At 41.9% G+C, this 72,089-nt stretch overlaps 2 protein-coding genes across 3 annotated transcripts; one reads left to right on the top strand and one right to left on the bottom strand.

Annotated features, from left to right (window-relative positions):
• Positions 1 to 16,779: 16,779 nt before the first annotated feature.
• Positions 16,780 to 30,016, bottom strand: DCLRE1A (DNA cross-link repair 1A). Of its 2 annotated transcripts, none has more exons than XM_075215637.1 (10): positions 29,875 to 30,016; positions 27,870 to 28,298; positions 24,509 to 25,819; positions 23,775 to 23,908; positions 22,670 to 22,788; positions 20,007 to 20,150; positions 18,637 to 18,782; positions 18,405 to 18,559; positions 17,570 to 17,711; positions 16,780 to 17,279 (listed from the first exon to the last, which is right to left on the bottom strand). In XM_075215637.1, the coding sequence occupies exons 2-10, from the start codon at positions 28,282 to 28,284 to the stop codon at positions 17,116 to 17,118; spliced, it is 2,730 nt and encodes a 909-aa protein (XP_075071738.1). In that variant the 5' UTR covers positions 28,285 to 28,298; positions 29,875 to 30,016; the 3' UTR covers positions 16,780 to 17,115. The 2 variants fall into 2 exon arrangements, with proteins under 2 accessions (XP_075071738.1, XP_075071739.1); XM_075215638.1 differs by lacking the exon at positions 29,875 to 30,016 and adding an exon at positions 29,701 to 29,818.
• A 455-nt stretch (positions 30,017 to 30,471) lies between these two features.
• On the top strand, positions 30,472 to 67,362 carry NHLRC2 (NHL repeat containing 2). The gene is made up of 11 exons (XM_075215636.1): positions 30,472 to 30,657; positions 33,871 to 34,023; positions 38,629 to 39,084; positions 42,422 to 42,543; positions 43,563 to 43,692; positions 49,366 to 49,444; positions 51,627 to 51,858; positions 53,052 to 53,174; positions 62,263 to 62,472; positions 65,572 to 65,788; positions 66,253 to 67,362. Exons 1-11 carry the CDS (start codon positions 30,495 to 30,497, stop codon positions 66,507 to 66,509), a joined length of 2,142 nt encoding a protein of 713 aa, XP_075071737.1. The 5' UTR covers positions 30,472 to 30,494; the 3' UTR covers positions 66,510 to 67,362.
• The last annotated feature ends 4,727 nt before the right edge of the window (positions 67,363 to 72,089 follow it).

Here is a 72,089-nt window from a genome sequence, read left to right as displayed (position 1 = left end):
AATTTTTTAAATGTTCACCAACCACCACCCCAGATATCTTTGAAATTTTTATAGATACACAAAAATACAATAGAAAATAGTCTCTAAAAAATTCTTCTATACAACTGAAGAGGAGAGAGGTAAAACAAAAAATGATCTATCTGGAGCAGAAAGTGTGGAAATTATTTCAAATACATCCACACACAATTTCAAGACGTTCTACTTGTATCCAACTCATCTTAAGGGCCTATACATTGAAACCTTTAATAAGTTAGTCAAAGATTAAAAGAGCTATTACTAATATAATAAGAATAACAAATCTAACTTTTAAAGATAGCACTTAAGAATTTACAAAAAAGATGCCAGTATAGAAATCACTCCGGCAAATAAAGGGGGGGGGGGGGGTGGTAATTATAGACCATGAGAATGTGTAATTAAAATTATGACACAGCTGAGTGGTGGTAGGACATACCAAAAAACTTACAAATGATTGCACTTTGACATCAGTAGAAAATTTCAAGCTCTTATTAATAAATTTGATGGAGATAATACTTTAAATAAAAAAGATTACATTGACTATATTAAAATGGATGATCCTACCACACCATATATATATATATACAGGGATACTCTGCACTCTCCAAACACATAATTAAAGTTGTACTAACTACTTTTCTATATTAAGAACAGGGAGTGCTAGTTCCACATACTGCAATATATGTTAAGCTAACCAACTCACGCCGAAGTAAAACATTAGATGGTTTACATTAATTAATTCCAACTTTTGTCAGGTCTCCCATCGCTGCTAGTGCTTGGGAAAGACTTGCCTTTAAAGCTGTGTGCAGGTCAGCCTTGAGCCCAAATAAAAAAGCATAGCATTTGATCATGTTAGGACTGACCAGAATGGGAAGACTTTGGCGTGAGTTGGTCAGCTTAACATATATTGCAATATGTGGAACTAACATTTCCTGTTTTTAATAAAGAAAAGTAGTTATTACAGCAGTTATTTGTTTGGAGTATCCCTGGTTTTTGTCTATACAATGTGAGCAACCCCCTCTTGCACCCCAGTCTGTACATGGAGAGTACAGAGGATCTATGTCTTATACAACAAATCTGTCCTCATTTATAGATCATCACTTACAACCATAAGTTATAAAGTATCCCTCATATAAAATTGATTTCTTGGTAACGACAGATGTGACATCATTATACACAATCATAGAACATAAAAAAGGCATTGAGGCCACGGAGTTCTTCCTTGACAAATCACATTACTAAAAAAATTTAAAGAATTTTTAAGGGAGAGTATCAATTTTAATTTAACAAATAATTACTTTTACTTTCAGGGTAGCTATTATTTAGAAAAACAGGAACAGCCATGGGTACCAAGTTTGGCCAAAGCTATGCTAATTTATGTATGGTCTATTGGGAACATCTACACTTGGATGGCTTTGGAACAAGCCTGATATCCTGTCGAAAGTACATAGTGCTACGCTGACAGTCAGTACACAAACTCACAGAACTAGTTAGCGGAGGTCTTAACCTTTAGTAGCTGCCTTTCCCATAAAGCTTTATACGCTCACCGGTACTCAGATATCTCCAGATGTAGTGTGAGTCTGTGATACAAAACCGTAGCAGCAGGCCAGGAGGCAGCGTAGATGGCAGCGAATGGTCAGATGAAAGCCGAGTTCAGGGGTCACTAGCAAGCAGGATAATCAGGAAACACACCAAAGGTCAGGGTCACGAGCAATATAGCGGGATCCAAGGCACAGGCAAAAAGAATCAGGTTCACAGGCAAACAGGCAAGATCCAAGGTACAGGCAGGGGTCATACACAACAAAACAATCCAGAAGGTATACATAAACAGCACAGGAGCAGGTAGCAGGCAGTAAACTGGAATCTATAACCGGCAGGGAGGCTATGGCCAATCAGAGCCTAGCTCTGACAATCATCCCCAGGCTATGCCTAATAAATCTGGACATTAATTATCCCACAGGTTAGTGGGTTATTTGCGCACGCGCCCAGCTGCCCTCAGTTGCCGGGACGCGGCGCTCTCTATTACAGCATCCCGACCGTTGCCTAGGCAACGGCCGGGACAAGACCCGGAAGTATTGTCCCGGTCGTCATAGCGACGGCGGGGACGCAGGTGAGAGAGTCGCGGCGGTGCCTCGTAACACATAGATGATATTTTCTTTGTTTGGAAAGGCAGTGAAGACATTGAATCAAATTTATCTTGAATTAAATAGAAATAATTGGAATATAAAGCTGACTTATGATATTAGTAAAACAAAATGGTTCATTTTTTGAACTTAGAGAAATATATTCATGAAGGTAAAATTCAATCAAAATGCTATAAGAAACCAACTGACATTAATACTTACATTCTTAGGAATAATGAGCATCACAGGAATTGGTTGGATGGTATCCCATAAGCCAATTCCTGAGATTAATTAAAAACTGTACAGAACAAGAAACCCTAATACAATAAATCGATGAAATGGCATAAAATTTTAAGATAAAAGGGTATAATAATAAACATTTGGATATGGCAAAAGAAAAATCTCTAAGAACGAATGGACAGGATTTGCTACATCCTAAAAATAGAGAACTAAACAAGGAGAATAAAAATAAAAACAAAATAAAACTAGCCTTCATTACTAGATATTATAGGCATCCTAAAGCAATAGAGAAAGTAATACTTAAACATTGAAGTATTTTATTGAAGGATCAAATCCTTCCCCAATTTCTTCCGGAGAGACCCTCCTTCATATATAGTAGAGCTGTGAATTTAAAAGATAATTTAGTAAGAGGCACTCTCCCAGAAAAACCGAGAAGGATTAATTAAAAAAAAGGATTCCACAGATGTGGAAACTGTTGGCCTGTAGAACTGTTGAAAGTAGGAATAAGGTATAACAGCAACGTGACTGAATTTGTAGTAAAGTGTCAAACATATAAAATCAATAGCTTTGCAATTCGAAAAACATTATATATTTATTAGAGTGCAGATGTGCTTTATTTTATGTTGGTCAAAAAACATGAATGTAATCCTTGACTTGCATCTATCCTATTGTTCGTCACATCAACTCTATATTTACATCATGCTGCAAACATCTAAAATACATTTTCAGAATACGTACATATCTCACACAAGACACTGCAAAAACTTAATTCATGCACTCTTCATCTCCCACATTAACTATTGTAATTCCCTCTTTACTGGTCTTCCCAAAATCAGATTCGAGCCCCTACAATCTATTTTGCACGCAGCGGCTAAATTGATTTTCCTTGCAAATCGTTTTTCGTCTGCTGTGTCACTCTGTCAGTCTCTACATTGTTTGCCTGTTTTTCAAAGAATCCAATATAAAATTCTTCTACTAACATACAAGGCCATCAACAAAATTGCACCAACATACATCTCCTCACTTGTCTCAAAATATCTCCCACCTCAGCACCTCCGTTCTGTACAAGATCTGTGCCTCTCTTCTACTCTCATCACGCCTTCCATTCTTGGTTACAGGACTTTTTTCAGGCTTCACCCACTTTATCGAATTCACTCCCTTGCACCACAAGACTTACCTCTAGTCTTCAAACCTTCAAGCGTTCTCTGAAAACCTACCTCTCCAGACAAGATTATAATAGTGAACAGTAGTGAAACTCTGCAGCCCGCAGTCTGTACAAGTGCTGACTCTACAGCCATTCGCAAATCGTGTTGCCTGTTCCCTGCTGATCTCGGCAAGTACTCCCTAGAGGGCCGCAATCTGCTACAGTGGAAGCAGCTAAACCCATACCTTCTTGCACTGGTCCCTGGAGAAGACCAGACACTACGGTAGACTCCGCGCCTCTGGTAATAGTAGCATCAAACTTGGCAGAGAATCATAGGCTTCGTGACAGTAAGAACAGGTCATGTCGGACCCCGCCGGGGAACCTTCAGCAAAAGACTTACTCCAACATCTAGTCAATAGAGTGGAACAATAAGATGCCATCCAGCATCATTTATTACACTGCTTTCAAGCCTTGGTCAAACGTGTGGATTCCCTGCACATGGGAGCACCACCTTCTGTTTCGGATCCTCCTGAAGAGCTTCAAGCACCCGAACCTCCTGATGCTTCTGCCGCCTTTACCTTATGTTTGCCCTCTCCGTCCAAAATTGATGGAGACCCGAAATCCTGTCGGGCTTCCTTAATCAGTGCTCTATTCAGTTTGACCTCCAACCTCAAAACTTTCCTACACAGGGCTCAAAAGTGGCATATATAATATCCTTACTCTCCGGACAGGCTCTGGCGTGGGCCTCTCCCCTTTGGGAGAGAGACAGTTCTGCTTTCATTGCCGAATTCCGGAGGATATTTAATGAGCCCTACCGGGTCACTTCTGCTGCCTCCAGGATCCTCCAACTTCGACAGGGATCTTGCTCTGTGGCACAGTACATCATCCAGTTCTGCACATTATCTTCGGAACTTCAGTGGAACAATGATGCCTTAGTGGCTGCCTTCTGTCAAGTGCTATCCGACAGAATCAGAAACCTTGGATGCTTTAATTTCTTTCTGTAATCATGTTGACCTGAAGTTTCGGGAGAGGTCTTCTGAAAAGGAGCTTCCTCATCGCACGCCTGACAGACTGGCATCTCGATTTCAACATTCTCTTCCTCCCATGGAGCTGGGCCGATCTCCGTTAACTCCTGAGGAACGAGAACATAGATTGAAATATAAATTATGTATTTATTGTGCGATCCTGGACATATGCTTAACTCTTGTAATAAGTCGGGAAAAGCCAAGCCCTAACCTGTTCTGGGGAAGTCAGGCTGGGGTCTTCCGAATCCTCTCCAATCTATTCGGGTTCCAAAACTTGCTCTTTTCCGGTTACTTTAATTGCTTCTGCTGGGTCTTTTACTTCCTGTGCTCTGTTGTATTCTGGGGCAGCTGGGAATTTTGTCTTTCACTCGCTAGTAGTACAGTGGTCCCTACCTGTAATTCCTCTGGAGAAGGTCATCATTATTACCGTTATAGATGGATCTCAAATTGCTAATGGAATCATTACAGAACTTAGAAGTAGGGGTTTTGCACCAGGAGCAAATTTCCTTTTTGATTCTACTCTCTTCAACCAGCCCTCTCATTGTGGGCCTACCCTGGCTCCAGCTCCATTCCCCACAAGTGGACTGGAGTTTACCTCAAGTTCTTTCTTAGGGTTCAACTCGTCTCCAGAGATGCCTTTCCCGAGTTCGTCCTGTTAAACTGGCTTGTACATCCCAAAGTCCTCCTCAAGCCGGCCTTCCTGCCCAGTATTCATCTTTCGCTGATGTATTTGACAAGGCCCGTTCGGAACTTCTTCCACCTCATCGACCTTGGGATTGTCCTGTGGACCTGCAGCCTATCAAAATTCCTCCTAGAGGTCGGGCTCATATGCTTTCCCTACCCAAGAACCAGGCTATGTCTGACTATGTTAAGAAAAATCTCCAGAGTGTTTTAATTAGACCTGCTACATCTCCTGCCGAAACTGGATTTTTCTTTGTAAAATAAAAGGTGTTTCGTCCGGGCGTTATCTTAGTTGCGAGTCTCTATAAAACTTTGCCTGACTTCCTATTGGCACTCAATTAGACCCTCCTATTATTTAAGACACCCCCCCTCTTCAATCAGTGCCTGTTCTTTAGGTCTACTACTTGCTCTGAGTAGGTTGTGTATTCTCATCCTCATCATTCCAGTGGCAATACTCTGCAACCCGCAGACCATTGCTCTCATCTCCACCATTCCAGTGGTAATACACTGCAACCTGCATATCATCGCTCTCAACTAGACCGTTCCAGTGGTAATACTCGGCAGCCAGCAGATCGTCGCTCTCATCTTCACCATTCCAGTGGTATACTCTGCAACTCGCAGATCACCGCTCTCATTTCCACCAATCTAGTAGTGAAGCTGTGCAGCCCGCAGACTGTCCAAGTGCTGACTCTACAGCCGTTTGCAAGTCTTGTTGCCTGTTCCCTGCTGATCTCACCAAGGACTCCCTAGAGGGTCGCGACCTGCATAGTGGAAGCAGCTAAACCCATACCTTCTTGCAAGGGTCCCTGGAGAAGACCAGCCGTTACGTTAGACTCCGCACCTCTGGTAAGAGTAGCATCTAACTTGGCAGATCAAGGTTCGAGAATCCTAGGCTTTGTGACATGCCTACACCTACATCAAGGAACAAACTAAAGGCCTCTCCCCCCCTGGGTAATTCTCCTGCTGAACAACTGGACCATCTCACATCAGAATTCATCAGACTATTGATTCAAAGGAGGACAATCCTGAACATCATGTTACTTACAGAGCTTAGTTTGATTTTAATAACCAGGGATTTGCCTTTTAATATTGCAATATATGTATATTTTGAATATTGAGCCAACATACTAGATACAAATCTTCTATCGTCCTCACTAACCCTAGCCTTTTCTCTCCAAATTCCTTAACATATGTGCCCTTATCCCAATATTTGCTTAATGTTTTCTATATATCCGCTGAAGTGTACAGACACTCTTTCATACAGAAAAGGGCTGCATCCTAATTTTCCCTCTCTATCTCACCCTAGGATTGCTACTCCCAATATATTTTATTTAATTCATCTTATCATGTTACAATGGGAACATGACTTAAAGGTGTCTCAAAACTACAAGTGGATTAGATGTGTTTATTTATTTATTTTGGACTAATTTATATGATCACGCTGGTTGGTTTATAATGCCTGGTTCAAAATATATGCATATGTAAAAGTGATAAAAAACAAAAATGATTGATCATAGAAAAAAACATATATAAATCAGCCCCTACATTACTCCACTATGATATCACAGTCTTGATTGAACAATTGTACCACCTAATCCCCCCACACCCTCCCCGTTTCCATCACAAACTATAGTCTGATCTGAATCACATTTTCTTTTTCATTGATTATACCCATTGTAACCCTACAACTCCGGCTTTATTCTTTAACTCCACCCACAACATTCTGCATTTCCTGTAAAACCCAAACTGACTTTCATCCTTCAAAACCTCACCAGGATTATCGTGGAAGAGAGGCAGGCTGAAAATCTCCTGCCACTTATAAGTCCCTTGCCCTCCTACTCACCCCCACTTCCAAACAGGAGACAGATAAAAGTGGTGTCTAACAGACGACCTAATGTTTGGAAAAACAGAACTGAATGTGCTTCCCCCATCCCCAGAAACCCCTCACTGGTTATACAGAAAACTACCTCAGGCCGTCTGGTACACCCTATCAGGAGAGGTAGAGTGGCAATTTTAAACACTTAAACTTAGGGCCCACACATTACTCACTCATTTGGGTGTATTGCTGCTCGGAGTTCAGCAGGTTTGGGTCTTAGAGTCCTTCTCATCTAATGCAACCCCCCTCCTCCCCACCAATATGATAAAAAATGTAGTTATCACTGGGGTCTTAACAAATAGACCCCTATGTTACGAAACACGATCACTCTAGCATGCCGGATCAGTAACCTACCAACAGTGGCAGCTGACCTGTCAGACAGCAGCAGGCTGCATCTTGATGTACAATGTGCTTGTGCCCAGGAACCTTTGGTTCCCCGCTTCCTGTCAGATCGTGTAACCGGCATTGCCTCCTGACAGCCGCTTACAGTATGTGTCCTCATATGTCTGTTATGCGACAGTCTTTGCATCATGTGCAGTCAAATGCCAGAACCCTCCTTGTTAAGTGGCAGTAGTTATGCTGCACTTCACACTGTTCCCTAACAACCACATTAGTATCCTCTTGGCTCATGCAGCCGACTCCTCGTGGATTCAACTGATTGGTAGGTAAATAGCAGCCAGCCTCTCTTCAGATCTTAGTCTGTCAGCGTTAGCTGTGCAATTACTATCACACTCATGCAGCTAATTACCTTGCAGTTTCCGATTAGTGCTGCTGCCTTTTTTAAATCTCTTTCTGGCTTCATACCAAGGCTGGTGATAATTCCTGCTTGACCTAGTGTGCCTTGTTTTGAGACCTGTACTGTTATCAGTATTTGACCCAGATTGTTGAAAGGATTCAGCTATTTTTCACTCCTGATCTGCGGATCTGCATATGCTGTATATCTCTACCTGCCCTTACCACTGGCTTGTATAAAGGATTCTGCTGTCTTCTCCACTCCTGACCATTGGCTTGTTAAATGGATCTTCATATATATCCCTACCTGCCCTGACTTGTGTCAAAGATATTTTATTTTGGATGAAGACAATTTATTAATATGAAAATATTTACATTGTTTTATCTTATTTTAGTATATCATTAATATTTGATGTGGTATTATTATGTCAAATGGATCCTTACGTGTGAGCTGATGAGAGGGATATGAACAGGAATGAAAGAGTTAATTCAAAGAACAGATGTTTCTAATCAGAGATGGTGAACAAAGACTTGCACAAACTTCTCCAAAGTCTCCATTGCATCCAGGGGAGCCAAAAGGATCAAGATACGCCTATATACCTTCTCAGCCAATTGTAATATGACATTTGTAAATTGTAGTACAACCTACTTATGTTGGTACTAAAAGTAATTGTCTGGAATGTGAACAGACAGTTTTTAGAGACTGAAAATGAGAGTGTTATTATCACAGCGCAAGCTTTTCTTTTGTAAATAAACAATGATATAATTTTATCTTAAAGTTTCTTTTGCTGAAGAAATTATTACTTTAACAAAATTGGAGGCACGGCTGCGATTTCTCAAACATGATTCGATTTGGAAAAGGGACATTTGGATTTCTAGTTTTGAAATGTACAGTCGACGATTTTCTCTTTTATAAAGGAAGGTAAGCTATTGCTGATCCTTTTGAAATAGAAAAAAAGTGTACACCATAGATTGCAAACTGGTTATTTTGTGTTTTTTCCAATGAAATTTGTGTTGCAGAAATGAGAACTTTTAGCTTATTATTTTTGTTTATAGTAACTGTTTTAGAATTCAAAAGTAGGAGTTTAAAGTGTTACATTTTTCTGTCTGCTACTTTGCTAAACAGTACATCATATGTATTTCTGTTATTGGAATGTAGGCAATATAAAATATTTGCCTGAGTTCAGGGGAATCTGCTTTGTGAACTGCTTATCTGAGTATGAGTGTGTGTTAATGAGTGTTGAGAAATAAAGAGATAAAATAAAGAGTTAATAAATATATGTAGTCACTGACTACAGTATTGAGATTGAGGCTATCTCTCAGACGTGAGGCCTAATGGACTTTCTGGATAGTGGAACTGCGGGGCCACTATCGATTGATTGCGCACTGCGGGATGCATTTGGACTTGCAGGGTCCAGTTCTTAAAATAAAATAAAAATGAATATAAAATATAATGAACGATTTATGTACTGCGGGGGATAAATCCTCAATGAAGTATGAGAAATCGATTGTCCATAGGTTTAGATAGAAAAAGAAGTTATATGTTTTTAGAACTGCGGAGCTACAAACCCAAAAATTTGTTTTTTTGAGTGATTTGTGTAAGGCTGTATGAATATGACTAATCATTGTGATAAGCAGTTTCCAAGTGCAGGGTCCTTTGATAAAAATATTTTGGATAATGTGCAAACAGAAATTGAGAAATCAGCAAACAAAGTTATTGACATACTGAAGTATTGTTTGACAGAATGAAAGGGCTAAGAACTGATAAACAAAAGTGTTTTACAGTCACCTGAATCTGATCTAGGTGATTCTGAAACAGTTATGTCTGAAAAGAAACAGGATAACAATAAAATAGTTGGAGAATTATCCCAATACAAATAATTTAATAGGGAGTGGCTGCAATCCTAGAAGTAACCAATAGATGGTGCAGGGGCTTCTTTAGTATATCAGAAATAGTTAACTGTAAATTTAATAAAAAAAAAAAAAAAAAACTCAGACACCCAAGATCCCCATGAGCGAGCCTGGGAGGAGGATCTGGGGGGTCCCTTGGATGGGGAAGATTGGGATGAAATAAAAGCCAACACGGCCTCTAGTTCAATCTGTGTGAAGCTGAAAGAAAATGCCTATAAGCTTCTTTATCGATGGTACTTGGTCCCGACCAGATTACAAAAAATCTTTCCGGACTCATCTAGCTCATGTTGGAGAGGATGTTCGTCGGAAGGGTCCTTCCTCCATATTTGGTGGCAATGCCCCAAGCTTGCCCCATTCTGGTTGGAACTACGGAACTTTGCGTCTCGGATTCTACAGATTGACATCCCAATTTCTCCCAAGTTTTTCCTTCTCCCACTTGGGATTCCATCCGCAACTAAACATCAAACAAAAATGTTCCGCCACATAGTTTCTGCAGCACTGTGTCAAATTGCCACTAATTGGAAACAACCCTCCGCGCCTACTATGCAGACAATTATTAATAGAGTTTGGCACTCATACAAAATGGAGTTTATGACATGCATACTGCGCAATACCTCTAAATCATTCAACAAAGTCTGGGAGCCGTGGATGTCATTTTTTCAAATCCAAATTCCTTTTGCTCTATGACTCCTCTAAAACATTCCACTTGATATCCCCCCTCAACCTGCTACCATCCCCTGCCCCCCCTGCCTCCCCCCCACACTTCTCTTCTACCTCTTGCTTTCTTTTTCTTTTCTTCTTTTGGCGGCCTGCCACACCGCCTCCTAATCTATCTTGCCCACTTTTCTCTGACTATCCTTTCTTTTCTGTCTCTTCTTGCTTCTATTCTTATAGTTAAAACTTGGTCAATATCAAAACTCTTTTTATTATGATATACAATGATTGTATTAGTCCCTGAACATGCATAACCTGATTGTAACAGATTTTGTCTTGGACTGATGCTCATTATTGACCTTCTCAAAAATAAAACTTTAAAAAAAACAAACAAACAAACAAACAAACATATTTGTTAGTTGTTAGAAATTTATTATGTGTTTTGGAAATTTTCATGCCTAAGGGACATTGTTCAATTTTGTGATAATTCTGAATGCTGTGCATTAATTACATTTTTGATACGAAAATTACTAATATTTAATATCATTGTGTTGCTAATTATGTATTTTCTCCTGTGAGTTGATTAATATAAACATTTCATGATTAAGCTAAAGAATAGCAAATCTTTTAAGGATTATTATGCATAAGATGTGGCTAAAATGTCACATCGGATGGGTATATGTATGTATGTATGTATGTATATATATATATATATATATATATATATATATATATATATATATATATGTATATGTGGACATAGCAGAGCACAGATAAATGGCTGTTAAAACTTGGAACTGAAGTGTTAGCAGAAACTTTGAAAAGCATTCTTCAAATTGCAACCCTAGAGTGTAGGAGTAAGAATTTGTGGAAATTAGAGTTGATTATTACTTGTGATATATTACTATTTGTAAGGAAAAGGAAGATTTGAAGTATACATTATTGACTGTTCAATTAAAATCCTTTAGACAAACAGAGAAATAATAGCCCAATAACTTAAAAATATTCAATGTGATTGTGAACCCCACCTAAAAATGTCTGGTAACTATTTTACATGTCAACAAGAATTATTTCTATCATTGTTTTTTTTTGTTAGGACAGAGAAACAGACCCATCCCCCACAGCTTTCACTCGTAGTGGAAGGTCCCTTTGTTCCCAGCAGAAAGAGAAGGGGGGCCATGGGCTTTGAAGAAAAAAAAAAAACGTGCTGATTTCTGACCAAAAGCAGAGAAATAAACTGCAATTTTGCCTGTTCAGGTTAAGTATTTTGGTTATTGCTTGACCCAAGGGCTGACACATCTTTCCTCAGAAAGACTGCAAGTTATTCTGCATATGCACAAGTTGCTAAATAAATCACAAGTGTGCATCTTTCTAGGGGTGTGTAGCTGGAGTTTACATGGAAACTATCAAAGACCTATTGTTTATTATAGTGACGAATTTAGACATAGATGCTCATTCATTGTCAATCTGTTTAAAAGTGGTTGCAACTGTAGCATTAGTCATAGATAAAGTATAATATCTAGGACTTAGTCAGAAATTATCTCTTTTCATTTCGTATCCTGTTTTGCTCTTGATGAATTTTGCACAAACATGACAAGTCTTCACTGCCAGATTCGTAAATTGTAAATGAGATCTTATGGCTTTTCTTTATCTAACCACTTGTTGGTGTAATATCTTTACTACTGTTATGTTCTTAATTAGTGTGCATAGGAATGCACAGAGGGTGGATGAGAGTACTGATAAGTATATGACATTTTTGATGAATTAATGCCTATTTATGACTGTATGGAACTTTTGGACTAGAACCTTTACTGCTAGATCTGACATTGAGGATACACACTTACTAGGAGTAGGTATCATTTTTTATACAGATGGTAGTTATCATAGATAAAATGAGATTGGAAAGTTATGTATAAGATATGCAAGTAGCACTCACAACAGTGTGTGAGTTGGTGCAAGACAAAAGTATTAAACATCTACACAGATAGTAGATATGTATTCTGTGCATTGTGGTGGTTTAGAGATTGTCTAACTGTAGTAAGTACTTCGATAGCACATTTTCAATATGTGAAGAAGATGCTAGATGTTATTCAGATGTCATTGCATGTAGTGATTAAGTGTTAAGATCACACAAGTAATACTGATCAATTGCATTAGGTAATAAAAAGGACAGATGAAGTTACAATAGGTGTAGTAAGAAGTCCATTACTAATTAACATTTCTTCACAGGACTTGAATTTGTTGTTGTTTCAGTTAATTACTGATCAGAAATTAATCAGAATGTAAAAGTTTAATTATTCACAGGAATTGGCCCTCTGAAAGTTGAAGGGATGTGTACAAGATACCAATGGTACATGGAAAGATGGTAAAGATAGATCAGTGGCCCCAAAGCTTACCTACCAGCACTGGCAGAAGCAGCCTATGGTCTGACTCATTTACATAAGGATGGTATGTGTGGTCTTGAGGCCTACTGGTGTGCACCTGGCTCCTCTTCTCATGCAGGTAAAAGGGCTGGTTCATGCTTTATTTGCCAGAGGGGAGAATCCAGGTAAAGCCATATCTGTAGAACCATTACATATTCCTCCTGCAGAGACTTATTCCAGGTAATATGAAATATAAAATTGACTTCATCCAAATTAAAAAAAATGTCATAATCTACAGTATGTACTAAAGTTTGTAGATATGTTTTCTAAGTGGAATTCCACTGCAAGTTGCATTGCAGTATTTGCAGCAAAAAAAATGGTATACGAATTTGTTTATAGATATGGTATATCACCAATGATGGAGACTGACAGTGGTACACATTTCAATGTGTAAGTGTTTTTTAAACTGTATTTTACTAAGAATAAAAAAAATAAGTTACTGAAACGATTTAATGGTATATAAAATACACTGAGTAAAGTGATGAAGAATACAGAGATGATTTGGTTAGAGGTTTTATCTCTAATATTTTATAGTATCAGAACCACTTCCAGACTCCATTCATTTTTTTTCACCACATGAGATTTTCTTCGGAGGACAACCCAATATTATCAGCCCGCAAGAGACTTTTAAAATGCATTCAAGATGTAACTGTTAAGTACCTGAATGAGATGAGTAAGCAGTTACAAAAGCAACAAGAGACTTTGAAACTGATTGTACTACAGATGCCTATTGAGAACTGTCAGTATATACAACCAGGAAAATGTTATGGTTAGAAATTTTTTACGTTCTAATTATTTGACAGATCGATGGGAATAACCACAGCATTGAAAGTTGCTGGAACAAGATACTTGGATTCACATATCCCACTGCAAGAAGGTAGTCGATCCGATAGTGACCTGAAGGGACGCAGAGACTAATAAAGTTTTGGAACCATATATAACAATTTTGTTTCAGGACTTGGATAAAGATGTGGCTCAGGAAGAAGAATCTGACCCAGAAGTCAAAGGAAAATATCCTTATTATTATTGTTGTCACCGCTATAGCATGATTTATTTTAATTGTTATACCTTATATTATTTTTATTTTTTTATGGACATTTGGTTATGAGGACCTGATGGTAAGATCCGGTAGTGGTTTTGAGGCAATGGGTGCATATAGTCATAAAAATAGAGAATCAGAACTGTCTTCATCATTCCGTCTACTCATAACTAATAATACATACAATGACACATATAAGGTAGAATTAAAAGATAAGTAATTGGAGATGAACCTGAAGATTGTAATTAGAGACTGTCAACTGAAATATGTATATGTCAATATTGTAATAACCTCCTGAAAATGTGTTCAATGGTATGATAGGACGAACAATTAAACTAATTGTTGGATATGTACACATACACTACATGGACACCAATATGTTGAATTGTTGCCAATACCTTTAAATCTTACAGAGTTGCTTAATTTGCCAGAGGGAAGACCAGTTGCTGGGAAATATAATGAAACACGGCCTCTTTATTTAAAATTGTTGCCACATGTATTGACTGAAAGTGTTATATGTATAAATTTTACTAATAGACCAATAGATGAGGGAAATGAACATCTAGGTAAAATTGGGAAAAGTCCAGCATTTAAAAATAAATCTAAAATTTAGATATGTTGGATCACCCTCACCTATATAGCCCTCAACCAATCCTCCACTACCCCTCTACATCTCCAACCTCATCTCTACCTACACTCCTTGCTGCCACCTTCGCTCTGCCAACGACAGCTCCCTCACTACTTCACTGATTACCTCTTCCCTTCTCCTGCCTCCAGGACTTCGCCCGGTGTGCTCCCCAGCTGTGGAACGATCTCCCATGCCCTATCAGGTTAGACTCTACTCTCCAAGGCTTCAAGCACAACCTTAAGACTCATTTCTTTATTTAAGCATATCGGCCATCTAACTCTGATGTCACGGCAATCACCTCCACTTCCCCACTCTGAGCTACCTTATTTGTGTCATCCCCTTTCCTTTAGGATATAACTCTCACAAGCAGCCCTCTTTTCTCGTATTATCCTTCTATACATCACCCTCTGCACCTCTAGGCCTGCTTCCCTAGACATGTTTTGTTCAGCTCAGGCCTACTTCATGTTGGACGTTATCATCACTCTCACTCACTGCCCTGTAAATAACTTGATCTGCATTACCATGTTATCTGTGTATTTTTATTTTGGTTTATCAGTATGTCTGGTTTTGCATTTTGTTTCACATGCATTATATAGTGTTATGGATCATCGCTGTCTGTTTAGGTCATGTACGGCGCTGTGTACCTTTTGTGGCACCTTATAAATAAAAGATAATAACAATAGACTTTAAGTGTCTGGATCATAGCTGGATCATTTTTAATTTTCAACCAGCAACATATCAATGATCCTATATTTATTTGGGACACTGCTAAAGCAATATTAAAAGATAAGATAATCATTTCATATACCAGCAAACACAATAACGAAATTGAACGAATGTACATGAAAGCACAGAAGGAACTGACAGTCACATTTGGCAATCTCCAAATAATGGTCCCCAGCAAAAAGAAAAAAAAAAAAGGTAGAAGACAGCAAGGAGATTGAAGAAGGCAATTCCCACAAATATGGTAGTAAATATAGCAAAATACTAGCAAATATAAAGACAGCAGAAAGAAAAATACTATAAGACTACTAAGGGATGAAAGTGGGAATCTTAGCCGTAATTAATGGAAAGTTACATCACCAAAAGAATCTTGACTGAACTATATAAATGTTTGTAACTGCATTAGCCTACTGCAAATAATTGCACTGTAAGTAGAAATAGAAATAGCTCATTTGCGGAACCTTAAATCCTCCAGGACCAGACAGAAGATTTTTTTGAAAATCCTGAAAGATAAAATCTCTCTTAAATCCATCGGACTGATTTGTAACATGACAAAGCTTCAGCAGGAGCGAGTGCTGGTGAATCTGAATGCCCCTTGATTAAAGTATTGCCAAAACAGAGAAGAGGTAGTATAGACCCATTTCATTAATGCTAAATCAAAAATAAAGAAATCTTGCTGAACTTTTTATTCTAGCATACATGATTGATAACGACCAAAAAACTTCATATGATAAAGAAACTTTGTATCCAATCTCCCAAGGTCTTTACAGCAAGCCAGGATTTTGAAGACAAATTAAATATCAGCAGTTTCATATGAAGCTTATAAAATTGGTTGATACTAAATAGGTGTGGTCAACTGTATTTAACTATATTAAGGTTATCTCTATGTTCTCTGTTGTATACACTAAAGTATCCTCCAGTTGTTGACAATATGCTAAAATCCTTCCTTTTTTGGAAGAATAGCAATGCTTAAAATGTTCCTCTTTCCCAGACTACCTACAAACCTCAATTGTTAACTTTAATGTTATCGGACTTTGTTATTAAACAATGTAACAGAGTTCACTACATTTATTTGAAATAGGAAGCCCAAGGATCAGCTTTGTAAAAATAATGGGAACCAAATTCCAAGCTCACCAGAATGCCTAGACAATATTACAGGAAAGAAAGGGGGCTGGGTTAATGGTTTAGGACCTCTCACTACTGATGATACTTATGTCAAAATAATCAGAGATGGATATCTAAAATAATATATAGCTTGTATCTTGGAGATTTCCGTAATCCCCATTATGACCAGAAGAAGCTGTTTTCGTGTACATACAGCTTTGTATGAATTATGTTCAGTCATTATGAAATATCAGTCCTGGCAGACAGATCCCCAGTTGTGACAAATTATGACAACCTCATCTGAACATAGCCAGGATCGGGAAAAAAATCACATTAGTGCAAGAGCAGACTGTGCCAGTGACTTTAGCGTTCAGATCGATCTAGAAGGCCTCAGAAACAGAAGCAATGGCAAACAGAAAGAAACATAAATACACAGCAAATCTACAAATAAGGAGAAACAGTTATTTATATAAAAAGATTTATTTTTCATTACAAATCTTGTCACTGCATAAAATATTCCGTCACATAATTCACTTATGTTTATATATTGCACAAGGCTACAATTTCATTACAAATAAAAATGACAACACAATAAGTCTCCAATGACACAGAATAGTTACATTAAGCCCCAGCATTCATTATTTGAACCACATTCATGGGCTCCTACTGACATTGCTTGTAGAAGAAATATAAAAGTATGACATTTACTGTAAAGATATATATTGGTCACACAAGGAGCCGCTGTCCGGCAGGAAAGTGCAGAGTACGTTAAAGAAGATGACATAATATAGAGCCACTTATTTGCGTCTGGTTTCTGAAAGCCATTCAGCAAAGTATGACTCCATTGTTGTACGAGATTTCCAGTTCCCCATATTGACGGTTGGGATGATTTTCTGAGGCTTTATAAACTGGACAAAGCGTTTCATCTCCAGGAAACTGCTGTGTTCACTGTAAGGGACCCCTGGAAAGACAAAGCAGACAGAACAACACATTCAGAGAGGGCCAGCAACAGATAGGTCTGTCTTACTCTACCTAAAGTTTTATTTTTACCCCCCTCCTTCAAAGCAGGTAGAGCTGTCCACACTTTTCTACAGTTCTACCCATATGCAAATTCATACAAGCGCAGCAAGCTCACATTAGCATGTTTTGAATACAGAGCGAAGGGTAAACTTGACAACACATTTCCACTCAGCAACGCAAATATCTAATTGTATCAAAACCAAAAGCCATACAAGATGTTGTTACACCTACCATAAATGGTGACTTTCCCTCGGATTTGTGGCCGGATATCAGCCACCGAACTGCAGCCCTCAGAATACGTCCATCCTGTAGGTTTGAAGGCCAACACGCGGTCATATTTCCCTGAGAACTTGTTGAGGTGGGCATAGAGACCCTGGGGGTGGGCAGGACAGTAGATGGATAGAGATCTAGTTAATGTTTCAGCCACAAAGAACACGGTATCCACCTTTGTAGGTGTGCCAGGCTTTATTGCACATATTTATGAGAAAAAGTACTGATAAGATTTGTTTTTTTGTTTATGGTCCGTTTTAATTCAGAAGGGCGAATTGGTCATGCACGACAAAATTATTCTCCAGCGGCCAAAAAACGATTAAAGAAACATCTTTATTAAACGAGAATTTACAGGCCCCAAGCCACTGTACTAGATCCTGGCCAATTGTACTGCAAGATGATGTACTCCCAGAATAAAGGCCCTATAGTATCGATGCAAACTATTTATCATGATGGTTGGTAGTGGGTGCTGTTCACACAGTGCCCATTAAACGTGGCATTCACTAAAACCTTTTAAAATCCAGCATATCCGAATATCTGATGCTGGAATAAGTTGGCATCTGTACTAGCTATAGAATGCAGCATGTATAGGTGCTGGGAAAAAAAAAAACAACTGTTCCAATAGCGCTAGTGTGAACGAACCTTGAGCCCGAATGGTGTATCGAGTTGACCTAACAAGCGTAACATTTGGATGAAAGATAAACTATACAATTATTATTTCACATAATGGTGACATGTCACAATCAGACACTCGTTTTTTTTCACTTGACAGCTGACTACAGTTTTATGGTGGTACCTTAAAGTTAACCTGCATCATGGGTAGAACGTGCAGGGCCGTACTGTGCCAGTCTGTAGTCACGAACGAGCAGATCTCCGACGACTCCAGACACTGCATGGTTTTATATTTGTCCTGGGTCATACACACTTTACAGCCAAGAACACTGGCAATGGCTGCAGAGAAGGATAGAACATTATCAATAAGCTTCAAGAAATACATTGAAGAGTAGACATCTAGAGCTCTGTATTACCCAAGAAGACTCTCTCTTTCCCAATCGAGTAAGTCCCACAAACAATCAATGTGCGCGGATACAGCGTCATCGCCTCAAATGCAGCGTTCACAGCAAACTGCACTGCCTCCTGCTGCGGGGGAAAGGTGTACTCTGGACTGCAGTACCTGCCAGTGAGGACACAGATATACAGTATAAAACAGAGGAAGAGGAGAAAGTGTAGGTTACATAAACGTCAACATGCATAAAAATAGACACATTCATAGCATGGAGCACATCCATTTATCAGTAATAAGTCATATCAATGTGTTTGCTCTTTGTCCTAATTGACATGTGTCCATTAATTGTGCACCTTTAAAGTCTAAGATAGCAAATGCAGTTACTTGTACATATTTTCCTTGCCATTCTCCACAAGGTTTTTCTTTTTTTAAATGGTGGGGCTGGGAGAAGAGTCTTTATGCTGTGACAGGTAATTCATATAAAGGGTTACTCTGTGTATGTGCAGCAATGCATGAGAACAGAGAAAGCAGTAGTAATGTTGCAGAATGAAAGCCGATATGTAGCAGTCTGTTCATGCAAAGCACTAATGGGGCCACTTCATCACGTGATACACACATTGGGCTGAATGGGAATAGGCAATTAGAACAAGTGCAAAGCTAATCATCCTGTATTACACTAGTGAGCTGCAAATGTCTGGACCTCAAGCTTGGAATACAAGCAACACAGAAGGTTGGTACTTACCATGAGAGCTCACAATCAAACGAAACAGGATTTGCCAAATTGTTATCCTCCAGTAACTCAACATAACTTTCACTTTGCTGTTAAAGCACTAGATAGCCAATAGCACGTTTACCATACAGTGTAGTCTGAGTCATGCAATAGAATCTATAGCACAAAATCTATCCCCGGGTGAGACCTGACTGCTGTGCAAGACTCATGAAGAGACACAGTTTATCTGCACTCAGAGCAAGTTCACTGATTTGTGGAAGAACAGAGGCATGTGAATCCTCTGCATAATATTCTGTAGAAGGGACAGGAGGAGTGATACTAGTCTAAAGAATCCTAAAATACCTGCCTAGGTACAGAGAGGTTATAGCACCCTTTTATGCTGCAACCTCACCAAGACATGAGGTTGCCCAAGTCGATGACAAAAGTACAGTGTTCATAGTCTGATGCATAAGTGTGTTTAAATAAGTGGAATATATAGATCATCACTAGGCAGCCTATGTGCCTGAAAGCATTACTGCTAGTGTCTAATATAGGGGTGGAATTTCTGATGCCCATCCCTCAACTACTTAAAATATGCTGCTAGTTATTAGATTTCATGACTTGTTTCTGAATTTGTATTATATTGCCCATCCCAAACATTAAATAAAGTACAGAGATCTTACGTGGTATCCAGATACAGGGTGTGGATCTTCTGACCAATCAGAGCTGGATACCTCTCCATGGAGGGCTCTGCACGGAAGTCTCCCGTGTGCAGTATTGCAGTCCCATTGGGCAGTATGAATAGCAGTAACACAGCCCCAGGACAACTAGAAAGTGATGGAAATAGAAGAGAATAGTCTCAATAAATGTCCAAGAGATCAGTTTTTACATAACAAAGAAGAAAACATTTTTTTGTTTTAGCAAATACACCTAGGGGTACATTTACTAAACTGCGGGGTTGAAAAAGTGGAGATGTTGCCTATGGTAACCAATCAGATTCTAGCTATCATTTTGTAGAATGTAAATAAATGAGCTAGAATCTGATTTGTTGCCTATGGCAACATCTCCACTTTTTCAAACCCGCAATTTTAAAGTGCTGTTTTGTGATTTCACAAGCTGATTTCTTTTGCACAAAATCACCTGTCATTTTTGTGGAGGGGTATGGCTTTCCAAAGAAAATCTTCATCATCATCTACATATTTATATAGCACCACTAATTCCCGCGCACTGTACAGAGAACTCACTCACATCAGTCCCTGCCCCATTGGAGCTTACAATCGAAATCCCCTAATACACACACACACACAGACTAAGGACAATTTAATAGCAGTCAATTAACCTAGTATGCTTTTGGAGTGTGGGAGGAAACCAGAGCGCCCGGAGGAAACCTACGCAAACACGGGAAGAACATTCAAACTCCACACAGATAAGGCCATGGTCGGGAATCGAACTCATGACCCCAGTGCTGTGAGGCAGAAGTGCTAACCACTGAGCCACCATGCTCCATTTTAGATTGGCAGGGTAAAGTCCCATTCCTGAACCCCCTGACTCACCATCATAAGATTTGGTGGGTTCCTCTGTGACTCCTCCCCTTCTCATAACTCAACAAAGAAAATTTTGGTAGGGTTCCCTTTTATTTTCCCGCCCTTCTTCAGCTCTCAGCAGTCATCTTGGAACACTGTTCCTCACTAACTCAAGCAGTGGGCGGCATTTGACCTGAGGGGCCGACTTCCTGCTTTTCGCTCCTCAGCATTAAGCTCCGATGAAAGCGGTATCTCTCACACAGACAGTCCGCCTCTCTTTGCTCCTCCCAAACCTCAAGGACGGGCAATATACAGGCATCAATGTATTCATGACTTCTCATGCTGGGAAACACTCTCCTCACTTCCCATTCAGCTGGGTTAAGCAGCACTACAAGTCCCAGCACACCTGTGCTCCATACGCGGTTCCGAAGAACCCTTTGGCATTCCTGCCAATTGTACTCCAAATAACCGGCAGACTGCCGGCTTACATGGCCCTTTATGGCACACATGCCTAGAAAGACTTCCTTTACAACAGCTTGCGTCACCTCCCCCTCATCACCCTTGGTCTCTGTTGGGCACCTATAGACGGTCAGACATGGTGCCCCAAGGGTGTTGCTCCAGCTGGCTGCACTGCACTCAGTACCTGTGTCCTGCGCGCACTGGCTCCATCTTGATGTGCTTGAGACCCATGTTGGGCGCCATTTTGCAACCAACTGTCCCGATGTGTAGTGTGAGGTGCACTGGTTTGGCAGCTGTCACACTTCCCCATTGTTGGTTTCAATGGGGTGCCCCCTGGTGGTGAGGATCCTCCTACGGGCTAAGGTCTGAAATAAATAATTGTGTTCTCGAGGCATCACCTGCACACCCCTTTCACTAGCCAAGTACCCGGGACCACCCTCCTACCCCTGGCTTGCAAGATGTCTTCCACCCACTGCCAACCATCACACAGCTTCTGATCCTCCCATACCATCCTTGATGCTAAGCAACCCTCTTGCTGTGACTCCTCTGGGTCCCAGTGCCACCTGAACACCAGAGGGGGTGTTCCATTAAGAAAAAAAAAAAAGTCAAATGTAAAAGATATCCTCCAATGCTATGTCACCCTCAAGATTAATTTAAGACATAAAGCTGAAGACAATTAATATTTTAGAAAAATAAATAAAGGTGGGGAAAGTTGAAATTAATAAATTAACAAAGGGGGGTTCCTAAAGCAATAGCAGTGGGTTCTGTCAATCAGCTCAAGGTATACAAGTTTGCAGAAACTGGTTTGCGGAGTCATTCAGGAGGAAGCATTAGACTGTAAGGGCAGATGTATACAGGGAATTACCCAGTGTTCCCCCTACCAGTCAATAAATGTAACAAATACACCTGAAAAGGGGACTAACACTATTCATATAAAGAGCACAAGCGCTATATACAGTCAACGCTCTGTTCGGCCAGCATTCTTTCTTGTGTTCTCAGTGTCAATATAAATATGTATTTATAGAGCACCAGTATTGTCCAGAGAGCTTTACAATCTGCCCCCAGAACCCATACTTCTGTCCATAGGGATAATAATTCCCCCTGCAAGGGTGAGAAGCAAAGGATAGGCTGAGGGGCAACATGTGGTAACTGCCCCCTCACTTAGCAGTCTGCCCGGGGTCTGTGGGGGAAATGACTGTATGATCTGTGTGCCAGACAGGAAGACATATTTTGGGACACTATAAACTGTGCACAAACGGCTTCCTGTATAATAATTGCTAGTGAAAAGCTGCTGAAAGTAAATTATGTCCAACACCCACATACTATTCCCACACAATGGAACAATACTGTGAAATTCTACGTACTGATTAGCATCCATCAGGACCACTTTGATGTTGTCCACTATGCACTCAGTGTTCATGGGTAAAGTATTTATGAATTCCTTTTCTACTCGCAGTTTACTCTGCACCAGGTTCCCTGTGATCTGTGAGAGAAAAGACAGGTGAAAACACAGGACAGATCCTCCCCCCGGGATAGCTACAATCAGGTCTGAGACAACCGCATTCACAGGGTTCCTGTACACATGTTCCACAATATACATGTATAGGTTAAATGGGCACCAAAACGGTCCAATGACTGTGGCTTGATAAACAAATGAAGGGGAGGTCAGACCTGTCATTATGTTTGAACGTTTTGGGGTATCCTGCCTTGGGAGGAGGTGTATACGGAACAAAATAAACCGGATACCCTTTGTGCAGTTGAAGGTATGTGGTCTTTCTTAGCAACAGTGTGAAAGTTGAGCTATACGCTAAGGGACATAAGGTTGCCACATTAATACTTCTAGATAAATGAAAGTCTGGACCTCATACACAATTATGTGCAAAATGAGATGAACTTTACTAAGCATATAATAAACAAGGGTGGGCAAACATATTGAAATGAGATAAAATAGGACAGAATATTATAATGCAAGAAACTATTAGGGTTTTTCCTTTATGAGTTGGTGGACCTCTTCCCCCCCCCCCCTCCCCCTCCCCCTCCCAATGGCTGCTGTTCTTTCCCCTCTTAATGTATGTGCAGACAAGAGCTTTGTAACAGTCGGCAGAGGGAGGATGGGCAAGAAGGTATATTTATACATAGTACATCACACTGTATGCAAAGAGTGTGTGTGAAATATATATATATATATATATATATATATATATATATATACACATACACACACACACACACACACACACAGCTGGTGGATCAGAACACATCAATATGCACATCTTCAGTGTTTTTTTTAATCTTGTTCATGCCACATTATACCAAGCAATGCTTGTGTTAATGGGAGATTGACACAAACATTGCTCGGTATATTCCGGATTTATTTAATTTTTAACAAACAAAACAATTAGATTTAATTTTCTATAAAGATCATATGAAAACACTTTAATAAAAATGCTGCACCCAAGTTCTTCCTACCTTGCTGCAATAAATGGGGAAGCGGAACTTTTTTGTGAGACCTCCGTAGTGATCAGAGTGAAAGTGGGTGAGGAAATACGCAGAGCAGCCTTCTATTGCGCCGTACTGGAAAGCGTCCACTACAAAGCCAGTGCCTACAAGAGTGACAGAATGAGGAAATAAACCAACATCTCACCTGTAATATGCTGTATAGACACCTATGTCACAGAGAGGACATCACACAGGATTTATTGCAAGATTTCTGGTCATAAGATTTCTTTCAAGAGGTGAACTTGACATTTGCTGAATTCCTAATAACCTTATTAAGCCAAGGACTTTATTACTACTAATACTAGAGTGAAATTGCTGGCAAACTCCCCCATGAAAAGGGCATGGTATAGGAACTCTGTATATATTCATGTGCCTTTTATAGATCACTTAAAATCATAAAATGTATACATATTTAGAATGAGATCTTACTGATACAACAGAGCCAGCACCAGTAAATAAACTGTCTATATCTGGCAATAGACAGTACAATTGTATTATAACTGGAAGGAAATATAATAATTTGCTTATTATGGGGGGAAAAAAGTGACATTAGTTGTACTATCAAAAAGGAGCAATGTTTAAAATCACTATACACATAGGACACTGCCATAGGTAATACAGTACCTCACACCTCACTGCTTTTCCCTGAGCCATGAACCAGCTCTGCACTGCAGCATGTACACAGACATAGGACAACACCTCACCTGGGATCTTCTTGTAGAACGGGCATTGCTTCTTCCCTTTACCCTCCTCTGCGGTGGAGTTTTGTCGGAATCTCTTCCCCCATCTTTTTTGGGTTCCTGCGGCTGCTACAGCTGTGACCTCACCAGTGTTACTAGCGGGGGATCCGGTGTCCCCCACCGAGCCCTGAGCCTTCCTCTTCCTACTCGGTTTCTCGTGCTGGGAAGCAACTGCATTGGGGCTCTGGCTTTTCAAAGGCACCTTTGCTGCAGCTTTAGACTTGGGTTTCAGACCAAAGAAGACCCCAATGTCCATCTGCTTCATCCCCTTGGAGGATGCAGCCATAACCTGAGAACTTTGTGTCAAAGTTTCCTCTGTCTGAGCTGCCGATTGCCCACAATTTGCTGGGAGTTGATTCTGGGGTGTTCGGTCACCAGGGTGAATTTCATTTATTTCCTTGCCAATTACTGCAGCCACAGAGTATTCTTCAGTCTGAGTAGTAGAGGCCAGGTATGTATTGTCAGACTCCTCATCAATCCAGCATTCAGGATCAAGCTGGGTTAAGTCCCACCCACAGGTATCTGATACAGGTGTAGTACATTCAGACCAATGATCAGCCTCAGGGATATCTGCAGGTTCAGGCTGATTACTGGCACAGGTGATGTCCCTGCTAACATGTGGAAATTCACTGTTTACAGCCCTTAAATCATGTTTATTATTTACCTGCTTTGGTGGAGTTCTACTTACACTATTAGGGTGGCAGTTATACGTATCCAGTAATCTTCTGCTTACATTGTTTTCTGAACTGTACACAGGGCTGGCAGATAATTTGCGAGTGAGCAGTCTGTTCACAGAGCTGCTGTTCTCCTCGTCATCACTAAACAGCTCCTGATCGCTGACTATTGGAGAATAAGAGATTGTGCGATCGGTGAGAGCAGCATCTTGCTGTGACGGATGTTCAGACTTTGCTGGATCCTCACAGGTTGGAGAATTGCACCTGGGACTTCCCTGGGAGAGCCAGGCATCAAGTGAAGTCCACTTTACTGAGCCCTGAGAGCTGGCAGGGGATAATTTGGGAGATTTGGTGTTTGTATTTTTACTAATGAATAGAGGTGAGCTATAGCTTTTTTTCAAGTCACTGTGATTTTGGTCGCTTTGATGGTTAAATTCATTTGAGTAATTAGTTTGAACAGCTTCAGATGAAGGACAATCTGGGGTCCGTAGTGCAGAAAACGAGGAATGATCCCCAGCTCTGCTCTGTGCGAGCAGGAAGTGGGAGTACCGCTTGTAGTGTGAAGCAATGGTTGACGAGCACTGTATCCCAGCAGGACATTCTGGAGAGGAGATAACATTTAGCAATCAGTGTCACGACATTCACCTTAAGAACAGATTAGGGATCGTTCAGAGGAGCGTACTCAAAAAAAAAAAAAAACTCATACTGCATTTGCAAACTGCTCTGAAAATCATAGCGTTGGGTTATCGTCCCATTGCGTCTCTGCTGCTTACACGAGATAAAGTGTAATCTGTGAGCAGGAAAACTGTGCAGGCGCAACTTCTAGCGCTATGCTGTAAGCACAGATTCTACAGGCGTGCAGACACCGGGATTATGATCCTACGTATAACTATCAGAGCAGTTTGTGATTGTTGCAGTTAGCCTAGAACACCGCATACTGTTCATGCAGAATTTGTGCTATTTGCTGTTAAACATGTCAGTGTGTGTTATCTGAATACTCCGACTGTCCTTATATGAAGCTCACAATCATTTAACAAGTGTCACATCAGTGCATTGTATGTTTACATTTAAAACAAGGCACCAGACTCTCCATATAGTGATACAGGATTGTGATTGGGATGTGCACATAGGAATTATGCAGCATTTTTATGGAATGTATGAACACTAGTCTGACAACGGTTCAGAAACCCCATTCATTGCTAGAAGTCAGGACATGGAGAGACTGAAGCCAAAATAAAGAAATGAAGTTCATTAGCCACCAATTATAATTCAGTTTCCTGCGTGCAATCCTAAAAAACAGGACTGTTTCATCAATGAATTGCTACAGGGCAAATGTGAAGCCATTTACAACTTCATGATGTAGATATGGGCAGACTAACAAGACAGAAATGGGGTTGGGACAATACAACACAACAGAGAAACTCTTGACTTAATCAAATTGTGTTGGTTTTACATAGAAGCAAAAGAGTAAAATTGATGGCTTCTTTGAGACTGCACTTAATTCTGCAACAAATTTGACCACGATTTTAATGGGCAATGTAATTTGGAACAAACTGTATGCAACACATATAAGGGAAACAAAAAACAAAAGCAGGCAAGAAAAAAAATACAAATCACCGTCACTTCCAAAGCAGAGAATCAGTTACAAGAGTAGCCAAAGAGAATGTGGAAACCAGGGCAAGTGACAGGCCACTGATCAATGAAGCTGGGGACACACTGGAGAAAATTTATCCCAATATCCGTAACGATTTTACCAATGACTGAATGTCCTATTGAGCATGTAGATTCATGTGTACACACCAACATGATTTACATTCAGATCTGTGATCTTCATGTCTCATAACCATCTGCTGAAAAGATCCTGACTGTGTAGTGTACAGATATCTGCCTACACTGCTGGTCGTGAGTGCGTACACGCTGCCACATTTGTCCAATATCGTTCCATCGGGTGGGGTACGGGTTAACGTCTATGGGAAAGGCAACATGCTTTTAAACAAAGCGACAATAACGATTGGCGATAATAATAAAAAGGCTACTTACTATACAACAGATAATAACTTTTTCGAAGGTTAAAATGACCGGGCAGTGTAATATCCGAATGGGCTAATAGCTACAGTAGGAAATTACATTTACCATACAGAGTGAAAATGCCGGTTTTAAAGCGACAATACTCGGACGCCACCTCTGTATGGCATTATACATGGTGTGGGTTCTGGCTATTGCCACTTTAAAACCGTCATTTTCACTCTGTATGGTAAATGACGTAATTTCCTACTGTAGCTATTAGCCCATTCGGATATTACACTGCCCGGTCATTTTAACCTTCGAAAAAGTTATCTGTTGTATAGTAAGTAGTCTTTTTATTATTATCACCCCTATACTAATCGCTATTGTCGCTTCGTTTAAAAGTATGTCGTCTTTCCCATAGCTTTAATAATGACTACCACCGGTTCCATCGGTGATAGTGATTTTTAGTCAGTATATAAAACCAAATCAAACGATACAATGTGTTTTTATGCGATAAATATGATTGTGGGAGCATAAGGCCTAATGTGATATCGGACCGTTTATCGGTCGTTTATCGTGTGGTTGGCACGATAATTTGGTGAAAAACCTGTAGTGTGTACCCAGCTTTAGTCTGACTCCTATACCTGTCTGTGTGGCTGCTGGAGTATCCAAACATTCGCTCACGTGCCATCGAGGAGTCTGTACCAACAGTATGGAGAACGGCATCTGGCAGCTGGGGCAATACCCACTGTATCGGGCTTGTGGGGTTTTGGGGCTTTCTGACTGTTTTCTTATTGGTGTAGTCGGCACATCCCCCTGAGAATCTGGTCCCTGTTTTGCTGGTTTATTCGGATCCCGTGCTGGGGGAGACACTGTATCTTTTCCGCTGGGAGATATTTTGTTTCTTATATTTTTGGTCTTTCTTAAACCACCCCTTCTTTTGGCCTGCACGCCTGCTTTTTTTGGCTCTTCCTGAGTACACGATTTCTCCACATTTCCCAATGCTTTCTTCTTCCTGATGGATTTATAACCCCAAATATCGTCTTCCTTGTCAGACATTTTTAATCCTAATCCTAAAATATAAGAAAAAAAAATAGTAAAGATTGCAAACAAGTTTCCTATACGCTCAGGACATAGCCTGACCAATAGCTGTAATGTTAAAACACATATGTTGCTATACATTACCCATTTATCACATGTAAGAAAACATGACTTTTGCATGGAGTAAGAATCCATTCATTTTGTTTAATATGGGTGTGATAAAATCTTCAAAACCATTGGAGTTTATTTACTAAAAATATGTAAACTTTCATAGTTTATCCAACTGTAACGTCTGGCTGGCGTGGGTTACTGTACGTCTGCAGTCTTGTTGGTAGATAACCCCCACAGGATCCATAATGAAGCACAATCAATCCCTATGGAGTGTTACAGGTACAAATAAATGTCATCTGCACTATATATATATACATATGCACCTTTGAAATACTTGGCATCTCTTCAGCAACAAGAAACAGAAGGAGTTACCGAAATAAATCCCGGAATGTTAATCTTGGGTGTGATTTCTTTATCTTTATTTTGGGGTCATGTGTAATGCAATAGAAACCAGTTCAATAATAAATATAAAACTGGTAATAAAGCCATAAAGATGCAATAGTGCATAGTGCAGGCCTGGCCAACCTGTGGATCTGCAGGTGTGGTGGAACTACTAGTCCTAGCATGCTCTGCCAGCTGGCTATCTACTATGAAAGCATGCTGGGGCTTGTAGTTTCACAACAACTTGAAAGCCACAGGTTGGCCAGGCCGGCACTAGTGCATGTGGCGTTTTGTTAACAAAAGTAAAGCCAGAAGAAATGCAAACACTCATCTGCTTGTAACATTGTAGCAGAGACAATAGTTACTAAACCACCATTTCCCTAAATATCAGACCGGTTGGGACCTGTAGCCCCACATCATACTAAATATCGTTGCACCATGTCAGTGATTTAATGGACCGGTTCTGACAGCTTAAGGCATGCTGTGACCTCTAGTCCCTCCTCAGTAACCCATCTCTCCGTAATTTAATGCAGTGTTTCTCAAACATAGCGCTCAGGACCGCTAACAGTGCAGGTTTTTCAGGTGACATGTGACATAATTATACCACCTGTGGATCTGTCACAATGTGTCAGTCAGTAATGATTACACATGTATTAAAACAAGGTGATATGGACCAGGCTTAAGAAACACTGATTTAATGGACCTGTTCTGACATCATCAGGCATGCTGGGACCTGTAGTACCTCGGTAGGCTGTGTAGCTCTAATTTCTCCCTGTGTGCCTTCTTCTCTCAGTGATTTTAAGGACCGGTTCTGACATCTTCAGACATGCTGGGACCTGTAGTACCCCAGCAGGCTGCCTATCTCTGTTACTAATTAACCCCCTATGTGCCTCCTTCTCTCATTGATTTTCCCACTGCTATAACCAGGACTTAGTGTATTACCTGGCGCTAAAGGGACCTGAATAGCAATTAACTGCAGCCCAGATCACTGGAAAATAAGTGTAAAAAGCTGAAGGACTATCCCACATCGTCAATAAACTGTATTTCCCCTCACACATATCTATGCGTCTGCCCCAGACCCCGGAGAAGATAACCCCCTCCCTCCCCGAGATTTACCAGCTGAGCGGGATCCTGTCAGTTCTCAGCCCTATTCCTGTCCATCCTGCGCGCCATTCCCGGCACTGCCTTCACATCGGCCGCAGCACTTTCCACACTGCGCCCTCAGACAGGAGTCTTTTCATGTAATGCAGGGCACGGCGTCACCCCGGGATGTGACATTACTTATTAATAAATAACCCTATTCTACAAAATTCATTTAATAAGACTTCTGTGTCGTATCAAAATGAGCGAATGCGAAGCCTAATCTGTGAGGTAAATAGGAATGGCCGGGAAGTCGCACTTTCCACACTTTCACAGTATGATTACTTCTGGTTCTGTTTTCCCCAGACAAATAGTCTCCTGGTGGTTATCACGTTAAACTCGAAATAATTAAAAAGGATATAGCTTACAACGTCTAAAAAAAACATCAACTATGATTTGTGTATTAGACTTCAAGCTTTACTGTATAAAAGTTTTATTTATTATTTGTTGAAGCTATTGCTATTGAGCTGCTGTTATCTTTACGATTTATACGTGTGATAAAAGTTTTTGTCATGAGTAAGGGACTGGCGCGAATGTGCGATTCACAATGTCAAGCCCGGCCACCCCCCGAGGCCTGTCACTCTGGGTATAGCAAGATGGCGTCTGGTAACCTGCATTCTCTGCTGGGGCTTCAGAGCCCGCTTGAGGGCGCTCTGTTGGAGGCGGTGAGCAGGGAGGAGAAGGAGCAGTTGGTCTTGGAGTACCTAGGGAAGGTGAATGCCCGGGCTGCGGAGCTCAGAGTTCCCGAGTTCTCCCCAGGTACTGAGCCAATCCCCTCTATACTGTGGGTGTACTGGGTGAAAGTTCAGTTACTACTGCTGTGTGAGGCTCTGCTCACTGCTGCTACTACTTGAGGCTCTGTGCTCTGCTGTTGCTGCGCGAGGCTCTGTGCTCTGCTGTTGCTGCGCGAGGCTCTGTGCTCTGCTGTTGCTGCGCGTGGCTCTGTGCTCTGCTGTTGCTGCGCGTGGCTCTGTGCTCTGCTGTTGCTGCGCGTGGCTCTGTGCTCTGCTGTTGCTGCGCGTGGCTCTGTGCTCTGCTGTTGCTGCGCGTGGCTCTGCTGTTGCTGCTGGGGCTCTGTGTGCTGCTGCTGCCCGAGACTCTGCTCTCTGCTGCGTGAGGCTCTGGTAAAGACGCCAGGAGTAGTACCGTATAAAAGTAATAGACATGCGCCAAGATTGCAGATTTTCACACGTTGGGACTTTGCTAGGGCCTTTTTTATTTTTTTTGTCCAGGGTGCTACATATTATGTTTGCCCCAGTGATGTTGGTTGCTGTAATTGAATACATTGATTTAACGGCATGAAGCACCAAATATCAGTTTCACTCCTTGGTCTGGAGGTGAGGGCTGCACTCATTTCTGCCTTGCTATCTCATGGTAAAAAAATGCCAAAATCTCGGTAGTGAAAGAAATGAAAACACACAGCGCAGACGGGAGGATGCACACAGTGGATGTCAATCAATTAATATAAAGGATATATCCAAGGCAATTGTAAAAATGCCAATTTATTTTTCTATAAACACCTAAAAATTAATAAAAACCACAATAAGAAGGATATAACTATATCCACAAGTATAGATACATATGATAATGAAGAAATTGTATCTCACATCATATGCAATGAAATGATCTAACTGATACTGCAATATAAATAGCTGTTTAAATACTCAAATATAAGAACTTAATAAGTCCACCATAGTTTCCACGGTAATTACCGTTTTAACAGCCCCTTAAATCCAAATTCAAAGCAAATGGCACTTGTTATAAATATACTGTTACAGAGATGAACACTGAGGGGAGTTCTGAGCATATTCCAAATAAGTGACAGACCGACAGGAGTTTAGAAAACAGTGTTGCACTTACAGTCTACGAAACACACAACGGTGTTTAATCCAATCTCATTTGAACTCCTCCGTCCCAGCTATCTCCTAGTAATGTGTATCTCCGATGTAAAAATACAGGTGCGCTACTGGATTGTGGTCCGGAAAACAACTTTCATTCGCAAGAGATATTCCATATAATACAGCTGTTCCTCTCCAATAGTTTGGGCTTAAAAAGCTCACAGACGGACTTGGAGCGATAGATCGTAAATATTGCAGATCAGGTTTTTAAACGGATATAGACGACGCGTTTCGCCCACCCTTTTGTGGACCTTCTTAAAGCCTCAATCGCCTCAAAAAGCCAAAATCTCTGTACTGGTAATACCTGTACAGAGTGAAAAAAAAAAAGGGTTAAATATGAAGTTTAATTTTGTAACTTCTGCAGTACTCTAACCTTTATGATTGACCATGATCTCTGGAGTTCTCATCTTGATGAAAAACACTCCCGGATCTTACTCCAAGCATTACTTGGGCCAGGATAAGTGACTTAAACTGTCCATTTAACTCTCACCCAAGCCTTGGAGAAAGTGATTTTATTTTAGGGTTCTAGGGTGGAACCTGTGTGACCTGACTCTTCATCATGTTATTTTCTACTCTTGCGTGACCTGATTACCAGTGCCTCTAGTACAAACTAGATGGCCTACTAAAATAGTAAGTAGTGGTAGATGGTGAATTGGAACAGCCCATATAAGCCACCTAAACCTATCCCATAAACAGTTTATTGAGAACATAAATAGACATTTAGAGCACTATGAAACATATAACTAATACAGGTTATACTACCCAAGGATTCTCTTAGTTCTGCAAGCGTCGGAAACTAGAGTCCAACAAGGATGAAGCCCACTGATCTATGTATGACCGATAGAGACAACAGTGTCCATTCGGTTTGCAATCCTCAAATTTAGACCGGTTGTGTTGAAGATAGGAAGGTTTTCAGCCTAGTCCATGAAAAGTTGGATATTTCAGGCTCTAAGGACCTTCTTGTATAAATGTAGTAACTGTTGAACCAGGAATTCCCATCTGTATGGAACACCTGAGCTCCAGAGCACAGTGGAAACAAGTAAAAGTTATCCTTTTTGCTAGGGTCAGCGGGGAGAGGTCCAGGAAGATTTGATGACCTTGTCTGGCCACTTGAAATAAGTTTGTTTTTTTTATATGGAAAAAGTGGACCCTTGGCATTGTCCGCCTGGGAAAATTCTGTTCGATGGTTAGGTCTTGACAGTCCTGAGGTCGCGGTTGGACATTGTGAGGATGAGGCCTTTGACCAATTTAGTGTTGTGGGATTCTAATTCAGATCTAGCCACATCATCGGGGGTATCTCGTAGCTTCAAACTGTGACCGGAACTTGGCACATGTACTTGGTACAAACGTGAAATGAGACCATTGATTATATATGTCCCAGAGTAAATCGCAGACCTCCCAAATGTCCCGAGTTGTCAGGTGTGGAGCTTACGCAGTAGCGGGCGAAGTTTTGGCATTAAGCGGGCGGGTCAGGGCAGGATTATTTTGTCTGGAATAAGCATGTATAAATATGGGAATATATGTATCTGTGTACTCTGTAATGCTGTGCACTCAACATTTTATATTATTACATGGGGGGTATTACAGAATACTGTACATTTGTTCAGGATAGCTCCCCGACCTTCATTAATTGTGGAAACCTGCAGCACGTTCCGTCCGTTTCACCCAGCGGGGAGAAGGGGTCACTTAGGCAGCGGCCGGTGTCTGGTCCAGTCTTCAGGATTCATAGGAAGTACAATAGGAAAATATAAAAGCTAATGTGACAAATGATTAATCTCATTACCACGTGCATGACCCCTGCTCTGCTCATCCTCTGGGCAAACCCTCCGGCAGACAGCCACCCATAACCAAAAAAGTGGAGATGTTGCCTATAGCAACCAATCAGATTCTAGCTGTCATTTTGTAGAATGTACTAAATAAATGAGAACTAGAATCTGATTGGTTTTTCAAACCCGCCGGAAAACAATCAGCTTTATACATTTACCCTCTTTAGCCTGAAAGAAGTTAGTTTTTTTGGGGTTTTCAAAAATTCTCCAGTTGTTCTAACATTTCCGTGTTTTCCGTCACTTTGCAGGGTTAGAATGGCTGAACACGGAAGGTTCCATTTCTCTACACGGCGATTTGCGTGGGAAGGTGGCAGTACTAGATTTCTTCACGTACTGTTGTATCAACTGTATGCACATTCTGCCGGACCTGCACGCTCTGGAGCAGCAGCACCAAGACACAGGTACTATAACGATATACATGGCTCTGGTAACGCTCTCTGCACCGCCTGTAGCGCTGGTCACACCACTGGAGGTCTAGATGACTTATGGTGGTTGGTTAGAGTTGCATAGTGCAGACCGTGTGGCCGCCCTCCTGTTGATTATTTTGGATAATGGCAGCTAACTCTGATCCCCATCCCTGTGTTTATTGTGTGTGGGGTCATCGGCTGGCCCAGGAACATAAATCGCTCGCTGTACTGTTACACGCAGTCACGTAGCGCGTGTGTCGAGTGATCCGATCTGTGCACATATGTCTCCAGATAGTGCTCTATGTCTTGGCAACCAGACCAAAAGACTAGGGGGTATATTGCGGGTTTGAAAAAGTGGAGATGTTGCCTATAGCAACCAATCAGATTCTAGCTATCATTTTGCAGAATGCACTAAATTAATGATAACTAGAATCTGATTGGTTGCTATAGGCAACATCTCCACTTTTTCAAACTCGCAGTTTAGTAAATATACCCCTAGAGCTCCCCATGTGTCGCCAGCCTAATGCTGAATTAAAATAAATTGTAAAGAAAACTAATAGACAGAATATCGTTACAATTTTTTAATTGGCTCATGAATTTTGGGGTGAGAGAATAAAGGTTATAGACTTTCATACTTTACAATTCTTACTAGTACTAGAGTTTCTAGCAAGGTCTGATTTGCTATAACAAGTATAATATTGTTTTTTGTTGGGTTTTTTTTTTTTTGCAAACTTTTCTCCTTTAAAGTACAAAACATAAAAATGCAATAAGTTAAATAACTATCACTATGACAGATATAGTGTTAATAGATAAACTGGTAGGTCGTTAGATAGAAGAATTCATAATGACATTCAAAGCCTGGGTCTCTAGTTCCGTGGCAAATTATTATTTGTTGTGTATACGACGTGGACCGGAAGAGATTCTGTAACTGCAGTTTAATATCTGTAACATGGGACATTTAGGGGCAGATTTATGTACCACTGCATGTTATTAAAGATAGTTTTCAATCCTTATCGAATAGCACTGACCGAAGGAGATGGGTCATGTGACAGGGCTGCACATGCGCTGTAATCTCTGCTCTGAAAATCATCATCATCATCATTTATTTATATAGCGCCACTAATTCCGCAGCACTGTACAGAGAAGTCACTCACATCAGTCCCTGCCCCATTGGAGCTTACAGTCTAAATCCCCTAATACAGAGGTAAATTTTCATAGCAGTCAATTAACCTACCAGTATGTTTTTGGAGTGTGGGAGGAAACCAGAGCACCCGGAGGAAACCCACACAAACACGGGGAGAACATACATATCCACACAGATGTGAAAACTATCTAAAATGGTAATGATGGCGTACATTACCGTATGTGTAAATACATTTTCAAAAGTTGTTAAATAGCGGTACATAGCAGTCCCCATAGACGTCTATGGGGACTGCTATGTATTTCGGACAAAGATGCAAAGCAGCAGATATCCGTGATATCTGCTCCATGATATCTGTTGTGATGCACCAATAATACATTTGCAGGATACTTAGTTGTACAGATATTCCCTGAAAACTGCAGTTTTCGGGGAGTTTGCAGGAAAAAAATGATTAATAAAGACGCCCCTTGTGATTTCTCTGACATCATTGGGAGAACAGATGCTTCATGTCCGTGATGCAGGAATGCAGACACTGCAGTCTGATTCTTCATAGAGAGAACATTCAGCAACATCTCATAATGGATACAGTCCTAGAACGTGGGGTACACTCTACCGCACTTGTCTCATGGTGAGATTCCTGGGTGCAGATGGAGTCGGGGAGAAACTGGGCGTTCAGCAGGGATCAGCCTGCACGGTCCGGGTCTCATCCCACATAATATAACATCCAGGTCCCTGACTGGATAATATGTCCCTATTTGGGAGAAGTCAAACAGATGAAAGATAATCTTCCGTACAGAAGTCCTCATACACAGTGGGGATAATTCAATTGACCGCGAGACCGCAAGATATATTTTTTTCCTGCAGTGTTAAAAAAAAAATCACACACGGGTTTTTAACTGCTATAGCGACCGTTTTTAGTTAACGCAGCGTTAAAACTCGTACAATTCAATTGAAAAAGAGGGAACGCTGCCTCCGCTCGTAGTGAAGGGGAGTTTAAACGCGGTCATGTATATCACAAAAAAAAGGGTTGCCATACATTTTCATACATTAGATTGCATTACACAAACTATTTATTTGATAATATCGACACTACAGTACTTTCTTTAGCATATTTTTTTATTTCACTATTTTTTTACCATATAATCATCTATACCATGTCAAAACACATTAGTACATACATATTTGTACCAAAAACATACCTAAATATATTAATTAGTGATTTTTATTTTATTTTTTATGTTCATTTTTTTTCCATTATTTTTTAAAAAGCAAATCAACTTTTTACTGTTATGTATTACTGATTTTTTTTTTTACATTATTACATGATTTCAAATAGTTTTCATAGGTTTTTTATTTTTAGCACACCCCAAAGAGGTGTGAGATAAAGCGGCATATTGGCCTGTTGAACGCACCGCGTTAAAAAACAATTAAATAGCTTTTAACGCAGCTGCCTCTCGCACACCCTATACTTTCAATAGACCTTCTACTGGAGCGCGAGAGGACCGTTTCATGAATAAAAACTGAGCGTTAAAAATGGAATTGAATCGCGAGTAAAGTTATCCTGCTCGAAAATTATAAAAACAGCGTTAAAATGCCTTAACGCGGTGTTAAAAAATATCTTGCGGTCAATTTAATTTCCCCCAGTATATACAACTGATGGGTAAAGTAAGTATGTCTGATCATTAATCTCTATACTAAATTTATCTTCCAACACTAAGCACAAGACCCCTATAGAAAGCAGAATGTTCTATTTTTGGTGCACCCTATTCCTCAGCCAGTATAGCAACTGTTTTTACCATATATAGACCAGTGATCTCTGTGACTTGTGTTACAGATACTGCCACCATGTGGTGGAAACAGGTACAGCTGAATACACACTTATGTAATCTTACCGCAGATGCGATTTCTGTAACGATTTCACCAATGACTGAAAGTCCCGATGACCATACTGATCCATGTGTACACATCTACACAACTTACCTTCAGATCTGTGATCTTCATCTTCCATAACCATCTGCTGATAAGATCCTGACTCTGTACACTGTACAGATATCTGCCTACACTGCTAGTCCTGAGTGCGTACACACTGCCACATTTGCCCATCGTTCCATCGTTGATTGTAATTTTTCGGAAGTTTAGAAAACCAATTCAAACACTGTGATGTGTTTTGTAACGATAAAACATGATGGTGGGATCGTACACACTAATGCAATATCTGACCAAACGGTCATTTATCATGTGATCTGCACGATCATTGTATAAGTGTGTACACATCTTAACTGCACCTGAAACATGATTGTATTAACCTAGTGTATAGGAACCTGATTAGATTACTAGTGTTAAAATGGTATTTACATAGAATTTAATGGCAGATTTATGCTGGATGTAGCTGAAGACTTAATGGATCACTTTACCTGCCGCCAGCTGTCACCGAGCGTCTGAGCAGAGACGTGTTTATAAGGGAAACTGTTGATCAAACAAGAGAAAAGAAAACGTATTATAGTTGGTGTGAAGTGAAGCTCAGCTGACGGGTGACTGAGTGATGAGTAACGGTAATAACACCTCTCACCAATATCGCTGCCAAACAAATTTATTTGTTCTTTTTTCAAGGTTTGATGTTTTTGCCAAACTCCAGTCCCTGGCAGTACAGAGAACAGTTTTATTGTTGGACACAGTTACTGCACTTTTTATGTGATATACGAGGGATAGCTGTATTATATCATGGAACAAAAAATAAGCGGGACATAGAGCTGGGGGCAGGAGGTGAAGTCTCTCCAGGCCGTCTGTTGTCCTGGTCAAGAATAGTTTCATGCGCACAAACACGGCTATTCAATAAATTTTACACTCCAAAAACATACTGGTAGGTTAATTGGCTGCTATCAAAATTGACCCTAGTCTGTGTGTCTCTTGAGTATATGTTATGGAATTTAGATTGTAAGCTCCAATGGGGAAGGGACTGATGTGAATTCTCTGTACAGCGCTACAGAACTAGTGGCGCTATATAAATAGCTAATGATGATAAAGTATAATAATATTTTTATTTTTGTATTACAGGATATATTTGGAAGCATAACTATAAGATAATGCATGCAGCATGGTGGTTCAGTGGTTAGCACTTCTGCCTCACAGCACTGGGGTCATGAGTTCAATTCCCGACCATGGCCTTATCTGTGTGGAGTTTGTATGTTCTCCCCGTGTTTGCGTGGGTTCCCTCCGGGTGCTCCGGTTTCCTCCCACATTCCAAAAACATACTGGTAGGTTATTTGGCTGCTATCAAATTGACCCTAGTCTCTCTGTGTGTGTATGTTAAGGAATTTACATTGTAAGCCCCAATGGGGCAGGGACTGATGTGAGTGAGTTCTTTGTACAGCGCTGCGGAATTAGTGGCGCTATATAAATAAATGATGATGATGACTTTTAGCTAATCAAAAAAAAGCTAATTCTTTTTCTTCTTTCAGACGGTCTCGTAATTATCGGGGTGCACTCAGCCAAGTTTCCAAATGAACGGGTTTTGGATAACATCAAGAGCGCCGTTCTGAGATACAACATCAGTCATCCGGTGGTGAACGACGCTGACGCTGCCTTATGGCAGGAGCTGCAGGTCTCCTGTTGGCCCACGCTGGTCCTGGTCGGCCCTCAGGGGAACCTTCTCTTCTCTCTGGTCGGAGAGGGGCACAGAGAGAACTTATTCCTCTTCACGTCCACGGCGTTAAAGTTCTTCAAAGGGAGAGATGAAATCAGGTCTGAGCGGATCCCACTGCGACTCTACAGGGACTCGTTGCCCAAATCACCGCTTCTCTTCCCTGGTAAGGTGGCAGTAGACGTGTCGGGTGACAGACTGGTTATCGCCGACACCGGGCACCACAGGATTCTGGTTGTGACCAAGGACGGCAGAGTCCTTTACACTGTTGGAGGTGAGACCCTAAACCAAGTCTGTACAAGATTACTCTGTATTGAGATACACATATATATATATATATATATATATATATATATATATATATATATTCGCCCATATCACCCTGAAGTATTTAAATGACTGGCATATATGCCTGGCATCCTGTCTTCATACAGTCTTAAATCACTGACTGCTAGAGCTAGCAAATCATAGTAACACAGCAACTTAGAGGTTAGACTGACCCTATAACCAGCACACTGTGCAGGCAAATGTTTGTGGGAAATTTACATGAGAGTGCAGCCTATCCAGTCACTAGGAACCAGTGACATCACTGAGAATGCAGCCTATCCAGTCACTAGGAACCAGTGACATCACTGAGAGTGCAGCCTATCCAGTCACTAGGATCCAGTGACATCACTGAGAGTGCAGCCTATCCATCACTAGGAACCAGTGACATCGCTGAGAATGCAGCCTATCCATTCACTAGGAACCAGTGACATCACTGAGAGTGCAGCCTATCCAGTCACTAGGAACCAGTGACATCACTGAGAGTGCAGCCTATCCATTCACTAGGAACCAGTGACATCACTGAGAATGCAGCCTATCCAGTCACTAGGAACCAGTGACATCACTGAGAATGCAGCCTATCCAGTCACTAGGAACCAGTGACATCACTGAGAATGCAGCCTATCCATTCACTAGGAACCAGTGACATCACTGAGAGTGCAGCCTATCCAGTCACTAGGAACCAGTGACATCACTGAGAGTGCAGCCTATCCAGTCACTAGGATCCAGTGACATCACTGAGAGTGCAGCCTCTCCATTCACTAGGAACCAGTGACATCACTGAGAGTGCAGCCTATCCATTCACTAGGAACCAGTGACATCACTGAGAGTGCAGCCTATCCAGTCACTAGGATCCAGAGACATCACTGAGAGTGCAGCCTATCCAGTCACTAGGAACCAGTGACATCACTGAGAGTGCAACCTATCCAGTCACTAGGAACCAGTGACATCACTGAGAGTGCAGCCTATCCAGTCACTAGGATCCAGTGACATCACTGAGAGTGCAGCCTATCCATTCACTAGGAACTAGTGACATCACTGAGAGTGCAGCCTATCCAGTCACTAGAAGCCAGTGACATCAATGAGAATGCAGCCTATCCAGTCACTAGAAGCCAGTGACATCACTGAGAGTGCAGCCTATCCAGTCACTAGGAACCAGTGACATCACTGAGAGTGCAACCTATCCAGTCACTAGGAACCAGTGACATCACTGAGAGTGCAGCCTATCCAGTCACTAGGAACTAGTGACATCACTGAGAGTGCAGCCTATCCAGTCACTAGGAACCAGAGACATCACTGAGAATGCAGCCTATCCAGTCACTAGGATCCAGAGACATCACTGAGAGTGCAGCCTATCCAGTCACTAGGAGCCAGTGACATCACTGAGAGTGCAGCCTATCCAGTCACTAGGATCCAGTGACATCACTGAGAGTGCAACCTATCCAGTCACTAGGATCCAGAGACATCACTGAGAATGCAGCCTATCCATTCACTAGGAACTAGTGACATCACTGAGAGTGCAGCCTATCCAGTCACTAGAAGCCAGTGACATCAATGAGAATGCAGCCTATCCAGTCACTAGGAACCAGTGACATCACTGAGAGTGCAACCTATCCAGTCACTAGGAACCAGTGACATCACTGAGAGTGCAGCCTATCCAGTCACTAGGATCCAGTGACATCACTGAGAGTGCAGCCTATCCAGTCACTAGGATCCAGTGACATCACTGAGAATGCAGCCTATCCAGTCACTAGGATCCAGAGACATCACTGAGAATGCAGCCTATCCAGTCACTAGGATCCAGTGACATCACTGAGAGTGCAGCCTATCCAGTCACTAGGATCCAGTGACATCACTGAGAATGCAGCCTATCCAGTCACTAGGATCCAGAGACATCACTGAGAATGCAGCCTATCCAGTCACTAGGATCCAGTGACATCACTGAGAATGCAGCCTATCCAGTCACTAGGAGCCAGTGACATCACTGAGAGTGCAGCCTATCCAGTCACTAGGAGCCAGTGACATCACTGAGAGTGCAGCCTATCCAGTCACTAGGAGTCAGTGACATCACTGAGAGTGCAGCCTATCCAGTGACATCACTGAGGGCAGGGAATTGCTACGCTGTATACTTCTAAATATAGCTATAGCCCACAAAATGATTCCACTTTGTGTCTGCTACAGGGACACTGACAGAATGAATCTGTTTGCAGTTACAGAACACTTGAACAGTAATAATAGTATAATAATAATAAATGGTGATGTGGATGTGTTACTGTGCAGCACTTTACTGTGTATAATATACGTAACACTTCACATTCCCTACACAGTAACAATTCACAATGTGTTTTACAATAAAACAGTTGCCAGACAAATAATCTGTATTTAGCGACCCATCCAAGCGTCTACTAAATGGGAAACAATACAGACAAATCCCCTGATTGCCGGTCTTATTCCAGACACAATAACCACGTGAGCGGTTTGCAGATGTATTTATAATCTCCCAATATGTGGCCCAGCCGAGATGTAGATGGGAATAAACTGTGCAGCCGCTTCCATGTCTTAGAGAACAAAATCTTCTTTTCTCTTCTGTCTGACAGACTTCTGAATTACTGGGTAAAATTAAGTATCTCATTGGAAGTTATTAACTGTGTTTTTATTATCTCTGTACCAGGATTAGACGTTCATTCCAATGCTAGAATCACTTAAGAAAATCACATTTCCAGACAAACACTTGTTCTGTATGTAATGTAACACCAAGGGGTAAATTTATCAAGCTGAGAGTTTTCCAGCGGGTTTGAAAAGTGGAGATGTTGCCTATAGCAACCAATCAGATTCTAGCTTTCATTTTGCAGAAAGTACTAAATTAATGATAGCTAGAATCTGATTGGTGTTTCAAACCCGCTGGAAAACTCTCAGCTTAATACATTTATCCCCTAGTATTAATGAGATCAGCAGGAGAACCAGGGTTGTGTTTACCTTCTAGGCCAACAAGGCACCGGTCTAGGTCCACTCTGTTCATGGGGCAGCATGGAAGCTTTGCAAATGATTTGCAAACACTGATTGAGACTCTATATGTGTGTATATATGTGTGTGTGTGTATATATATATATATATATTATATAATTACACTTTCATGCAGCACCTCCTCCGAGCATTACTGTAACGTCTGCATGTAATATAAGTATATCAGACGCGGTTTACTTGCTGGAGGAAACTCTTTGTATTGCTGTACGAGAGGCGATACACCGGCCTCCTCGCTTTCTCACCCCTCGCTGTATTCTTTCTAGGACCTGACAGTGGCCGGAAGGATGGAAGTTTCTCTGAATGCTCCTTTAATTGCCCCCAAGGAGTGGCTATCGAGGGCAGTAAGATCTATGTGGCAGATACTGAGAACCATCTGATTAGGAAGGTACGCATCCTGTCCGTGTATCGGTGTTAGTTCATTAAGGTGACGTAATTATGACATCTCAGGTGACCTGTATAATGCCATGTGTAAGTATTGTGGGATAATGAGCTGTTGTATAAAATGTTCTATATAAGACCACTTAATGGAGACGTATTTCTGTACTTCATTGTCTTTAAAATTGGTTTTGCAACTATTTTATACCAGTGGGGCTTTTTAGCCATAAGACGCTTTAAAGATGTGACCCTGCAGGTTTGATTCCCAAATGTGTTTTCTTTTATATTCAGCTTAGGACTGCTTGACCAACTTTTATATTTTTACACACGATAAAGCTTGTCCAATGTAGCCTGCACACAGTACCTGGTTACGTGGTATTCCTCGCGGCGATGACACCCACGGTCCTGTGAGAAGACGCTGCCTTCGCTAAGCAGATTCCTCTTAAAGATAAAACTTAGATTTGCCCATCCCATTATACTTGGTTCGGATGGTTTTTCCATGTCACATACAGAGGGGATGAGATGCAGTTTAAACAAAGCTGGTTTCCAGTTTAGGAACGGCAGTCCTGTGCTATTAGGTTATAAGGCCGTCATTCACGGAACATATGCGTATTTTATTGCCAATGCCCCTACACAGGTACACATCCCACTTCCAGCTGGTTGCCGTCTGAGAGGAGATACCAGGAACAGTTACTTGTTTTTTATTAATGACAACTTTTTAAATTTTTCTCCTTAAATACTGCTCATTTATGTCGTGAGGGGGACATAGGGATTGTCTTTATTTCCGTTATTGCACATTTAAGTGTTTTTGTTATGTAGCACCAAAGCCGTAAAGTTTTTTAAATTTTGGCCCTTAAAATATTTTTATTCTTTGAACATTCCCAAAACTACAAACTAAACAAATCATATGTGCATGTTTCAGAGCAGAACACAATTATTTTAGTAGTTAAAGTTCCATCGAGGAAAATGCAGTATTGTAAATTTTGCAATGAAATTGCATTTCTGATTTATTGACGTCCTTGGCTGTAGATTGATCTGGACACGTTAAAAGTCAGCTCTGTGGCTGGTACTGGACATCAGGGGTTTGACAAGGAAGGCGGAGCTCCAGGAGACCAGCAGCCAATCAGCTCTCCCTGGGATGTTATATACGGGGATTCCGGTAAGACTGTCTGTTACATTTTACTGTATAAATAGATTGTTGATTTTTTAATCGGTGGATTCAGTGTTCGAATTTGGTGCCTGGAACATGAAAGCTTTTCTAACATTGCCAGATCAACATATAATATATAGAGAAGACCTTATGGAACGATGACCTGGCTTCTATTACAGAAACAGCGGGTAGATGGACACTCAAGCCCCTATCTTGGAAGCAGGACAGTAAGGGCGCTGGGGTGTATCAATTTGCTTTAAAGGGCCTCTAACACTTTATTTTCTCTCTATTTATCTAATGTAAATATTAAGGGATGAATGTATAAAATATTATTGCTATTGGAATTTATCTTGTTTGTATGATTCTAGTAAATCTCACCTTTTTGTACAGTAACATTGTCTCGCTCTTTGTCTTTTTCCCATAATCCCTTTAACTCCTCCCAGAGCCGTACTGTCAGTCTACAGACACAGCCCCTGAGTTTGCTCAGAGGGACGGCATGGCGCATTGTCCAGGATATACATTGCCCAGTGCTGGGCACAATCACAGAACGTTTTTGAACTTAGTGTGTCCCTTTAAATCCACACTGAGCCTCAGACTCGCATCTATTGACCCAGATCCCAGAATATGTCAATGCACAACTGGAAAATACTCCATGTGTCGACCTCCGGTGAGGGTCAGACCTTCCTCCAGGAGATATCGGATATTATTACTGCACTAGCTCGGTCTAGAGGGTCCGTCCATGGAGACCTTAGTGTACAGTGTGGCTGCAAACAGGAGACCTGCTCAGTAATCCCTCAGGAAACGTGTGAACGGCTTTCTCTTTACATTTCCAGTAAATGGTTCCATCTGGGCTGGAAGTCAGATGGTGAAATTGAGATGAAGGCAGAGTGACTATTGTACCCCCATCCATCTAATCAACTTTTGTAGATGAGAGATAAATGGTAACAGTGAAATGATTCCAGCCCACAGGCTAATACCGAGCCTGTAGGGCCGATCATATTGTAGTATTCCATCGCATTGTGCACAGCTATCTAACACGGGGATATATCCTGGACCACGGAAGGAAGCTGTTATCAGCTACCACTGAAAGAGAACCGAGTGCAATACAGACCTGTCCAGGGCAGCTCCTTTATAAGCACAGATAGTGAAAAGATTTAGGCAAACCAGTTATATACAATGTCTGACCAGTTCCAGAAGAATGAGCTAGCAGATCACAAAGGGTTACATCACGAATGTGACCCCGGGGAAAAGTGACTTCTCCAATGTCCCCAGCAGGCACCTCCTTGTCTTAGGTCTGAAGTATTCCTGACACCTCCAGATGTCTTTATATATCCTTGTACGCGCCCGTCTGCAGCTTTTACTAAATATTTAGCTTTGCCACTTGCAGCTGTGTATTATATTACCAATGGGGAGGCAAAGTAGTTAGCATTGCTGTCTCATAGTCCTGGGGTCATGGGTTAGATTCTGACCGGGGTCATGTATGTGTGGCGTTTGCATGTTCTCTCCGTGTTGGCATCCTCACACACTCTACAAACAGACTAGTAGAATAATTTTGTTTCTACAAAAAATTGACCCTAGTCCCCAGTCTGTATTCTGTAAGGAATTTAGACTGTAAGCTCCAGTGTGGCAGGGACTGATGAGAGTGACTCTGTACAGCGCTCTGCATTTGGTGGCGCTATAGAAATAAACGATAATCCGTTGTTGGTTGTCTTTGGTTATGACAGAGCCCTGCGATGATGTCATCATCGGATGTAACAGTATCCATGGAATGTGTTATATTGCTGGTGAATCTCCCTGTTCATATAAAGACATAAAAAGCAGAGAACAAAGCTAGTTAGAAAAACTAATTGCATTAAATGAAAGTTGCAGTTGGACATTTGCAACCAATTAACCAATAAACAATAAACCAATAAACCAGTCGTGTGAAGGGGGACGACACCTTTTTGTTTCACTTGTTATAGACTTGTCTGATCGCTTTGGATACCTGCTGACCGTACGTCGCCCGTTCATCAGAGTATAAGAGACCCTCATACATCATAATGAGTAATGAGACCCCCTGATGTCCGCAGAGCCTGACCGGTGGACCCTCCGTTCCCCTCGGTTTTGTGGGAGTACATATCCTGCATTGCACCTTTCTATGTGATGGCGAGATCAACCTGCGTTCATAAATAGAATTATCCCCTATCATTAAGCTGTTCTAAGAGCTGTCAGGGACAATTACAGCTTGTTTAAGAAAACGCAGTCACGATTCTTCAGTTTCGGGTCTATGTAGAAATACCTGCTGTTCCCAACAGAGCCGGAGCAGCGGGCTGTCACTGTAAACTAATTATATATATATATAAAACTGCTTCACAAATAGCAAAGTTCAATTTCATTTTCTAATATATATATATATTGCATATGAACTTTGCAACTCTAATATTGTGTGTCTTATTCAGCACCTCAGCTCCTGTAATTTGGTTATCGGGGAAGCCCTTTGGGGTCAGTTTTGGTGGTGCTATTTGTGAAGCAGTTTAGTCTGGGACTAATATCTGTCTATGGATCACAACAGACTAAAGTACAATATCCGATCACATCACTTTAATAACCAAACTATGAACGTTTTCTTCATAAAACATTGCAACGTTCTGTTCTACCAAACATTACACAGCAGCTCCTGGCAGATCTAAAATGTTGATCCTCTCCTCCCACTAGTAGATCCACGTTCTGATGGAACATACAAATGATGTAGATGTGTAAACACAAATTATAGTGGTGACAAGTAAATGTGAGGTTCTGGAAAATACAAATACATTAGACATTGTCCCTATAGGTAGTGCCGCTGGCTCCCGTCTTACCGCAGAGAGTAGTCGGTGACTGTACAGGCTGCGCTCCGGTGCTTGTGTTTTAGCTGTTCCAGGATACCCTGTTATTTGTCCGCATCTGCAGCTGGGAGGAGATCCGGAAATCCAGCCAGGACTAGAAAGGATTTTAGCTGCCAACTCTGAGATACGCGTTTGAAAAGCTTTGATCGCTTGCCGGACCACTATGCCCAGTAAATGTCAACACACCAAGACTGAGATTCGTAAACACACCTGGTGTAATGTCCATGGCTGCTTTACTGCGGGGAACATCCTGTCCCTCCTGCTCATATATTCCCGGCAGTGCCAAACTGGAATATCAGGAGCCAAGAAGTCCATGAGTCCCCTTCTTCTGGGATCATGTGATGGTCACTGGCGCACGTCCTTCACTCTACGCAGAAGTTCTAGAGTTCCTCTCACTGGTGGGAAGATTACTGGAAAATATATTATGTGTTTCAGATTCTATAAATCCATCTAGCATCTAAATAACTTTTTTCCCCCCTTTAGAATATAACATTGCTCCAGAGACAGCGTTGTATTGTAGGTCCATGTTGCCGCACGCCAGTGTTAGTGAAGACTCTGTATCACGCAGTGCTAAATCCTTCGTTCCTTTCCTTTTTTTTGTTTTCCTGTACCCACATCTCCCATAATTAATACAGCTGAATGTGAACGGAAACCATTTACTAAAGGGACTTAAAACCAATAGTGTATTACAGCAAAGTAATACGTTGTATGAATTTGATCGTTATTTAATATCCTGTACTGAGCGCACACAGAATATCGTACCCATCGTTAGACCTCTGACCAGGCAGCTGCTGGTGTTTGTGTTTACAAAGCTGTATAATTTGTCAGCAGCAACTATCTGGTCAGGATTCTAAGCACTGCAACTTCTGGTTTGTATCTTTTCCATTCTTGATCTTAAATAATAGGCAGCACGGTGGCTCAGTGGTTAGCACTTCTGCCTCTCAGCACTGGGGTAATGAGTTGTTCTGTCTGGAGTTTGTATGTTCTCCCTGTGTTTGCGTAGGTTCTTCCGGGTGCTCCGGTTTCCTCCCATACTCCAAAAACATACTGGTAGGTTAATTGGCTGCTTTTAAATTGACCCTAGTCTGTGTTTCTGTCTGTGTGTGTGTGTTAGGGAATTTAGACTGTAAGCTCCATTGGGGCAGGGATGTTTTTGCCCCAGGCTGTGCAAGTGAAGAATACTAAAACTAATTTATATTTAAAACTATGCTCTTTTAGAAAGATGTTCACAGAGAGATATTTATGGGAGAAGTACACAGGTGGGCTACATCAGGGGTTCTCTATAACTGTGCTTGTGTAACTGGAAGAGAAAGGCAAATTGGTCGCCATTTGGTTACCCCAAAATATCAAGTCTTAATTTAAAAGAGAAGCCTCCAGTATGAATAGATTGCTTGCCCTGTGGTGTGTTCTCCTTCCTCTCTATTCCTTTTCATAGTGATTGCTTGTATTTCTTCTGGGTGCCCTGTGAGACCCTGGTTAGCGATGCCTGAAGAACGGGGGGTTCACCTGAAGAAACTATTATTAGAATTTCCCAGCAACAGAAAGTGATCACACAAACAATTGATTGTAACTCTACACTGAAATGTAGAATGATTCTGTCCGGTGGATGTGTAACTAGGTTGTTTAAGTCACTGAAACTCTCCGTACAATAAATACTCGGGGAGATAATGGACAATACTTATAACATGACTTTTACATTTATAATATGAATTTAACTTAATGAACTTGCTTGTACTGAGGGGGCCTTGCTGACTGTGCAGGGACTGTCTGACTGATGTTTCTTCCAACCACAAGAGGGAATTGTTGTGATGGTCCAGCCTTGATTTGTGTGTTGTAAGCTGTACATCCTCAATTTTTTGTAGTACCCTAGAACCTCTCCTATCATCATCATCGCCATTTATTTATATATAGCGCCACTAATTCAGCAGCGCTGTACAGAGAACCCACTCACATCAGTCCCTGCCCCATTGGGACTTACAGTCTACATTACCACACAGTCTAAATTAACACACACACAGACTAGGGTCAATTTTTTTAGCAGCCAATTAACCTACTAGTATGTTTTTGGAGTGTGGGAGAAAACCAGAGCACCCGGAGGAAACCCACGCAAACACAGGGAGCACATACAATCTCCTCACAGATATGGTCATGGTCGGAAATTGAACTCATGACCCCAGTGCTGTAAGGCAGAAGTGCTAACCACTGAGCCACCGTGATTCATGCAGCCTGAATCTATATACATTATGTCTAGCTGTGACCAGACACTACATACCAAAAAGTGCCAGCTTGCATCCTATCTAGCAAAGCTATTTGGTGGCACATATGCAATGCCGTGTCTTGGGACCCGTAAAGCAATGCTGACATATCTGGTCACAAATTTACTGACAATTTAAAGGAAATTATATTTCCAGAAAAATGCAGAGGGTTAGTTAAAACCAGACGTCACCTTGACGCCACGGTAATATATGGGATAATTATGGTTATTATAAATCCATAATATTTTCTAGAATAATGTTTGTCTTCATTGAGCAGAACACATTATGACGTGTATTAATTGAAACAAAAACAAGAATGTGTCCTTGTCGGTTCTATGTGGTAGATATAATTATTCCTGCTTCCATGCAGTGAGATGATGGATGTGTTATTGTGCTTGGTTTATAGAATGCTCTCTGCACCCAAACATTAAACAGATCTCACCCTGTAACCACCGTGGAAGAGACGATGTAACAGAATTGATGACGACGTGATAGATTATATAAAGTTGTGATATATTTGTAGATTCCTCTTTTATCGTTGAGTTTGGTTTATTCTTTTTCAGGCGTACTATGGGTAGCAATGGCGGGAACGCATCAGATCTGGGCGCTCTTATTAGAAGAGGGGGCATTGCCCAAGGGAAGGTAAGTGACCCCTCTGTGTATAGATCTATGAAGATGCTGAGTGCTCACTGACTCCTCTGGAAACTGGGTGATCAGAGTAATATGGATACGTGTTATACTGCTAGAATGCTGCTATAGAGCTTTCTGAATGGCCGTTATCCACCGTAATTATCACATCTCTCTTCTGTTTCCTGCTATAACCTCAAGTGCAACATTTGTTTTTTTTAAATATTTTATGTTCACAATTTATACTCTTTTGTGAAATGTAGTTTTTCTTTGTTCCATTCACATCTACCTTTCATTATATAATACAGCTGTGGAAAGTGCACTTATCTCACACAGATGTCCTTAGATAATGAAATAAACCTTCATCTCGCTGACTGTGTGTTATGTACAGAAAAGTAACTTTAGTCATTTCCTCTCTCTGAGGACATAGTCCAGTCTCAGAGCGTCCATCGGTTATTGATGTAGAGCTATGTAGGAGATACCAGCAATAGGGGAAAGTCACTGAATAGAAAATAAATACAGCAATTCCTTTCTGGGATAAATGATAGCATTCTTACATGTCCTCATGAGCTGAAAGTGTCATTTCACAGTGACGGATCCATGTGTCTAGCAAATACAATTTATTGGGTGGCAAGAATGGAACATGGATATTTTTTTACAACTATTTAATGGTTAATTTTACAAACCAGAAAATTGTGGCCCATCATCATCATCATTTATTTCTATAGCACCGCTAATTCCGCAGCGCTGTACAGAGAACTCACTCACATCAGTCCCTACCCCATTAGAGCTTACAGTCTAAATCCCCTAACATACACACAGACACACACACACACACACACACACACACACACAGAGAGACTAGGGTCAATTTGTTAGCAGCCAATTAACCTACCAGTATGTTTTTGGAGTGTGGGAGGAAACCGGAGCACTCGGAGGAAACCAACGCAAACACGGGGAGAACATACAAACTCCTCACAGATAAGACCATGGTCGGGAATTGAACTTATGACCCCAGTGCTATGAGGCAGAAGTGCTAAACACTGAGCCACCGTGCTGCCCATTGGTGCTGAATTCTGGTACCCACCTATGTAATCTTACTTCAGATGTGCCGATCCATGTGTACACACCTACACAACTTACCTTCAGATCTGTGATCTTCATCTCTCATAACCATCTGCTGATAAGATGGTGACTCTGTACACTGTACAGATATCTGCCTGCACTGCTGGTCCTGAGTGCGTACACACTGCCACATTTACCCATCATTCCATTGGTGATCGTTAATTTTAGGAAGTTTATAAAATCAAATTAACAGATTTGACGTGGCTTGGTACAATAAAACATGATCGTGGGGCGTACACACTCTTGCAATAGCTGAACAATCGATCGTGGATTGTGTGATCTGCACAATAATTGCATAGTACCCATCTTAATTTTGCACTTTGGCGGCCTCCCCTGTTCTGCGTTTTGGAACTGCCGCCGTGAAATAGCTTACGTGACCTTCTGTGTGATTTGTAGGTCCAGAGGAAAATATCTACTCTCACTTTAGGATCATCCTCTTGGTTTACTAGAACGTTTCCTTTATCCTCCTAAAATACTGCTCCTCTCCTATGTCTTAAATAACACCAGGCAGAGGAAACATTGGGACTGTTTTTATTCCTTGTCGCTGTTGAAGATTATAATGATTTTATTACATTGGTAGAATTGTGGCAATAACTGCGCTTTCTCTGGGATAAAAAGCTCTCTGGCCCCTGTCAGACAGGAAGACCCCCAAAATGTGCTCCCAACTCACACACCCATTTCAGAACTTGAATGACTTCCCGCAGCATAAAATCTGACTTTTTCTTATGTGTGCAAATGAGGAACGGATCGGTGCGCCAGGTTTCCCCGAACTCGCCCCATCAGACGCTGCCCTCGCTGCTTGTAAAAGTGCAAGGACCTTATCATCTGCGGGACTGCTCCGTAAATACCCTTTATGTGATCACTGTAATCTGAGGTCACTGGGTGAGTTTATTTACTGAACCAAGGCGCAAATGTTGCAATTGCTGCTCATTTATATTTCTGGAAGTAGTGGTTCATAAATCCACAACAATGTACTTTGCACAGAATGAATTATGCGACCAATATCCATTTGTTTTCCTCGGTTCGTCATGGCCATATAAGACCAATTGTGACCCTGTTTGTCTCCCTCCAGTGCTCTTCCTAAAGGAACATGTATTCGCTTTGCTGGGAGTGGAAACGAGGAAAACAGGAATAATTCGTACCCACACAAAGCTGGGTTTGCTCAGCCCTCCGGACTGACTCTGTGCACCGCGGACCCTTGGAACAGCCTCTTTGTGGCCGACAGTGAGAGTAGCTCCATCCGGAGCGTCTCCCTAAAAGACGGAGCCGTCAAGCACGTGGTGGGGGGAGAGCGAGATCCAATGGTAATGTTATTACTCTGTATTATAGTACACAACGCTGCTATTGGCGTGTTTGTTGTTCTATCCCGGACACATCTGTTTGACACTTTGTAACAACTTTTCCACTCCTCTCACTAAAACTAGTGTTATGGGTCAGTTGTACTATAATACTGCTGAATGGGTTCCCTCCAGGTCCTCTTGCTTTATGATGTCAAATACTGCAGTCACTGACATTAATCAGGGAAGAGAGGAGACTAATTAGACACTAAAATCATTATTTGTGAATCAAATGGCAGACACATGAACATAGTATTAATGATGCAAAAAATATTAAATCGTATTTACTTCGCAATTTCAGATAATATCACTGTATATCAAACATTAGTGGGCCCAGAGCAAAGGTCGTATTAGTTGCTCCTGTGCAAAATTGAAGCAGTACCTTGCAACAATACTGAAAAATATCAGAGGACAATTCTCATGCTGACTGTATTCTGATTGTAGCTCCTTGTTTCCGTCTCTTACTGACTGTATTCTGATTGTAGCCCCTTCTTTCCGTCTCACGCTGACTGTATTCTGATTGTAGCCCCTTCTTTCCGTCTCACGCTGACTGTATTCTGATTGTAGATCCTTGTTTCCGTCTCACGCTGACTGTATTCTGATTGTAGCCCCTTCTTTCCGTCTCACGCTGGCTGTATTCTGATTGTAGATCCTTGTTTCCGTCTCACGCTGGCGGTATTCTGATTGTAGCTCCTTGTTTCCAGCTCACGCTGGCTGTATTCTGATTGTAGATCCTTGTTTCCGTCTCTTACTGACTGTATTCTGATTGTAGATCCTTGTTTCCGTCTCATGCTGGCTGTATTCTGATTGTAGATCCTTGTTTCCGTCTCACGCTGGCTGTATTCTGATTGTAGATCCTTGTTTCCGTCTCACGCTGGCAGTATTCTGATTGTAGATCCTTGTTTCCGTCTCACGCTGGCTGTATTCTGATTGTAGATCCTTGTTTCCGTCTCACGCTAGCTGTATTCTGATTGTAGCTCCTTGTTTCCAGCTCACGCTGGCTGTATTCTGATTGTAGATCCTTGTTTCCGTCTCTTACTGACTGTATTCTGATTGTAGATCCTTGTTTCCGTCTCACGCTGGCTGTATTCTGATTGTAGATCCTTGTTTCCGTCTCTTACTGACTGTATTCTGATTGTAGAATCTTGTTTCCATCACAGAACTTGTTTTCCTTTGGTGACGTTGACGGGACTGGAATTAATTGCAAGCTCCAGCATCCACTGGGGGTGTCCTGGGACCGGCAGAGAAATCTCCTGTATGTAGCAGATTCATATAATCACAAGGTGAGACACAGACTGTTGATGCTCTGTAAACCCCCCTCCTGATTCCTATCATAGACTGTTCTATAAAAGATTCCATCCGAAACGTGTCTAGCAGCGACTGGGAGAGATATGTACTTTCCGTTTATTTACAATGAAGAGTCCTTCCATATCATCCATATTAACATTAAACAGGAGAGGTCTAAATCAAATCTATACAAATATATACAAATATATATATATATTATATAATAAATAACTTTTTGTCTCAGGCTAAAATAGCATGGAAATCAGGATTTGAATCTTGGCAGAATTGTCACTTTTTGGCCTAGCAGAAATATTGCTAAAATGCTAATGGTTCAGCCAGATCCTCAACCACTTCCTGCATTTAGTGCATATATATTGAGTATTAGTATTTTTAGTTCTTTAGATGTATATTTTAATTTTTTTTTAAGAATGGATGATACTGGTAGTGTAATCTGTTGGATATATACGTTGTTGGACCCTCTAGTCTCACCCCACCCTCTAGCCACACCCCATCCTCTAGCCACACCCCATCCTCTAGCCACACCCCATCCTCTAGCCACACCCCACCCTCTAGCCACACCCCATCCTCTAGCCACACCCCACCGCCACTAAACATTCTGCATCTTTGCAAGTTGTGTTCCACAGCATAATATAGGGCCATTACCCTACACAGTGCATCCCACCACAGTTACACCTGTACCAAGTGGCTTCTCTTATTCCCTCACTTCATTTGTGTTTCTCGATGCAATAAAATAAGTTTGACATATGCAGTGTACATGGGAAATAACCCACTCAGCCTCTATTTTCCTTCCATGCCGCTCTACATCTGCCTCCCCTCTATTATCAGTCTCTACACTGGCTCCCTCTACTCTTCAGAGTCCAGTTAAACTCCTTACCCTCGCCTATAAGCCTTCCCTGCATCCTCAACCTCATCTCTCTCCCGTCCTCTACATTCTGCCAACGACCGCTGCCTCTCCTCCTCATTGATTATCTCCTCTCACTCCCGTCTCCAAGACATCTCCCGTGCTGCTCCTAACCTCTGAGATCACCTCTTCTCCCAATCAGGCTCTAATAACCCATTTCTTCATCACAGCCCACCAGCTCTCCTACCCACCCATACACCCCTTTACACTCTCTCACCCTCTCTGTGTCACCCATGTTTGTCTGCCCCTCCTCCTTAGATTGTAAGATCTTATGAGCAGGACTCTCTTCCCTTCTATCCTCCTTCTACTACCTCTGCCACCAGTATGCCAGTGCCTCCCTCCTTTCCTCAATCAGATCCTGCTTGCTGCGCCCATTCTCCTGGGTACAGGTTCAGTTTCTGCTCCTTTCCTCCCATTTCTGTCCCCCACTACTCGTGCCTCTTTCCTCATATTTTAGTGAGAGGCTATTGGGCAGCACGGTGGCTCAGTGGTTAGCACTTCTGCCTTACAGCACTGGGATCATGAGTTCAATTCCCGACCATGGCCTTATCTGTGAGGAGTTTGTATGTTCTCCTCGTGTTTGCGTGGGTTTCCTCTGGGTGCTCCAGTTTCCTCCCACACTCCAAAAACATACCGGTAGATTAATTGGCTGATATCAAATTGACCCTAGTCTCTCTCTGTCTGTCTGTGTGTGTTTTTGTGTGTGTGTTAGAGAACTTAGACTGTAAGCTCCTATGGGGCAGGGACTGATGTGATTTGTCCCCCCCCTGCGGAGTTAGTGGCACTATATAAATAGCTGATGATGATGATCCCCCGCCTAGCTCCTCTGTGCTCATAGCCGGATTAAGGGGGGGGCACAGGGGGCACGTGCCCCGGGCCCCCCTCTCTCCGAGGGCCCCCCGAATCACCTCACCTGGCAGTTGCTGTGAAATACGACTGCGGGGGCCCCCTGACAAATGCGGGCACTCCTTAACCCTTGGATGATCTCTAAACATTTGCCAGTAGTACAGCAGCACCGCAGCTGCTGTACTGTCAAAAATGTCCGAAATTGAGCTGCTGCGCATGTGCAGCAGCTCCTCCTAGGCACCAAGAAAGTGAGCAGGTGAGTCGTCATAGTTTCACTGGGCACCAGGGCCCTGTGCTTCCTGTCCCACAATTCTTTCTCTTTTTTTCAAACTTCCGCGCGGCCACGCGATGACGTCACATCGCGCCGACGCAGCCGCCCAGGAGCCTCCGGTAAGTTGGTGCGCTGTTTTTCTTTCTAATCCGTCCAGGGGATAGTGACAGGTACTGCAGAGGGGGGCTGGGGTGGCAATAACTAAAAATTACTGCACGGGAGAAGTGATGTCTGCAGGGGGAAGGGGGGGGGGAGTGGGTGACAATGTATGCAGTGGAAAGGGGGGTGAGTGACAATGTATGCAGGGGGAAGGGGGGGAGAGTGACAATGTATGCAGGGGGAAGGGGGGGTGAGTGACAATGTATGCAGGGGAAAGGGGGGGGTGAGTGACAATGTATGCAGGGGGAAGGGGGGGTGAGTGACAATGTATGCAGGGGAAAGGGGGGGGGGGTGAGTGACAATGTATGCAGGGGGAAGGGGGGGTGAGTGACAATGTATGCATGGAAAGGGGGGGTGAGTGACAATGTATGCAGGGGAAAGGGGGGTGAGTGACAATGTATGCAGGGGGAAGGGGGGGTGAGTGACAATGTATGCAGGGGGAAGGGGGGGGTGAGTGACAATGTATGCAGGGGAAAGGGGGGGTGAGTGACAATGTATGCAGGGGAAAGGGGGGGTGAGTGACAATGTATGCAGGAGAAAGGGGGGGTGAGTGACAATGTATGCAGGGGAAAGGGGGGGTTAGTGACAATGTATGCAGGGGAAAGGGGGGTAAGTGACAATGTATGCAGGGGGAAGGGGGGGTGAGTGACAATGTATGCAGGGGGAAGGGGGGGTGAGTGACAATGTATGCATGGGAAAGGGGGTGTAAGTGACAATGTATGCAGGGGAAAGGGGGGGTGAGTGACAATGTATGCATGGGAAAGGGGGGATGAGTGACAATGTATGCCACGGAAAGGGGGGGTTAGTGACAATGTATACAGGGAAAGGGGGGGGTGAGTGACAATGTATACAGGGGAAAGGGGGGGTGAGTGACAATGTATGCAGGGGAAGGGGGGGTGAGTGACAATGTATGCAGGGGAAGGGGGGGGGTGAGTGACAATGTATGCAGGGGAAAGGGGGGTGGTGAGTGACAATGTATGCAGGGGAAGGGGGGGGTGAGTGACAATGTATGCAGGGGAAGGGGGGGGGGTGAGTGACAATGTCTGCAGGGGGAAGGGGGGTGAGTGAAAATGTCTGCAGGGGGCAATGACTGTAGAAGGGGGACAATAAAAATGGCCAATGTGTGTGGGGGGACGACAGTATATGACTGTAATGTGTGTGGGGGACAGTATATGACTGTAATGTGTGTGGGGGACAGTATATGACTGTAATGTGTGTGGGGGACAGTATATGACTGTAATGTGTGTGGGGGACAGTATATGACTGTAATGTGTGTGGGGGACAATATATGACTGTAATGTGTGTGGGGGACAGTATATGACTGTAATGTGTGTGGGGGACAATATATGACTGTAATGTGTGTGGGGGACAATATATGACTAATGTGTGTGGGGGACAGTATATGACTGTAATGTGTGTGTGTGGGGGACAGTATATGACTGTAATGTGTGGGGGGGACAGTGTATGACTGTAATGTGTGCTATTAAGTGAATGTGGGGCTGCTTGGGGAAAATGAGGTATATTTATTGAATGTGATTATGAATTATTTAATGCCTGAGATGGTTGTGGGAAATGGTTATTTTTATTAAACATAAATGCTATTTAATTTCTTGCTGGGGTTGTTTGGAGGGAGGGAAATAGGTTAACTTATTAAATGGGAATACTATTAATTTAATGTTTGGGGCTGGTTGTAGGGAAATAGGTATATTTAATAAATGTATATACTATTTAATGTCAGGGCTAGTTGGAGGGAAATAGATGTATTTATCAAATGTGAATACTATTATTTTAATGTTGGGGCTGGAGTAAGGCCTAAATTTAAAACGTGGGTGCTATATTGATTTAACACCGGTGCTGGTTGGAGTTTTCTAAATTTCATGTACCCATTTTTTTTTTCCTAATAGGGCCTCTAACATTCCAGGATCCAGACAAGCAGCAACTGATCTAAAGACACCAGCAGCCACAAGTGGTGACAATGACAAGACAGGTAGGAGAGACGAGGACAGTCTGCCAACTGTCCTGAATTTGGTGGGTGACTGTCCCGCTTAGTCAGGATTTGGTCTGACTACAAGAACAGTTGGGAGATATGTCCTACTTCACATTGTACTGCTTGTGAAGGCAGAACTGTGTGCACCTAACAGTAGTGCTCACAGTATTGCCTGTGTATTTGTTGAAAATGTCTAATAATCATATTACATCATAGGAGCTCCCCTGTCTTAAGTGGCGGGCCCCCAGAGCCTTAATCCAGTTCTAGTTTAGCAGGATGGAGCGGATAGCTACTCCCAGTCCCTGGATAGGACACAGCCTGCAGAGGAAGCCGAGGAGCTCTAAGTCTCATGAGATTTATTAATCTTGTGAGACTAAGAGCTTCCCTGCTCACTCTACAGGAAGTTCCCACTCTGATGGATGTCAGCAGCATCAGAAGCATAGATAAGTACAGTGGGCTGGGGGTGTTGTAATGTGTTTCTCTTATGATGGGGAGGGCCTGATGAATGTAATGTTTTATTATAATGTATGTATCAATGCCCCATGTTGACCACACCCCCAACATAATGTGGCCACGCCCCTGACGGCGCCGCTGCTGCACAGCGGCACACGATTTTGTCCTGCTCATCAACAGAGATGGGCCTGTATGCTTGAAATGCCAGGGCTGATTTTTACTCCCAGTCCGGCCCTGCTGGGCACATATTTAAACTGTAGAAAAACAAATAAATCATATATAAATAGATATCAAGAAAACCCTTAATATGCAAAATGTGAACTGAATGATGATGCATATCGTTTATATGCGTTTTAAACCTGCATTTTTTTACACCATTGGTTAACAGGCCTTAGGTGGAACAAGGATTTGTCTGTTGTCATTTGCTTACCTAACCATTCCTGCCTTGTCAGTGAGAATAGTCAGTTCCATCGAACCTTTATTATCACTTAGAATTCAGAGAGCCTAGTTTTGATATTATTGTTACAACAGTGCACAAATATATATATATATTTGACAGGAATAAGAAGCAGGGTTTTTTGTGGTATTTTCAAAGATGGTGGCGTATGCAGAGTTTTGTCTTTTTCTTTTTTATTCAGTGCTACTCTCCATAGCAGTGAAGGATTTATTTACACTGCCCTATGTAAATGGGAACAAAAAAACAGCTTGGTTTTATGGGCAGCATGGTGGCTTAGTGGTTAGCACTTCTGTCTCACAGCACTGGGGTCATGATTTAGATTCCCTATCAAGGCCTTATCTGTGCGGAGTTTGTATGTTCTCCCCGTGTTTGCCTGGGTTTCCTCCCACACACCAAAAACATACTGGTAGGTTAATTGGCTGCTATTAAATTGACCCTAGTCTCTCTGTTTGTGTGTGTGTGTGTTAGGGAATTTAGACTATAAGCTCCAATGGGGATTCTCTGTACATCGCTGCGGAATTAGTGGCACTATATAAATAGATAGATAGCGTGTGTTATCAATGGCATTTTTAATGTGCAGTATCATTGCTAGTATTATTGCTAGTTTTAATGTGCGTTATCAGTGGTATCATTGCTGGTTTTAATGTGTGGTGTCAATGCCCATTTTAATGTGGGGTTTTGATGATTGTTTTAAAGTAAAGTATTTTAGTTTGTGGAAATAATGACTTTCTTGTGTAGACAACCTAGGCGAGCCCTCTGGTGAGATCTGTAAATGTTGTACTGCTGGCTATAGGTGTTGTAATGCAGGATATGTCAATGCTTACAGCCTTATACCCAATGAAGACACTATGCTCTTAATTTGAGATCTTAGGGGCCCCCCCTGTCTTAAGTGCCCCGGGCCCCCCAAAGCCTTAATCCAGCTCTGTCTGTGCTGCTGGTTGTACTGCTCCTTGCTGTGTATTATTGTGCCTACATTGTAGTGTACTGGGCTGTCCTATTATGACATATACTGTATCCGCTGTACGGTGCTGTCTATGTGTTATAATGTTGAGTAGGTTATGCAGTAGCACCTTGTATCCAGCAGGTGTCACTGTTGCTGTGCGTGAGGTCCAGTCATGCATATAAATAGTAGCAGTCACTATGGACAGACGGACTATCCTGTCCTTCTAGGTAAATATTCCCAGTCAGCTGTTATGGGGACAGCAACCCGGTTACCTCATCCAACACTATTAACGTCACTCTGAAAAACAAAACACGAGAACAACATGAGGGCAGCATATTGGGCACAGTTCACTGTGACTTATAATTAATGATTTCCTTTATTTTATGTGACTTGGCAGAGAGCCGGGGATGTGAGTTCTCTAGTTCCAGCGCTGGTCTCTGCCAAGTGACAGTCCTCCTATTTATTTGTGTTAAAGGTTAAGCTAAGAAGCACAAGAAACACTTGGTGTTTTCCCCATTAAAGCAGTGAGGGCTGGAGATGGATTTTTCTACATTAATCCACCCTGAGAATTATTCACCAGATCATTGTGTTTCATTCCTCTTCAGTTTTGCAAAACTGCTGCTATTAATCACAGAGGTGACTCTTCAAATTCACAGACATACTGTTATTTATCAGTCCTGAGGGAGATAAAATCACACTGACAAACTGGGAGTCTTGAGTTGTTTCTCAGCCTCAAGGAGATTACAGAACTTAGGTTGGGTACACACTGCAGAAAACTGCTCCCGATATCGTTAACGATTCTACCAGCAACTGACAGTCCCGATCAGCAGCTGATTCCTGAGTACACACTATACACGTTTTACATGATTTACCTTCAGATCTGTGCTCTTCATCTGTCATAACCATTGGCTGAAAAGATGGTGACTCTGCACCCTCCATAGAGATCTATGGACACTGCCGGTCCTGAGTGCGTGCACACTGCATAGAGATCTATGGACACTGCCGGTCCTGAAAGCGCACACACTGCATAGAGATCTATGGACACTGCTGGTCCTGAGTGCGTGCACACTGCATAGAGATCTATGGACACTGCCGGTCCTGAGTGCGTGCACACTGCATAGAGATCTATGGACACTGCCGGTCCTGAGTGCGTACACACTGCATAGAGATCTATGGACACTGCCGGTCCTGAGTGCGTACACACTGCATAGAGCTCTATGGACACTGCCGGTCCTGAGTGCGTACACACTGCATAGAGCTCTATGGACACTGCCGGTCCTGAGTGCGTACACACTGCATAGAGATCTATGGACACTGCCGGTCCTGAGTGCGTACACACTGCATAGAGATCTATAGACACTGCCGGTCCTGAGTGCGTACACACTGCATAGAGATCTATGGACACTGCCGGTCCTGAGTGCGTACACACTGCATAGAGCTCTATGGACACTGCCGGTCCTGAGTGCATACACACTGCATAGAGCTCTATGGACACTGCCGGTCCTGAGTGCGTACACACTGCATAGAGCTCTATGGACACTGCCGGTCCTGAGTGCGTACACACTGCATAGAGATCTATGGACACTGCCGGTCCTGAGTACACTGCACACTGCATAGATCTATGGACACTGCCGGTCCTGAGTGCGTACACACTGCATAGAGATCTATAGACACTGCTGGTCCTGAGTACACTGCACACTGCATAGAGATCTATGGACACTGCCGGTCCTGAGTGCAGACACACTGCATAGAGATCTATGGACACTGCTGGTCCTGAGTGCAGACACACTGCATAGAGATCTATGGACACTGCCGGTCCTGAGTACATACACACTGCATAGAGATCTATGGACACTGCTGGTCCTGAGTGCAGACACACTGCATAGAGATCTATGGACACTGCCGGTCCTGAGTGCGTACACACTGCATAGAGATCTATGGACACTGCCGGTCCTGAGTGCGTACACACTGCATAGAGCTCTATGGACACTGCCGGTCCTGAGTGCGTACACACTGCATAGAGATCTATGGACACTGCCGGTCCTGAGTGCGTACACACTGCATAGAGCTCTATGGACACTGCCGGTCCTGAGTGCGTACACACTGCATAGAGATCTATGGACACTGCCGGTCCTGAGTGCGTACACACTGTATAGAGATCTATGGACACTGCCGGTCCTGAGTGTGTACACACTGCATAGAGATCTATGGACACTGCCGGTCCCGAGTGTGTACACACTGCATAGAGATCTATGGACACTGCCGGTCCTGAGTGTGTACACACTGCATAGAGATCTATGGACACTGCCGGTCCTGAGTGCGTACACACTGTATAGAGATCTATGGACACTGCCGGTCCTGAGTGCGTACACACTGCATAGAGATCTATGGACACTGCCGGTCCTGAGTGCGTACACACTGCATGATTGGAAAGACATTGTTTAGAGATTTTTAGTCCGTTTACAAAATCAAATTAAACAATACGATGAGCTTTGGAACAATATTTGTTGATTGTTTGAACATAAACACTAATGCGAAATTGGGCCGAACTGTTGTTTATAGTGTGATTGGTCCGATAATCGGATCAAAAACAGTAAAATGTTCTAAGCAATAACTCACAGGTCCCTTGTCATCTCTGTGGTTTGTTTGTCCAAATAGGCCGTTTTAAACCTAATTGGACTCAAATGGACAAATGTATGGAGACAAAGAGGTAAAGAGGTAGCTTGTCCCGATCCGTGGGTAGCCCTGATATGTCTAACGTCTGACCTTGTGTGTCGCCTCTATCGCCCCAAGCAATCTAGATGAAGTGGAGAGAGGCATTTTGCACACAGCTATTTCTATATGTACCTGTCACCTACGCTCCATGGACACAGCCGTACTGTGGGCTGAAACAGTCATTAGACCGCAGCCTCTCCACTCACTAAGGACCAGAAAACGTCTTTAACTGCTACCATAGAGTAGGCTTGTGTGATATGCAGGGTACGTTCCACTTCTCTTTACACCCCTGGGTAATAATAACTGTATTTGTTTCTACTTTTTGTTTCAGATCAAAGTGGTGGATCCAAAAACCAAGAGCTGCATCACATTGGCCGGTACAGGAGAAGCCGGTAATGTGACCGGACTGAGCTTTATGCAGGCGTCTTTCAACGAGCCCGGTGGTCTCTGCGTGGGGGGAGGTGGACATTTGTTGTACGTTGCAGACACAAATAATCATCATATTAAGGTCCTTGATCTGGAAACCAGATTGGTCTCTGTGGTAGGTGGCATCATATAAATTATCTTAATAGTTTGTAATGTGTTTGTAAACGCCTGTGATTTTCTTATTCTAAGGGGTAAATTGTATTCAGCACAAGGTCCTGTAGGAGCCTCAAGCGATGACCCCTCTCGTGTTTGATCGCACCTCAGAGATGCAAACAAAAATGAGCGCAGATTTCTTTATCATAATAACTGTCAGCGTGCTCCGCGGTACTTCACACGGGGCTCCAACAGGACCTCGTACAGCTGGTTCACAAGGGGACGTCTACGGAAAGTGGGACTTGAAATGAAGCAAAGAATTTTGTAAGCATAAAGGACTTCAATGTACCTTCCACGCCTCCTCCTTCATTCTATGTTCCTGCTGAGATAACAACGTTTGTTCAGTTATTCTCTCCGATTGTACAGTGCTGAGAAATATACAGTAGTATAATATAGATAATAATCATCACTTCAAATGCATTGCAGCAAACATCAACCCAAGGAGATTGCTGCACTTTACATGTAATCCACTTATTATTTTGGAAGAATCAGTCTCTGACCATAATCCTAAAATCCACACATGATTCAGGCAACAAAACATTGTTTTTCAGTTGAAGAAGTCCCTTGTGGAATGTGGCGCTGTCTCCTCAATAAGCAATGAGGGTAAATGTATCAAGTTAAGGTGCTCACTGACCCCCGTGAACTGGTTTTGAACCCTGGAGTAGCTTCATGTTTTGGTAAAACTGCCCTCGTGTGTTTTTGTTTTGGATTTTTTTAGGGAAAAACCTAAAATATGCTAAAATCACATAATTTTTTACTTTTTTTTTGTTCCTACATTATTATTAACCTCAATAACACTAATTTCAAGTCATTTGCAGTCAATTTTGACCAAACTCACAGGTCACAATATTATTTTCATACACTTTTGGACAAATACTGCAGCGACCTGGCTGGATGGTAAGCGACAGAGCAATGACTCAAACACACGGCAGTTCCTAGCACATCTAGGACACATTGGCACACAGCAGTGGCAGAAAAGAAAAAGAGGGGTCCTCCGTTATGCTGGATCTTAAAAAGGAATCCAAAACTCCCGAGATCCGACGACATAACAAGGAAGTTTTGCCTCGTTTTCAGTTCCGAGGGCGTGCGAAAGTACCGAGCCGGCTTGGTACTCGGATCTGCTAAGTTCCGGTGTGTTCAGTTCTCAGGGAACCGAGCCTGAGCATCTCTAGTATCAAGTTGCAAGTTTTGGCGGGTTTGAAAAGTGGAGATGTTGCCTATAGCAACCAATCAGATTGTAGTTATCATTCATTTAGTACATGCCACAAAATGACAGCTAGAATTTGATTGGTTGCTATAGGCAACATCTCCACTTTTCAGACCCGCCAGAAACTCTCTGCTTGATACATTTACCCCCTGGTGTGAATGTTGTGCTGTCTCCGTTATCTCTTTAAGAAACCCTGGTATTTAATAAACTTATTTAGAGAATCCCAAGTTCTTTTGATTTTTATCACATTACATTTTGTACCAGCTACACTATGACAATTGAATTGTCCCTCTGAACAAGCTTTCTATTGGTTTACACCTTGCAACCCTGGAAACTTTTAAGAAAGAACACTTAGTTTTGTTTCATAATGAAAGTAGGCGTCTTTACATCAATCTCACAGACAGCAGAGAATCCAGGGGTTAGTTGTATTACAGGACCTGCCAATATAATGAGATCCATCAGTCATGGAATAAATCTATTATAAGACCAGACACCCACACACCACATTGTGCTGTATGTCTGTTTACATCTGATTCCCCGGATACCACTCTATGCAAATACGATGTTGTGAACTCAGCTGTATATTTATGTAGAGGTTTCATTTTGTTGTCAGGAGAAGATTATTCTCTTTTGTTCTGCACAAATCTTCGTGCCTCTGAAACTTTTATTCTCATCTTTTACAAACTCGTCAAACTTTAAAACCCGTCGCTTTAGTGGTAAAACTTTACCAAACAGTCGCTTCCACGTAATCTTCACTTCAATTAATAGAAATCTAACAAACCCCAGAGGAGCGGATGAGCTGACAAAATGTCCCAAACCCTGTATTGTCACCTGCTTGTTTATATGTGGACAATGAAAGAACTGCTAAACCCCAGAAGTGATTACGGTATAACTATTATGTGGCAGTTTGTTTAAAAGTGAAGTGTTTGCAATATTCCATCCATCCTCCAACAGAAACCACAAAAAGACACATCCTGAAGTCACAGAATTGTTTATAAAACCACAGATCTTTGTTGGCTAGAAAACTGCATATTAATCTCAGACCTTTAGGCTTCTGTGCACTTTCCCTCATTTATTTCCTCTTTTCACAGTGAAAATCACCAGCTTGAACAGCTTTTTAACTGAATCACTGCAAAGTAAAGGGACAGACAGCACTTTTATGCTTTAAGTACTTGTCCACGTTTATAGAGTTTTATTTATGTTTTGAATTTAGACATTAGAGTGGAGGATAATCACATACAGATCTCTATACACACTCACCATCTAGTACTTCTGTATCTATCCGACATCAGCTGTTTTGTTTTTCAGTGAGAATAGCTTTACCCGCAAGGGATTTGAGAGCAAATGACATGTCCTTGAGGGCCACTTAGAGCAGACTTTGTACAACCCTTCTAGTAGGCAATTTTTTGGATATGCGTACCATTAGATACACTCTGCTAGAGAGTGTATCTAACGAGTCAAGGTAGGCAAGTAATTTATTTACAAAATTGACCCTTTTGGGGTCAAGTATGCAAACTTCAAAGTCTACAAAGTTGGATTTTTTTCCTTTCAGCTTAACATTGCTCTAGAATGTCCACCAAGTTTCACATTTGCTTTAAAGGGATTGATACCCCTGGTAACTTGGAAACAGCAGATCATTCTGGGCAGTGGGTGGCATCTAAACATCCATACATTGACCTTTAACATAATCTTTTTAATTAGTGCATTGTCTTCCCATTTGGGTCATCTGTTTAGTACGGTTGGTCCTCTCCCTTTAATTCAGTTATATCAGGTAGGTTGTTAGACGTTGGTATTGTTATATGTTATGTAATTGTAGTGTTCTGTCTGATATTACCTGCACCCTCTATCTTACAGCTTCCTATACTCTCCATAGAAGCGGCTGATGTTGTGGACAGTGCCTTGTCGTTGAAGATTACCACTCCAAAGTTGCCTAAATCTGCACCCATTGTTAAGCTGGAACCCTTAATAGTATCACCCAGCAAAACACTACGGTTTTTACTGAACCTCAAGCTTCCTGCAGGGTCTAAGCTGACCGGCGGAGCCCCGAGCTTCTGGTTTCTATTCACAGAAAGTAAGTTGTGCTTCAGGCCCAGATCATCTAAACAGGTTTAATATTGATCATGCACAAATCTTTCATAACAAGGGACAAGTGCAGAGGAGCAAAATTGCGGTTCATTTCCATGCACATCGGGTTTGCGGTTTAACTTGCCGTTTCCGGTGATACAATCTGCAGTGTAAATTTGCATTTTGCAGAATTGATAGTCCATAAATAGAGTTTGGATGTCTGTGTTCAGTTCATTCTGCTGTGCAGAGTGGTTGTGATAGAACTGGGAACAGGCCAAATTCCGCTGGAATAGCTCGTGAAATTCTGTTGCCAAATGTGGAATGAGATGAAGATTTTGTAGTTTTTTGATGATTTATCCCATTCTCTAGTTGCAGAGATTTTGCCTCGTTGTTCGTCCCGTAACATATATATATATATATATATCTTCTCTGTCGCTATCTGTTATTAACTAGAGACTTCTCCCTTCCCAGGCCATGACTGGCTTCTTGCTGGACAGAAGACATACGGAGAGATTGTGAGTCTGTCTAAACCCATCCAGATAGAGCTGCCCGTCCCTCGTGACGGTCCCTGCCCTGACGCCGTGCTGAGTATCGGCGTATGTGTGTATTACTGCGCTGAGGACGACGGCGTGTGCATGATGAAGTCTGTCGCCTTCTCTCAGCCGCTGCGAGTGACTGGCGAGGCCGCAAACAGCCCTGATCCGCATCATCTCTCCTACACCTTCTAAAGGCAGCGCAGCCGATCACAGGGGGGCTGCGCTCACTGCTGCACGGTCGTCTGCCAAAGAACTGCCCAATATGTGCCTCCGAGCAGACAGCCGTGCCCGGGTTCACCTATTTATTTTTTGGGGGAGTATTTATAGTCTGGTGATAAAATGAAAAGATCTATTACATACTGAATGGAACGGGTGAGATGTACTGTGTATTAGACATGCTGCCTTTCTCCTCTGGAATACACAAATAGCACTTATAATCATGTCACAATAAGGCCTTAAGAAGCTGTCAGCTGTCACTCAGGAGGCAGAGTATGATCATTATCTTTAAGCCACCTCGTACCTCGATGATGTCACTACTTTCTGATGAAGTGATAGGCTGCATTCTCAGTACTTGTTACACCCTGCAAAGTGGCAGCCTCCGCTGTGTGTAAGCGACAAGTGCACTTTAATGTTCCCGTAATACCAAAGCGTAACAGCAATAATACTAAAATACTATCCAGTTGCGTTATCCATTTTTTGTAAAACATCCATCTGTCAAATGACAATGAACCACTGTTCAGATTGAGCACTATTTATGCAGCTGTCATTGTGTTCTTGGTTAAGCCAATAATCCTGTCCCCAAATACGTTTCATTCACAGATCTGTCTTTTTAGACCTTCTGACTTGCACTGCCGCTATTAACTGTTTGATTTCCAGAAGATTCTGACCACGTCCTGCACTGAGTCACTGCAGGTATAATATATGTACTGTATACACTGCCATAACGGTTACTATGGGACGAAGGTTGTAACTTGTAGGATACGATATGTCTGCAATGTAATAGAATAATCTGTTACCCTGAATAAAATTCACTCCAGTCATCACAGACCCTGAAAATAGCTGGATTTTTTTTGTGTTGAAAATCAGAGAAGCATGAAGGTCTGATTCATGTTCGGACATCCGTCTGTTTACGCAGTGTATCGTGAAATAGCTGTGCATGGCCAAAAACAGACGTTCCGCCTATGAACATAATTTCATGCAATTCATGTCTGCACACAACTGACGCAACTTGAGAAGCGGAACAGTGCAGGAAAAGGGACAGATTTACTTGGGCCATGTACAGTAAGATGCGGCCAATTCAAGTCCTGTGTTTCTTACAATTACAATTGTTTTCAGCCTACAGGGGAGGTGTAAGTGCAGATAGTGATGACTGACACGGCAGTCTCTGCTTTAGAAGTTACACATTTGGGAGCCACCAGCTATCACAGCACATGTGTATAAAACAAAGATAAAATATCTAAACCCATTGTATGGACTGTATGTGCAATGCTTTTTTGTAAGAAAAAAGGTGCCAGAACTCTTTCTGCCCCCCATTCATTTTTCTGTAGCCCTCTCTTACTGCCCCCCTCATTTTTCTGTAGCCATCTCTTTCTGCCCCCTTATTTTTCTGTAGCCCTCTCTTACTGCCCCCCTCATTTTTCTGTAGCCCTCTCTTTCTGCCCCCCCCCTCATTTTTCTGTAGCCCTCTCTTTCTTTCTGCTCCCCCCTCATTTTTCTGTAGCCCTCTCTTTCTGCTCCCCCCTCATTTTTCTGTAGCCATCTCTTTCTGCTCACCCCTCATTTTTCTGTAGCCATCTCTTTCTGCCCCCCCCCTCATTTTTCTGTAGCCCTCTCTTTCTGCTACCTCATTTTCTTGTACCCTCTCTTTCTGCTGCCCCTCCCCCACTTTCTGTAGTCTGTACTTACCTTCTATGCTTCTTTTCTCGCTTGATCGCGGCTCCTCTCACTGGCAGCGGCGTGACGTCACGATGCTGCTGCAGCCGGTAGCAGGACACACACCAAGATGCGTTGCTGCACTGTAGCAGCACCACAGAGAAAAAGAAAAGAAAATGTTAAAAAGTTAAACTTTTAAAACCCATGGAAAAAAGGTGCCGGAACGCCGTTCTGAGAGTTCTATGACAAAAAAAAGCCCTGACTGTACGTATTGATATCTTCTTTATGTAAATAATGTAAAACAAACAAATTTAAAATTATATTGGAAAAATAATATTTATATAAATATATTGTTAACAGTTTTTATTTTAATTTATTATGATATAAAAGTTTTATTCGTTCTGACGTGACCTTATATTACACATAAGTTTGTGCGCATCCTGCACTCCGTCCTGTGTCTACGTACAGCCAGTAACGTTTAGGCAGAGCGCACTTACACCCAGATTCAAATGGAAACGTATCTTTAGATCCGCTTGAATTTGGATTTTGTCAGAACTAAGCACAAGTTTGGCATTCTTTGCGTTCGGACATGAATCAGACCCATATTGTGTAATGCAGTGTTATGTACAACCATTAACCATCGCTCACACATTTTGTAAAGTTTGTGTAGTTAATGTTCGAATGGGGTCACAAGTCCACAATGCCCCTCAGCGCTGGGGTCATGGGTCCTATTCTGACCAGGGGCCTGATTCATTAAGGATCTTAAATGAAGAGGATCCTTATTTTAGTCTCCTGGACAAAACCATGTCACAATGCAAGGGGTGCAAACTAGTTTTCTGTTTTGCACATAAGTTAAATACTGACTGTTTTTTCATGTAGCACACAAATATCAACTTTAAATGTCAGTGTACAAATAAGCTATCAAGTATTTGTGTGCTACATGAAAAAACAGTCAGTATTTAACTTATGTGCAAAACAGAAAACTAGTTTGCACCCCATGCATTGTAACATGGTTTTGTCTAGGAGACTAAAATAAGGATCCTCTTCATTTAAGTTCCTTAATAAATCAGGCCCCAGGTCCCTATCTTTGGAGCATGTATGTTCTCCCTGTGTTTGTGTGGGTTTTCTTAAGGCCCAGTTTCCTCCCACATTCCATATATCATACTGGTAGGGTCCATTTTTGTCAGCAGCCAATGAACCTTTTATGTGAGTGTGTGTCTGGGATCTAGAATTTAAGCCCCAAATGTCCCTGCATAATATGATTGGCGCTATAGGAATGACAATAACAAAAAACAATTTAATTTTCTAAACCGTTATAGACAAATGACAGTATGTAATTGGTTGCTATCAGGTTTTGCACAGTTACCTGTACACCGGTGTTTGTTAAAGGCGCCCAGCATGCGTTACTTTGGGTTTCTACACCTGGGATTGAGTTTTCTGTATATCTCAATATTTTATAGAAGTAGTGAACCCTGTGCTCCCTATGATGACACAAGTACTGTTTCCCCTCTCAGTGACTATAGACCAGAGATATATATACATTCACGGAATGCAGCATTTACTTATTGCAAAGCTGCATCCAGCGTTATGAATGTTCCAATGTTTGGACCTTATAACCTGTGCGGCCCCTCGTACACTGGGAAAGCAGCGACACATCTGTGTAAACCCACAAAACAAAGCAGCTCCCGTTCCTCAAAGTATCTCGTACCTGTTCTTCTAGCGTTATATATGAAATAGTACATTCGTACTTGTCACCTACATATAGAAATATATTTGTGGTCTTGAGATATTACCAGTGTGTATGGCTGCAGACAGTAGTCTATATTAGATATTCTCTTGGCCATACATATAAATCTACCTGCGCATCCTTCGTCACCATCTTTATTTTGTATTTCTCCCGTTTCGTGCTGTGTCTTTCCCGTTGATTAATGACTCATTCCAGCAGCGGATACACGAGATGTGTAACAGATATTGGAAATAATTTCCCTAAAGTTAGGTAAATTAATCTATTGTGATGTATAACATGTATAAATTTACATAATAAAACCATACGCCCCCGTTAATGTTATTTCCAGACATAAGGCCCCGTTATTATATATATGACAGTTGGAAGTTGTCGTCATATATGATAAAAAAAATCCATTTTTACCTATTGTTGCTGGCAGGGTGAATGATAGTTATATAATTATAAACCATTGCTCGTGCCCAGTTGCAGTTCTGCCTTTCAGTTACAGCATACATTGTAATTACACTATTTGTAACCCAAGGAAATGATTAAGCAGTTTCTGCTTTGCTGTGTGTGTATTTCACCAAAGAGAGAGGTTTCCATGAAGCAGATGTATCGCTATCCACAGCACAAAAACAGTCAGAGTACAATGAAGGTATAAATCAGGGGTGTCCAACCTTTTAGCTTCCCTGGGCCACATTGGAAGACGACGAGTTGGTTTGGGCCGCACATAAGATACACTAACAATAACGATAGCTGATCATCCAAAAAACCATAGAAAACATAGTCTATATATATATATATATATATATATATATATATATATATATATATATGAATATGAGAAAAAAAGGGAAATATATATATATATCACTTTTTTTTCAAATCCCCCTATACTTACCTTTCAATCGCCCTGTTCAATAAATCCTCTCTAGTTATTATACTATAATCACTTTTTGTATTGTTTTGATGCAATATCATTTAAGCCAGGCATTGTATATCAGGGTGCCCTGACCAGGCCTGCGGTGCCTGACATATACACCACTGTGACCCCAAATTGTGACCTGTTTTGATAATTACACCACTATGTTAGTTAAGGGATAACAACTTATAATGGGCCAAAGAGAATAATATATAATGCCCCATTAGTATTACAAGTAGAAGTATGTAGCAGGGAGATAAGGTCCATGAAGCTCCAGGGCCAGGTGACTTTTATTCACTGGTCAGCGTCCCTTGATATAATAAAAAAAATCCCCCTTAACTTACCTTTTAATCGGCTTGTTCTCCTGTCCTCTTCTCTTCTTTTCTTCAATTCTGTGCTGCTGATTGTTCTTCTCACGCGGGTGACTCCTCTGTGCTGCGCTCCGCAATGGATGTTGGGCGTGATGACATCACGCCCGACATTCACTGCGAGCGCTGCACGGAGGAGGAGACAAGGGAGGGAGCCGGAGTACCAGTTGACGTGACCGCGTGACCGCAAGGTAAGTATTTTCTTTTCTTTTTTTTTTGCAGGATTTTTTTCTTCCATTAACAGCGCTGCCCCCTTGCCACAACCAAAACTCCTTCTGGGCCACATTTACAGGCGTGCTGGGCCGTTGGACAACCCTGGTATAAATAGTACCAAACATAATCACCCGTTGCACAGATTCCTCTCATCCTCCTTCCCTAACAGTTCATTAACGTGTATTTATCATCATTATCATTTATTTATAAAATGCCACAAAGGTCAGCAGCTCTGTGTAAGATCTAGTCCCATCATCGGAGTTTACAAAACAAATCTTTACTTTTTTCTTTTCTTTTTTGTGTGTTACTCTTAATAATGCAACATTATCAGGTTAATGGTAAGTTACGCTTTTACACAAACCTTCAAATCTAGTACAGAGTGGAGATCTCATGTTAATATTAAATCTTATTATGGTTCCCTTAGTTCTAGACTGATGCTGGATTTTACGTTTTTTAATTATGTTGAGGACAACAACGGTTTCTTGCGCTTAAAGTGTCTGTTTTTCTATTGCATCAGCCGCCAAAACGGACACAGGCGTAATAACCAACCTCTGTGAAGATTCAAAGAATGCGCAGTAGTAGCTATTACTTATAAAATTACTGATTTTAATCTATATGTATTGATCTGACCTTTTCAGAGACTGGAAAGCAACAATCTGGAGGGCTGTACG

Source organism: Mixophyes fleayi, chromosome 6, assembly GCF_038048845.1.
Source record: "Mixophyes fleayi isolate aMixFle1 chromosome 6, aMixFle1.hap1, whole genome shotgun sequence".
In the NCBI taxonomy this organism is placed as follows: domain Eukaryota; kingdom Metazoa; phylum Chordata; class Amphibia; order Anura; family Limnodynastidae; genus Mixophyes; species Mixophyes fleayi.
This window is presented reverse-complemented; position numbering and strand designations above follow the sequence as displayed.

Coding starts and splice junctions, on each gene's coding strand:
- DCLRE1A (XM_075215637.1), bottom strand. CDS start 28,284: ATGTCTGACAAGGAAGACGATATTTGGGGTTATAAATCCATCAGGAAG. Junction 18,560..18,636: donor GAAAGAGAGAGTCTTCTTGG/GTAATACAGAGC, acceptor CCTTCTCTGCAG/CCATTGCCAGTGTTCTTGGC. Junction 17,280..17,569: donor AGGGAAAGTCACCATTTATG/GTAGGTGTAACA, acceptor TTGTCTTTCCAG/GGGTCCCTTACAGTGAACAC.
- NHLRC2 (XM_075215636.1), top strand. CDS start 30,495: ATGGCGTCTGGTAACCTGCATTCTCTGCTGGGGCTTCAGAGCCCGCTT. Junction 30,658..33,870: donor AGTTCCCGAGTTCTCCCCAG/GTACTGAGCCAA, acceptor GTCACTTTGCAG/GGTTAGAATGGCTGAACACG. Junction 43,693..49,365: donor TGTTATATACGGGGATTCCG/GTAAGACTGTCT, acceptor ATTCTTTTTCAG/GCGTACTATGGGTAGCAATG.